Source organism: Eumetopias jubatus, unplaced genomic scaffold (assembly GCF_037043125.1).
Source record: "Eumetopias jubatus isolate StellerSeaLion01/CBP00866 unplaced genomic scaffold, mEumJub1_p1.0 scaffold_10, whole genome shotgun sequence".
In the NCBI taxonomy this organism is placed as follows: domain Eukaryota; kingdom Metazoa; phylum Chordata; class Mammalia; order Carnivora; family Otariidae; genus Eumetopias; species Eumetopias jubatus.
In genome coordinates, this window is record NW_028274816.1 from 59,913,609 (window position 1) to 59,974,815 (window position 61,207).

The window sequence follows — 61,207 nt, forward strand, 5'->3', positions numbered from 1 at the left end:
AAATGATAATCCTAGTAAGTTTTTCCAATTAGCTAGAAATTTTAATAATGCAATTCTTAATAAGGATATTAGGGATTTTTCAAATCTCATATTCACACCTAAACAACAGAAGGTAAAAGAAAAAGGTGTTAGAGAAAACATTTTGCAGACCAAATTAAAAATACCCCTTATTAATATTAAATGACAAGGTAGTCAAGGGTAACTGGGAAGAGACAGATTTTATCAGCGGACTTTGTTCTTTATCCTGAAAGTATGTTCCATGCAACCCATGACTTGATAGGTGTTGCAAATGAGATTCAAAAATTACTAGTTCAGCGTTTTCTAACTTAAAGATTTATTTCCTTTGAAATTTATTATAAGTTAATTTATCTGAACCTAAAACTAAAATAATTTGCCAAGTTTCAATAAAGATATTCTGATTCTAGTATCTTGGTAGAGAAATGAAAGGACTGATTTTGAGATTCCATTCATTCCATTCTACCTTAAAGTGAGAGATCTACAAGAGGCTTGTAGATGGGACATATTCTATCACTTCCACATGTATTTTAATATTAGACTATAACTTAACAGAATATAATTGTGACATCATAAGTGGAAAATACCTTAGGTAATTTATCTAAACAGTATTTCACCATTTTCATCAATCATATTGTGCTGCGGGGTCTGTACGTGCACCAGGAAAATGAAGGTAGTGTGTTAGCATGAGGAAGATTGTGGCAAGCTAATAAAGCCCGAGAGCCCCTTCCCTTGGCATTAGTTGAAAGTTCACACCATAAGTGAGTGCCATCAACCCAGCCCCACATAGTATCCATCATAACAAGCCAGTCATCATTCCCTGTGTTCTCTAGCCATTTTTAGAACAACCTGAGGAGGTCTATCCTGCTCTCTCCAGAAAGCATCATTATGTAATAAACGTCCTCATAACACTTTATTGTATGAAGTCCTCATTCATGACATCCAAACATCCTCTTCCAGTGGAGTAAGCACAAGTGCAAACCAGCAAAAAATGTTTTAGAGGGTAAATATATGAGACTGCTAGTTATCAAAAGAATCCCATTGTGTCAATCTTCGTTCTTGAGAGTAAACTTGACGAACACTGATCTTTTCAACTTATTTCCCTCAGCACTCCAGCACAAAAGAGATTATCTTTATTTCTGAAATCTTCTTTTATTTCCTAATACTTTTCACATGCTTACTATTTTTCTATTTTCATTTCATGTAAAGGTGCAACCCATGGGTCTCATTTCAGCACAAAAGAAAGGCATGTAGAAATGTAATTGTACAGTGTGTGTTCATGAACAGGGAGGCAGGTTTTTAGAGGGTGAGAGTTTGAAATTGTGTAGCTTTCAAATTGAAATTATGAATATGTATTTCCAAGACTGTAAGTTGTGTGAATCTAACATGGAAAAAAGTTGTTAGGGATGACATTCAACTTAGGGAGCCCAAGGATGTATTATTAGTGTTCATTATAAAATGCCCCGATGAGGTGTGGGATGCACTTGGGCTAATAAAAGGCACGTGGTTCATTCAGTGTTACAAAAAAGGGTTTCTATTTTACTTATTTAGATATGAGAATTTATAATATCCTAAATAAAATGGTATCAAAATGCAATTTCAGTGGCCAAATTTGAATCCTTCACAAGCATACTACTCTGGTTCTTTTGATTAAAATGTCCTCTAAAACTTTCTCTTCAGTTTCCAAAATTAAGACTAATTTCTACTAATCCATGATACACAACTATTACCTTTCAAAAGAGAGATCATCATTCCCCCTCCATTTTTTCTACCACATATGCCAACCCCAGTCACCTGTCCTACTCACATGACAATCTCATTCTCAGGGTCCTGGCCTACGCTGTTTCATCATCTTCCTTCCCTGTAATCATCAACGAAGGCCCTCAGTCATACCACCAAATCCAGAGAAGAGGCTGTGATCACAGAAAACATGGCAACTTAGGTAACAGTTTTACACTATTCCCTGCCACTCCCTATGCTCTCAAACTTACACCATACCGTATCTTAAAATCAGGGTCCTAGGTTTTCCTGGTTACATAGGTATGAATAAGCCCCAGCTAATGAACTAGGTCCTTTCACCTTACCGATCCCTTCTGAGACCATCACGGTGACACATGAAATGTGTGTGATTAAAGTATAACATCAGTGGGTTCCAAACTTCAGGTTGTAAGTCATCAATAATAATGCAGCCTCAGGAAACCTCAAGTAATTGAGTAAAAAAAAAAAATATAGTGGCTTCTGGCTGGCTCAGCCAGAAGAGCAAGTGGCATCTCTTGATTTTGGGGTTGTGAGTTTGAATTCCACATGGGGTGTTGATATTACTTAAACTATTTTAAAAAATCATAAGCTGAAGATAATTACGTCTTTCCACAGATACCCTTGTTCTGTTGATACACATCATCTCATTAGTTTTAAGTAATTTAAATTTACTGTGGAATTTAACATCTAAGATTGGTTAATCCTCAAAATAGACCTACTTCCCCTAGTATGAATTTTCTTATTGTAGTCCATTGAGAGAATTGGCTAAATAAATTATCACCTTCATTATATTTGTAATGTTTCTGTCCAGTATGAATTCTTTGGTGTTTCCTGAGGTAAGGACCTTGACACATTTATATGGTTTCCATCTCATATGAATTTTCATGACCACAAAATTGTAGTTTTTTTTTCTTTAATCACTGGAAATTTGTACCTCTTAGTCACACTCCCCTATTTCTCCCCCCCAAGCTGTACATTTTTTTATAAAGCTGATCACACTCACTACATTTGTAAGGTTTCTATCTAGTAAGAACTGTTATGTTCCACAAGGTATAAACTTTGGATAAGCCTTGACATACATTACATTTCTGTGCTTTCTTTTAGAGATTTATATTGTTATCAAGTGAGGTGTAAACCCCTGGTTACAGGCTTTGCCACATACATTAGTTTCATATGGTTCCTCTCCATGATGGAATACTGATGTTGAATAAGGCTTGAACACTTGCTTAATCATTTTATTTGTAAGGTTTCTTTCTACTGTGATTTCTTTGATGATCCCCAAAGCTTGAGCTTTGAATAAAACCACTGCCACACATACTAGATTTATAATGTTTCTTTTCACCATGTATTTTCTGATGCCTAGTAAGTTTTGCAAACTGGGTGAAAGCTTTGCCACACTCATTACATGTATAAGGTTTCTCTCCAGTGTGGATTTTCTTATGCTGAGTAAGATGTGAACGCTCCGTAAAGGCTTTGCCACACTCATTACATTTATAAGGTTTCTCTCCAGTATGAGTTCTCTCATGACCCCAAAGGTGAGAACGTTTAATAAAAGCCTTATCACATTTATTACATTTATAAGGTTTTTCTCCTGTGTGAATTCTTTGATGTTCCATAAGGCTTGAACTTTGGATAAAAGCCTTGTCACACACATCACATTTGTGTGGTTTCTCTCCAGTGTGTATTTTCTGATGCCTAGTAAGGTTTGCAAATTGGGTAAAAGCTTTGCCACACTCATTACATTTGTAAGGTTTCTCTCCAGTATGGATTTTTCTATGTTGAGTAAGATTTGAACGCTCAGCAAAGGCTTTGCCACACTCAATACATTTGTAAGGTTTCTCTCCAGTATGAGTTCTCTCATGACCCCACAGGTGTGACCGTCTGATAAAAGCCTTATCACATTTATTACATTTATAAGGTTTTTCTCCTGTATGAATTCTCTGATGTTCTATAAGGCTAGAACTTTGGATGAAAGCTTTGCCACATACAGTACATTTGTGTGGCTTCTCTCCAGGATGTGTATTCTGATGTCTAATGAGGTGTGAGCACTGCTTAAAAGCTTTGCCACACTCATTACATTTGTAAGGTTTCTCTCCGGTATGGATTTTCTTATGTTGAGTAAGGCTTGAACGTTCAGCAAAGGCTTTGTTACATTCATTACATTTGTAAGGTTTCTCTCCAGTATGAATTCTCTCATGACTCCAAAGGTGTGAACGCTGGATAAAGGCCTTACCACATTCATTACATTTGTAAGGTTTCTCTCCAGTATGCATTCTCTGATGATTTGCAAGGTTTGAATTTTGACTACAGACCTTGCCACATATGTTACATTTATAGGGTTTCTCTCCTGTATGGACTCTCTGATGTCTAGTGAGGTTCGAACACTGGTTAAAGGCTTTGCCACACTCATTACATTTGTAAGGTTTCTCTCCAGTATGGATTTTCTTATGTTGAGTAAGATGTGAACGCTCCGTAAAGGCTTTGCCACACTCATTACATTTGTAAGGTCTCTGTCCTGAATGAATTCTCTCATGACTCATGAGGTTTGAGCTTTTGCTAAAAGCCTTCCCACAGTCATTACAGTTGTAAGATTTTCCTCTAGTGTATGCTCTTCTGTATTGTGCAGGTAACAAAGGATATTTTAAAATCTTCCTATATTTATTCCAAATGTTTTTGATATTAGATGGAATTCTCTGAAGTGGTGAAACAGAGGAATCGTTCAAAGATTTCTCAACCTGATTACATTCATACATTTTTTCCTCAGTATGAAATCTCTGCAGTTCAGCCAGGTGTGCCTGCAAACTTAATCCAATTCTATTTCCCAAACAGTTTATGTACCAATTTCCAGCATCACTTATGTTATTTTCCAGTTTTAACAAATGCCTTACAGATGGCTCATCAGGCATGAAATATTGGTATGTATTATTTTTTACAGAAATACTCTGCTTTTGAGGAAAAGTAATTGAGGATTTATTAAGCTGTTGATCTTTTCTATGAGTGAGATTTTTGTTATGTGTCAAAGGCACTTCTTTGTAATTTCTTGCATCATATCTCCAGTGACTCTCAAACTCATGCATATTTTCCCAGTCTTTCTTGAGATCAAAATCCTTGATGCTATGGCTTTCATTTCTCTCCAGTATCACTAAGTGGTATAATTCTCCTTCATTAATGTCCTCTATTGGTGGTAATTCCTTGATTTCAAATCCAGCAGAAAGGCATCCTATCAAATAGAAGGTAAATATTTTATACTGAATTACATACTCATACAAAAAACATGCTTATAGTGAACATAAGAAATTTCTCAAGCACAGTCTTCAAACACTATTATAATATACAAACACTACTGTAATATATACTGTTTTTAAGTTTTCTTTTTATAAATTTTTCCATATTCTCTGATCTTAAGATAAGTTTTCTAAACATACATTATAAACTATACATATTTTTTGGCCAGATACCTGGATAATTGATACTTCGTGATTAGGGAGCTGATCTATATACTGGCTGTTATATAACTGTACATGAGATCATAATTGAGGTTTCTGTCTTCCCTAATTCTTAATCTTTATAAAAATGTGTTTACCTGAACCTGTTATTTCATAATTCAGTGATTCTCAACATGTCTTTCATTTCTCCTACTGTGTGTTCCTTATGGAATGTAAATTCTTTTAGTTCTCAGGGAAGAATTCTTTAGAATTCCAGAGACTATTATTTTGTGTAACTGGTTACTTAACCTGCTAGATTTATCAACTGTTTAATTTTAACACACAGCTTTCTTAAAATACCTTTTTTCTTTCATGATACCCCATACATTATTATTAAACACCAGATCACACTGCTGTACTGAGCAAGGTGTACTGCGTATGAATAGGGGTCTTTCCTTGTATGGGTGATGCGGTGTGGGGAGGGGCAAGTCCTGTGGAAACAGGTGCTTTGGTGCTCAAAATTAATATACCAGGAGATACCAGTAGTTTGTTTAGATCAATGAAAAATCTGAGCAAAGGCCAGGATTTGGGTTCAGAAAAGCAAGAGTGAAGCACAAGGAGTAACAGGAAAAGTGGGAGCAGTGCTTGTGCTTGCACATCTATGGTGATATGATTGTGTTTTAACAGTTAAAAGCCTGACCTTGAAAAAAGAGAGGAGCCGATTTGGCAACAGGAAGAATGCTGACTCATTCTGTAAGAACTTACACTATGGGTATGAGGTGAAAGTGGAAGACATTCAACAGGGAGACAGTATGGTCTTATAGGAAGATTGTAGGCTTGCATTTATTTCAGTATTGGCTCCAAAAACTATCAAACTGTGGAGCACCTGAGTGGCTCAGTCAGTTAAGCATCTGACCCTTGATTTCGGCTCAGGTCATGATCTCAGGGTCATGGGACTGAGCCCCATGTTGGGCTCCACACTCAGCATGGAGTCCGCCTGGGATTCTCTCCCTCTGCCCCTCCCCCTATCTCTCCACCCCAGCTCACACCTCTCTAAAAAAATCAAACTGAATATCCCACAAATTCCATTTCTAGGTATATAGTCAAGAGAGTTATACATAATATATATATATATACACACACATATATATGTATACACACACACTATATGAGATATATATAGATATATTCCAGACACATTTAAGAATGTTCTTAACAGGACGCCCAAAAAGCAAAAACCTGGATATGGCTATCAAGAGGAGAATGGATAAACTCACTGTATAAACACATGCAGATACAATAAAATACTCTCAAAGGTACAGCAATGGAAGATGATCATGGGTACTGGATGACTGACAATCTTCTGGCTAGGGGCACGAAGGTTATATGGTGGAAAATAAGTTAGCAGGAAGCTTTTGCCAAGGTTTAAATTCTTTGGGGATGTCATTATATTTGGTAAAAAAGTGACATTAACTAAATTATATACTTTTAAAAAGAGAAACATCAATTTATATAAGATTTTTAATCCAAATGTCCTTGCTTGTTACAGAAAAATAACAATGTCTTTTTCTGGAATTTGTAAATTATCTGAAATCATAATCTTCTTTTAACATTACAATCCCAGACATACAAGAGACATCAGGTGAGAAGTGCTTTTAACTAGATGTGTGTGTTGTGTGTGTACATAGTTACATAATCTGACTTCAAAAACATCATCAGAAATTAGTGCCCCTAAGGAGCATTACTAAATGATCTAGAACACAGAATGTTTATATGGAAGGACAATGTTAATAGCAGTATTTAAACATAGAAACAATTTTTGGCTGTGTCACCGTGGTCCATGGCAGAGGTCTATGTGCATAGATGTGGTTAGCAACATAAGCAGCCAATCACAGAAAATCAGGACAGCAATGGGATGTGTGTCAACAAGGACCAGGTGACTTTTTTTATGGAGTTCAGTTGAAAATGAGGACAGGAACAAAGCAGGCTTCATGGGTTTACTGAGATATGTAATTTCAAGAGCTTAAGAAATTTTCTGGGAAACCCAAGTATTAGGAGCAGTAGTAATAAGGAAACCATGGAGTATAAAAAAACTTCCTTTGTTTCCTTCAATAAAATGAGATATCTAAATATTAGATTAGTATACCAAGATGTACATGATGAATCTAAACAAGAATATTAGAATAAATTATTTGTAACAAGAAAAAGTAAAATGAAAATTAAATTCAAAAGTTATTTTCAGAAAACTACATATAAAGGGAAAAAATAATGTATCTTATACAGAAAGCTAAGGCAAGTCAATTGAATGGTATTTCTGTGACTAAGGCAGTAACTTAAAAAGTATGTGCTCAAGATACCACGGTTTATCAGCTTAAAGAATGTCATATATTTAACTGAGGAAAATGTGTGTTAAACAATGAGATACCACTACACATTTATGAATAGCCAAAATCCAGAACACTGAAATACCAAATACTACTGAGGATGTGGAATAATAACTCTCATTCATTGCTGGTGGGAATGCAAAATGGTATACCACTTTCTTATAGAATTAAATATACTCTTAAATATGATCTAGCAATCAAACTCTTTCGTATTTATACAAATAAGTTGAAAATTTATGTCCATGTAAAAACCTGGGCACAAAATAGAGAAATCCTACAATCTGTATGGAACCACAAAGGACCGTGAATGGCCAAAGCATCTTGAGAAAGAAGAACGAAGTTAGAGGCATCACGTTCCCTGATTTCAAACTCCTTCATTACAAAGCTGTGGTAATTAAAACAATATGGTATTAGCATAAAAACAGACACAGAGATCAACAGAAGAGAACCCAGAAAGAAACCCACACACACAGTCAATTAATTTATGACAAAGGAGACATGAATATACAATGGGGAAAGGACAGTCTCTTCATGGTATTGGGAAAACTGGACAGCCACATGCAAAAGAATGGAACTGGACCACTATCTGATACCATACACAAAAATTAACCCAAAATAGATTAAAGACATGAACTTAACACCTGAAACCATAAAACTCCTAGAAGAAAAGATAGGGGGTAATAAGCAACTTGACACAAGTCTGGGCAATGATTTTTTCTCACTCTTGACACCAAAAGTAAAATCAACAAAAGCAAAAATAAGTGGGACTTACATCAAACTAAAAAAATTCTGCACAGCAAAGGAAACCATCAACAAAATGAAAAGGCAACCTACTGAATGGGAGAAAATATTAGCAAATCATGTATCTGATTAGGGGCTAATAATCCAAAATAACAGCTAAAAGCCCCCAAATAATCCAATTTAAAATAGGAGCAAAAGATCTGAATAGACATTTTCCAACAAAGACATACAGAACCATGAAAAGAAGCTCAACATCACTCATCATCAGGGAAATGCAAATCAAAACCACAATGAGATACCACTTCACACCCGTCAGAATGGCAGTTTATCAAAAAGACAAGAAATAAAAGTGTTGGTGAGGGGATAGAGAATTTGTGCACTCTTGGTAGGAGTCTAAATTGGTGTAGCCAGTATGGAAAACGGTATGGTCATTCCTAAAAAAATAAAAAATAGAACTACTGTATGATCCACCAATTCTTCTGAGTATTTATCTGAAGAAAACAAAAACACTAACTCAAAAAGATAAACTGTTCACTGCAGCACTATTTATAAGAGCCATGATATGGAAACAGTCTAAGTGTCCACTGATGGGTAAAGATGTGTATATACAATACAATATTATCCAGCCTAAAAAAAAGAATAGAATCTTGCCATTTGTGACAACATGGATGGTCCTTGAAGACACTATGCTAAGTGGAATAAGTCAGCCAAAAAGCCCAATACAGTATGATCTCTCTTATATGTGGACACTATCATCTTCTCAGAGGGTTACTGGAAGGTGGCTTCCTTGGTAAGATGAAGTGACTCTGTGTCCTCTGGACCCAACATTGTCAGTAGTGAAACATTTCTGTCTTGGTCAAAACAGGTAATATGATCTTATATATTGAAATTTACTTTTGTAAACAGGAAGAGAAATACTGAAATAGGAAGAACATGGCCAGTAAAGCACAGTGGGGGGGGGGCGGTGTCCAAGGGGAGCATCGTGGGTGTTGTGACCCACATGACTAGGCTGCAGGTGGAACTGATCTGAGTCGAAACAAAAGTGCTCCCAAATGTGCCTAAGTGCCTTTCATCCTGGAAAGTTAAGATTGAGAAATTTTTAGCATTTAACCTCAAATCCTCCCAGTCATGAAAATCCATTTTCGGATTGTTATTGTAGACCCTACAGGAACCTAGTTTACAAACAAAATCTCAATAAAAATTATCTCCTGCAGCCTTTAAACTCAGCCTTCAAGAAAGTCAAAAGAGAACCCCCAGAATGGAAGAAAATATTTGCTAATCATGTATCTGATAAGAGACTTGCATCTAGAATATATAAAGAACTCTTTAAAACTCAACAACAAAAAGACAATCCAATTTTAAAATGGACAAAGAATCTGAAAAATATAGAAAAATGGCCAGTAAGCACACAAAAAGATGACTATCATTAGTCATTAGGGAAGTACAAATCAAAACCAGAATGGCTATAATCAAGGATGGCTATAATCAAGGAAACAGATTACAAGTGTTGGTAAGGATATGGAGAAACTGGAATGCTCATACATCCCTGGTGGGAATGTAAGATGGTGCCGTTGCTTTGGAAAATAGTCTGGCGGTTCCTCAAAAGATTAAAGAGAATTACCGTATGAACCAGCAGTTCCACTCCCAGCTATATGCTAAAGAGAAATGAAAAGTGTATGTCCCCACAAAAACTTGTACAAAAATGTTTATAGCAGCATTATTCATAATAGCAATAAGGCAGAAACAACCCAAATGTCCACCGATGCATGAATGGATAAAGTGTGGTATTCATACATGGAATATTATGTGGCAATAAAAAGGAATGAAATACTACAAAAACCAAATAGTGCACGCGCGCACACATACACACACACACACACCTGCATATGAATGTTTATAGCAGCTCTACCTGTAATTGCCAAAACTTGAAAGCCAGCAAGGTGTCTTTCAGTAGATGAATGGAGAAATAAACTGTGGTTCATTCAGACAATGGAAATATTATTCATTCAGCACTAAAAAAGAAATGAGCTGTCAAGCCAGGAAAAGACGTGGAGGAAACTCAAATGCATGACAAACTGAAAAGGCTACATATCCAGTTTGATTCCAACTTTATGACATTCTGGGAAATGCAAACCTATGGAGACAGTAGAGATCCATGTTTGCAGAGGCTAGGAGGGAGGGCGAGATGACTATTTTATTGCTGGCTCAAAGGAGATGATCATATTATGTCTGATCAACACTGTCACTGCCTTAGGGCAGCACTGTTAAACTGCACAGAAACTAGGACAACTCGAGGCATGTTATCACTCCGATCTGACACCTTCTATCTCAGTACCCTGGGACATGCGGACCACTCCATCTGGTGGCTTCAAGGAGCACTTCTTTATGCAGCAGCATGATATTGTAACACACTAATCAATGTTCTTCTTCAAGAATTTTGTTACCCAGTAAACCTCCTCCATGGGAGAGTCCACTGTGAAGCTGTGTGTCCCCTAAAGGTGGATTCTCACAGCAGGAAGAGAGGATGAAACTTTAGACCCTTGGAACTGGATTTCATAAAAGCAAGTTTCAGAGGCAAAATCTTAGAGGAGAATAAGAAACCAGGAAGACCAGGGTCTTCTATGTTCCAGGACTAAGTAGGGAGCAGAAGAGGGAGAAAAATACAAGATACAGGAGTAAATAAGAGGGTCAAATTTTGTGGGGTTCTTGAAAGGGGCTGTGTGCTCTACCCAGACGGCAGGGTGAATGCCTGAATGACTGGGCTATACCCCCATATGGCAGTGGGGATCAGAGAGCATCTGTCTCTAGTCTTTAGATTACTGCTGGGCCACAATCTCAGAAAGACCCACCCCATTTCTTTTTAGACACGAATGGCAAAATGAGAACTGGAGAAATGGCTGAGGGGCCTGAACAGGCAGAGAGGGCTTGACACAGCTCCATGAAGTGTCATGGAGCCCCAGGGCAGCCATTTTGTTTGTCTCCTGATAAGTTCTCCCGAGGATGTAAAATGGAAATGGAATAGGTCCTGGGGTCAGCACTACAGAGGCCTCAGCTCTGATCTGTATGGAATGAGAACCAAGAGAAATCAAGGGGAAAGACTCCTTAGAGGCAGCCATCTCAGTCCCTCTCAAACCATGGCACCAATATGGTCAGAAGGGCCAGGTAAGAATGCTGCAGGTCATGACAATGGGAGTCTAAACTTTTACATATTTGATTTACACATTTGAATAACAGACTGAGAAGTGTGTATGGGGTGGGGGGGGGTTTCTTTGAGAGCTCATAAGAAACTTCTTTATTTTCCCATAGATCTTTCCCAAACAATATTTAATGGAGAAGCTTACTCTGCCCATCTGACCTCTTACTTGTGTTCACATCCCAATGCATTCCCACCTGTCTGCATTTCCCCCTATATTCACTTCACTTTCCACAGTCCAGGGCTCTTCCCCTTGTTCCAAAATGGAGATAACATTCAGCTCAAGAGACTTCAAATTATAAAGAAAAAAGAACATGATATGCTTTGCTCTTCCAGAACATATTCCCGGCTCTTTGTTCAGTGAAGAAGAGAGGACATTCATTATATGTGGGCGTAGAAAAGTAGTTCAAAAATTAGTCAGCTGCCTCCTTCTGAATGCTTGGGGTTATTTTATGTATGCAGATATTTAGTTCTCTTCCAAGAACTACTGAATCAAAAGCACAAGGATAAGACCACAGAATCAGGTATTTTTTAAAAATTCACTGTAGGGTTTTCTGACTATTAATGTTCTGCAATCACCTAATGAAGCAGGAAAACGCAAAACTTCTGAAGAAAAGGAAAGTTAGAGTCCACTTGACATTTTGAAGCCTTTCCATTCTCAATCAAAACAGCTTCAATCACTCCCTTAAGAACAGGGATTTGAAACTCATACAATCAAGTCAGGGGCTCTAAAGAGAAAATGCAAAAATATACAAAAGTAATTACCGACTTCTGGAGGGAAACTATCCTCACCCAGGGAGACCAGGTTCCTGTAGTTCTCCACCATCACGTCCCTGTACAAGGCCCTCTGAGCAGGGTCCAGGCACTCCCACTCCTCCTGAGAGAATTCTATGGCCACATCCCTGAAGGTTACCCGTCCCTGAAATGAAAACACATTGCACCAAGCGGAGAGACAGAGTGTTCTGATTTTGACACAAAATAAAAGAAGCAGAGATGTGTAAAGTCTGACTTGACTGGAGTGAGTGTTCCAACTGATCTGTGTAAGATAATTCTGAGCAAGTTATAGTTCTCTAATTTTCTTACGTGAAACTCAACATAACAAAATTAGCCATTTTTAGATACCATTCGGTGGCATTTAATACATTCACAGTGTTGAACAAACATCACCTCAGTCTAGATCAAAAACATTTTTATCATTCCCAATGGAAATCCTTTACCCATTAAGCAAGTGCTTCCTATTCCCCCTTTCTTCCCCAGTCCCTGGCAACCACTAATGCTTTGTCTCTATGGATTTACCTATTTTGGATTTTTCATGTAAATGGAATGGTATAAAATGTTACTTTTTTGCATCTGGCTTCTTTGACTTGGAATAATGTTTGGGGTTCATCCATGAGGTAGTATGTATCAGTACATTGCTTTTTTATATGGCGGAATAGTATTCCATCATAGGACCAGACTGTATTCACTATCTACTGATGGGCATTTGGTTATCACCTTTGGCTAATGTTAATAATGTTGCTATGAATTTTCAAGTACAAGTAGGTGTTTGGATACCTGTTTTCAATTCTTTTGGTTATATACTTAGGAGTGGAATTACTGGGTCACATGGTTTAATTTTTCAGGAATCTGCCACTGGTTTCCACAGCAGCTACAACATTTTAACAGAATGTGTCATGATTCTAATTTCTCCACATCTTTACCAACACTTTTTGTTTTACTATTCTCATCCTAGTGGGTGTGAAATGGTATCTCATTGTGGTTTTGACTTTGCATTTCACTAAGGACTAATTTCATTGAAACTCTCTTCAGTGGCCTGTTTCAGTTGTTTATTTTCTATGGAGAAATGTCTATTAAAATCCTTTAAACATTTTTAAAAATTGGGTTCTTTTTATTTTGGTTGTTGAACTGTAGAAGTTCTTCATATATTCTAGGTTCTAGACCCTTACTAGATACGTGATTTGCAAACTATTTCCTCCCATTTGGTAGATTATGTTTCACTTATGTGATAATGTCCTTCAGTGCACAAACATTATTAATTTCGATGATGACCACTTTATCTATTTTCTTTCTCTTTTGCTTTTGGTGTCATATATTAAACCCACTGCCAACTCCAAGGTCATGAAGATTTACCTCTATGTTTTCATCCAAGAGTTTTAGTTTTAGCTTTTACATTTGGTCTTTGATTAATTCTGAATTATTTATATGGTACAAGGTAGTTTCAATTTTATTCTCTTTCACATGGATATCCAGTGTGCCAACACCATTTAAGAGTGTTCTTTTTCCACTGTTTTTGGCACCCTTATAAAAAAGGAATTGGCTATAGATGTATGGGTTTATTTATGGATGCTCAGGTCTATCGCTTTGATCTATACTTCTAGCCTCTGCTGGAGTTACAGTTTTGATTACTCAAGATTTGTAGTAAGGTTTGATGTTGGGGGGCACCTGGGTGGCTCAGTTGGTTAAGCGTCTGCCTTCGGCTCAGGTCATAATCCCAGAGTCCTGGGATCGAGTTCCACGTTGGGATCCCTGCTCAGCAGGAAGCCTGCTTCTCCCTCTCCCACTCCCTCTGCTTGTGTTCCCTCTCTTGCTATGTCTCTGTCAAAAAAATAAAATCTTAAAAAAAAAAAAAAAAGTTTGGTGTTGGGAATTCTAGGTCCTCCAACCTTGTTCTTTCTCATGTTAATTTTGGTTATTTTTGGTCCTTACCAAATCAATGAGTTTTAGAATTTGTGCAAAAAAGGCTGTTGAGATTTTGCTGGGGATTGCATTACTCTTTATCTCACTTTGGGGAGTACTACCATCTTAATGTCTTCCAATCCACAAACACAGGCTATCTTGACATTTATTTAGGTTTTAATCTTTCTCTGCAACTTTGTAGTTTTCAGTGTGTACAAATCTTCCATTTCCTTGGTTAAACTTATTCCCATCCATTTTGATGCTCTTGTAAATGGAATTGTTTCCTTACTTCCAATTTGTTGATTGCTAGTGTACAAAAATACAACTGAATTTTGAGTGTTGATATTGTATTAATTCAATGAATTTATTATCTCTAATAGTTCTTTTGAGGATTATTTCTAAATATAAGATCATGTATTCTGTGAATAGAAATAGTTTGATTTCTTTTCCAATTTTGACACATTTTATTTATTTTTCCTCTATTTTCTCTGGTTAGAACTTCAGTACAGTGTTAAAGTGTGGTGACAAAATGGGGCACTCTTATTTTGTTCTTGGTATTAGGGTATAAGTTTTCAGTCTTTTACCACCGAGTATAATGTTAGCTGTGGAATTTTAGTAATACCTTTTTTTTTTTTTTGAGACTGAGGAAGTTCTCTTCTATTCCTAATTCTTTAGTGCATTGTTTTTGTTGGGAGTGTTCTGTACATGTCTGCTAAGTCTAGTTGATTTAGTGTTGCTCAGTCCATTATTTCCTTACTGATATTATGTCCGGTTGTTCTTTCCATTATTAAAAGGGGAGTATTGAGGTCTCCAACTATTACAGTAGAGCTCCTCAATTTTTGCTTCAAAAAACTGGGGGCTCTGTTGTTATGTACATATTGTTCATAGTTGTTTTATCTTCCTGATGGATTGACCCTTTTTTCAAAATGTAATGTCCTTCAACATCTCTGGTAACAATTTAATAACTTAGTCTATTTGGTCTATCATTTGTATAGCTACCCACCTAGGTTTCATTACTATTTGCATGGAGTATCTTTTTCCATCCTTTCACTTTTTTTAAAAAGATTTTATTTACTGGGCGCCTGGGTGGCTCAGTTGGTTAAGCGACTGCCTTCGGCTCAGGTCATGATCCTGGAGTCCCAGGATCGAGTCCTGCATCGGGCCCCCTGCTCAGCAGGGAGTCTGCTTCTCCCTCTGACCTTCCCCCCTCTCATGTGCGCTCTCTCTCTCTCTCAAATAAATAAAATCTTAAAAAAAAAAGATTTTATTTACTTATTTGACAGAGAGACACAGCAAGAGAGAGAACACAAAGAGGGGGAGTAGGAGAGGGAGAAGCAGGCTTCCCACTGAGCACGAAGCCTGATGTGGGGCTTGATCTCAGGAACCTGGGATCATGACCTGAGCCAAAGGCAGACGCTTAATGACTGAGCCACCCAGGCGCCCCCAACCTTTCACTTTCAACCTATTTATGTATCTAAAGTGAGGCTTTTGTAGCTATAGAGTGAAATAATTTTTAAAAATTAACTCCTTTGTCTTTTATTGAAGTTTAATCAATTTACACTTCAAATTACTACTAAGTATGACTTCTGCCTATTTAGCTATTTGCTTTCTGTATGTCTAATATTTTGTTTCATAATTCCTTCCTACTTTGTGTGTCTTTGTGTGCATACCATTTTGATTGCCTTTGTCATTTTTCTGTATATTTTTGTTATTTTTTTGAGTGGGTACCGTGGGGATTACAGTTTACATATTGAACTAGTAGTATTTGAATTTCAGTTGATATTAACTTAGCTTTAATAGCATATAACAACTGCTCCTATACAGTCGCCCCTTATGTTCTTATTGTAAAAAACTACTTCTTTATAAACACAGATGAACAGATGTTTAAACACTCAAAAGCAGATTTTTATTATTGTTTTCTACATTTGTCTTTTAGGTCACACAGAAAAAAATGAGTGAGAAAACAAAACTATAATAATACTGGCTTTTATATTTACCTATATAGTTACCTTTACTAGTGTTCTTCATTTGTTCCTATGGCTTAGAGGTACTGCTCGTTTCCATTCATTTCAGTCTGAAGAACTCCATCTGGTATTTCATGTAGGCTAAGGATATTAGTGTGAACTTCCTCAGCTTTTGTTTATCTAGGAGTCTCTTAATTTCACTATCAATTTTGAAGCACAGTTTGCCTGATAATGAATTCCTGGTAGATTTTATTTTTAATCTTTCAAACTTTAAATATCTCATGAGATTGCTTCCTGGCCTCCAGTTTCTGATGAGAAATAAGCTGTTAAACTTCTTGAGAATCCATGAGAAGTTGTTTCTGTCTTGCTACTTTCCACATTCTTTTTGTCTTACAGAAGTTGATTATATGCTTGCCAGGGATCTCCATGCATTTCTCATAGTTGAAGTTCATTGAGTTTCTTGGATGTGTAGGTTAATGTTTTTGATAAATTTGGGTGGTTTGCAGATCTTATTTCTTCAAATATTCTTTCTGCTCTTTCTTCCTTGTCCCTTCCTTCTAGGACTCCTATTATATCAGTATTCTTTTTTTTTTTTTTAAGATTTTATTTATTCATTCAAGACACAGAGATACAGAGAGAGAGCATGAGCAGGGGGAGAGGCAGAGGGAGAGGGAGAAGCAGGCTCCCGGCTGAGCCAGGAGCCAGACATGGGGCTTGATCCCAGGACCCTGGGATCGTGACCTGAGCCGAAGGCAGATGCTTAACCATCTGAGTCACCCAGGTGCCCCGTTTTTTAAGTTTTATTTATTTATTTTAGAGAGAGGGTATGTGTGCAGGGAGGAGGTGGGAGGGAGGGGGAGAGAGAGAATTGTCAAGTAGACTCCCCATTGAGTGTGGAGCCCGATGCAGGACTCGATCCCAGGACCCCAAGATCGTGACCTGAGCCGTAATCAAGAGTCAGCTGCTCAACTGACTGAGCCACCCAGGTACCGCCCCTATATCAGTATTCTTGATAGTGTCTATGGTGTCCCAAAGGTTTCTTGGTCTCTGTTCATTTTTATTTTTTCCCCTTTCTTCTTCTTTTTCCCTTTTCTTCTGCTCACACTGGATAATTTCAATTAACCTATGTTTAAGTTCACTGATTCTTTATTCTTCTTGTCAATCTGCTATTGAACCCTCTAGTGAATTTTCAATTTTGGTTATTTTACTTTTTAGCTCCAGAATTTCTATTCTATCCCTTTACCATAATTTCTATCTCTTTATTAGTATTTTCTAATTGTTGAAACATTATTCTCCTACTTCTTAGTTCTCTTCCATGGCTTCCTTTAGCCAAATATGTTTAAGACAGTTGATTTAAAATCTTTACTTAGTAAGTGGAATGTCTGGCCACCTCAGGAACACCATCACTATCAGGTTAACCTGGTAATCATGCTTAAGATATACAATCTGGAGATATCCTTAGATATCTGTAGCGAAGTCAGCCTGCTCAGAAGCAGGCATTCTTTGTAACAATAAGAAATTGTAGAGGACCCATGTATCTTCATTTAGAGACTGGTCCAATGAGGATCTAAAAAAGCAGTTATCTCTATGTTTACTAACATGAAAACAACTCCAAGACACATGGTATGTAAATATTTAAATTTACAAAATATAATTAAACATTTACTGAAGAATATTTTCTCAAATATAAATGCATTTTTATAAGATTTTTATAATAGTTACTAAACAGAATATTGGTTCCTGGTGAAGACAATCAGTGATGGTGGAAGATAAGATGGGAAGGGGATATTTTACTTCTTAGTTTCTAAACTCCATCACTGTGTGGAACTGAACCACAGAAATATATACCAGAGAGGTTTAATACAAAAAAACAAAAAACAAACAAAAAAACAACATTTAACAATAATTAGTAAAATCAAAATTTAGCCCCAGCCTCTCTAATGACAGAAGGTTCTGCTCTTATGTGTTGGCTAAATTATAAACATTTTTATCTAAAAGATCTGCTGTGTAAGAGTTCCTAAGACCTCAAGAGTTCCATAAAGACCTCATGGTCTTTAAGAGATGGGTGTGCAATGAATAATTTAAAGAACACTTACTGTTAGACAAGTTGGTTGATTCTACATTTTAAAACTAATTATGTTAATAAAACAAAACACCCTCTCTATTCCTTATTCCTACTTTGAATTTCCCATTCTCTTCCAAAGTATTAATATTTTGAAGTCAGAAATATACTAGTTTCCAGTTTAATGTCAGAAGACATTTATAAAATTAGAAAAAGCAAATATCCCCCATCAGTCTTCTTTTCCAGAGTTTCTCAAGTATTTGTGCACATTAATACATCACTTACATATGTAATCTTTTTAATCTTGATTTATATGAGCTGAAAGGGCATCCATAAGGGGTCTCTGAAGAATCCTTAATGTCCAACCTCACTGACACCACAGAGTCTACTCCCTATCTCCAGTCAATGCCTGCACAGAAAATTCTTCACAGGATGACCACCTAAAAGCCTCTTCCCAAGTTCCATGTCACTGGGTCACAGTGAGATGGAATCTGCATGGAGATGAGAGGAGACTGGGAGAAAGTGTGAGTAAACATTTTAGGCAAGAGAACAATCAACTAAAAATATGACTTTTACCTGGGGAAGAGCCATTCCTCCTTTTTCCCCTCTTCTTCTGGGCTTCTTTCTCAGATAAAGGTTATTCTGTGTGACAAAAAGAATGTTTAATGCTCAGAATCAACATAACCCCTTCCTCTGCCACAATATACATACTGGGAGAACCTTAATATGGGGGAAAGACAGCCCTTTGCTGCGAACTGCAACAGGAGGGAGACAGGGACAATAACTCCTATATGGAGGGCAACAAGTGCATTTTTCACCCATTTCTTCAGAAAGCCCTCCCCTCCTGCTGAAACCCACACATTCTACTGAAACTGCATTGTCTTTTGTCCCCTTGGCACTTGGCCAAAGGAACTGCCGCATTCAAGTTCTTGGCTCCTCCCTAGGCAGTCAGCATCCAATAAATGGTTGATGGAGGATACAGAAGCCTGTCCATTCCATCAATTTGGACCAACTCTTAAATCTTAAGGGCCACCCCAGCTCCAGAGCTCCTCCCAAAATCATTTCAGAGATCTTATTAGCTCAGATTCAGAATTCCTGGTCTATCATCTCCATTTCACAGGCGGGTGCACTGAGTCTCAGAGGTGGACTATTTTTACCAAGTTACCCTTAAGAGGTCTGAATTGAATGAGCAGACCTGGGTATTAGTAAATTCTGAAATGGTAGCCCAGACAGGTTTAAGTAGAAAGGGCTTGTCCTAGTTCCAGATTACCTTTCATGTTCCTGAACAAGAGAAGATTCTCTTTAATGGGTTTAATCAAACCCAAGTTAATTTAATTCCTCTTTTCCAGAAAAAAAAATAATAAAAAATATATGAAATTGAAAATAGTTCCTAGTCCTGAAAAACATGAAGAAGGGTCACCTGTGGAGATGAGATCTGAGCAATCTCTGCATCATAAACAGATGGGCTCTGTTGGAATAAAGTTCCACATCAATCCAGCCCATCCTCCCAACATCTGCACAGAAAAGACAAAGGGGACTTGAGGGGAACATTTACTTAGTTGGAAGCTTCTGCTCAGAGCCCAGTAATTTCATCAGATCACTTAAAGGAAGGGAACTGCTGAATATGAAACTAACTGGCTAAACTAGATTTTGAGTGTTAAAAAAAAAAATCATCAACATCCTTAATGGATGCATAATGAAATACTATAAAATTATTTACCAGACATCAATCAATAATTCCACTACCCGGTAAAGTAGAAAGCACATAAAACTCATAATCTGAACAAAAAATTAAGGCAAATCATTTCGAAATTAAAAGATATCCAGTGGATTCTGAGATTAAGGTTAACACAAGGGTGAAGCTACATCAGATTTAGAAAAGAACGACATGAGCCACAGAAAAAAGGGGGAAAGAGAAATGGTACTGTTAATAATGGCCATTTTGGAAAGCACCGTGCGGTGACACAAAGTCTTCCCCCATTTCTTGGAAAGGAAGAGGCTGACCCGGAACTGACTAAGCCAGGCCTCTGCCCTCTAAATGAATTGGGGTTGCAAATGGAATCATCTTCTGATGCAATACTTAGAAAGTGCAGATGCCTCAAACACCTGGTTTCACAACTCTCACTCTCTTCTGCATAACTGAAACAACTCAACAAAAAATTTTTTTAAAGATTTTATGTATTTATTCATGAGAGACACACGGGGGCGGGGGGTGGGGGGCGGGCAGAGGGAGAAGCAGGCTTCCCGCGGAGCAGGGAGCCCGATGCGGGGCCCGATCCCAGGACCCGGGGACCGTGACCCGAGCCGAAGGCAGACGCTTACCCATCTGAGCCGCCCGGGCGCCCAACTCAACCCATTTTAATTACAGAGCCACAAATCAGTACTTCCCAACTCAATATTCCACATCCAGTCAATTCAGTACTCACCTGGGTTTGGGTCCTGCGCCTTCTCCGAGACCACTATGTGTTTTGTTCTCTGTATATGTCTCTTTGTCCTTGCTTCTCTTCTCTCCTTTTGTCCATCTGGGTTTCCCTGTTTGCGCATCCTTCTGTCTCCCTCCCTCGCTATTCCTCCTCCAACACTTCGACCCCACTCTGCGGCAGCCTGTTTCAATCCCTGCCGTTCTTTCTCCCCAAACTTCCTGACGGCCCCTAACTCCGCAGACTCCGGCCTCCTGCCCGCCATCTCTGTTGCCCCCCTGCCCTCCCTGGAGCGGAGCGAAGGGCCTGCATCCACCGTACGGAGGAAGCCCTGTGCCGACGCGGGTGGCGGCGGGGGCGGGGTCGGGAGTCCGAGAAAGGTTCTGAGCAGGAAAGCGACCGGCAGCGCGATCGGAGTCTACAAGGGCCGAAGGCAGCAATGCTGGCGCCCGCACCCGCCTCAGAGCGATTTTAACCGGAATCGCAGACTCCCGGGTCCCGCACCGAGCGACAGGACTCGGAACGTCACACGGCGACGCCGCGAGAGGCGACAGGAACGACCTCCCGGCTAGAGGGACGAGGGGGTTCAAGGGTTTTACCTTACCAGGCGACCCCCGGAACTGGGTGTGGAGGAGGGGCCTGAAGAGCGCGCCGGCGGCATGAACCAGAAAAATGGAGACTCGCTCACCGGAGCGCTCCCGTTGCTCCGCGCGATCCGCTTCCGGGTCTGCAGGCAAGCGCGCGTGCGCCGCGCGGCGGGGCGGGGCTGGGGGCGGGGCTGGGGGCCGGGCCCTGGAGTGGGCGGGGTCCCGCAGTTTTCGCGTGTGTTTGTCTCTTCGCCCGGCGGTTTCAGTTTCTGCTTTTGGATTCCTTCGAATTCCGCTGGTGTCTTTTGGAGCGAGGCTGGGTCCGACATTAGGGAAGTGTGGGCCGCTTTTATTGGAAGCGGCGGTATTTGACAAGCGGAGCCCGGTGCCCGTCCAAACTTTGGCGAGTGGTGGAGACGCGCCTCCTGCGAGGGAGGCGGAGCAGCGCGGGGACCGGGGGCGGGACGGGGGGTCCTTGTGGAGCGACCGAGCTGACAATGGCAGCTCCTAATTTAATTGAGCAAAAGCCGGAGCGGTGAGTGTGGGTGAGGGAAGCCAGAATGAGAAATGCAGAACGGCTCTGTGGGGAACGTGCAGTTTTGTACTGACGTCCACCACAGCTCTTCTTTTTCACGGAATGGTCACTTCTGCTCCCCCATTCGCTGGGCTGCGCTCCTGGGACTTCGGCCAGACCCTGGGCTGCGGAGACGGAGGACTGGCACGTTCCTCTAAAAGAACCAAAATTTCTGCCTGTATGGATGTAAATTAATTTCTCTCTTTAAACTTGATACCGGAATCCGCACCTCTCCAGGTGAATTATAAATCCAAACGCCTTTGAAACCTACCGGATGGCATCCTGTGTTTTGCTTACGGAAACTAAATATCGTTGCAATTTCAGTTTTCTAAAATCTTTATTCTCAGTTATTTGGAAGAGCATTTTTAACTTGAAGATTAGGTATTTTAACCGACTTTTTCTTCAGTTTCTAAATGCTTTTTTAAAAAAAATATTTATTTATTTGACAGAGCGCAAGAGAAGGGACATAAGCAGGGGGAGTGGCAGAGGGAGAAGCAGGCTTCCCGCTGAGCAGGGAGCCCGATGTGGGGCGCGATCCCAGGACCCTGGGATCATGACCTGAGCCGAAGGCAGATGCTTAAGACTGAGCCACCCAGGCGCCCCTCTAAATGCTTTCTATCAAATGCAGATAAGGAGCCTTGTAAAAGGTGTACTCCTTCAGAGATGTTTAACTTTTCCTAGTACTGACGAAATATTAGTTTGGAAATATTTCCAGAGACATGTGCTAAGGATGTCTGTTCTTTATGTGAACAGTACAAGCAAATAAAACTTTTTTTTCACATTTTCAGTACCATCATATACACTTAATAATTGCATATGAAATATGAAAGTTACTAGCTCCTCTTCTGTTTCCTGTGAAATTCTGAGGGTGGTGTGGCTGGACCTGCTTTTCACACCCTCTCTGTTAGGTGACTGCTCACTCACTGCTTAAATCTCTGCAAGGAGTGGATGAACAAATGACTACACATCGTTTAAACAATTTATAATAGTTTTTGGCTATTGTATCATTTTAGGGAGTTGTGTATTCCTTTTGCAGCATGCAGAGAAGACCCTAGACCTGGCTCCAGAGAACAAAAGGGCTGATTGTTGGGAAACATGGAGTGATCAGGGCAGAGGGGTTCAGCAGCCACCAACTGGGATTTTCAGAAAGAGCCGAATAAAATGAAAAGGTGGAAGAGAGCATAAAAAGATACAAAGGCGCTTACCAAGACAAGGATGCTTTGGGTAGCCCTCATGTCGGGAAATTCCGGAGGAGATGTTGTTCCTATGAATGTGCTGAACCCCCTGCTTCTATCTTAAGAGGTTGAAAACTCTGGAGATGCTGGCCCAGATCACGAATCCCAACCGAAGACATGAGGGAAGATTAAAAGTACAGCAAGTGGTGATTGTGTGATCTTATTCAGAATCCCTGGTCATATTTCTTTGTGACATTTTTGCTGTTCATTTGTCAGTCCTGGGAGGAGGGAAAGTGGCATTTACCAGCATGTCCAGGATCAAGCAGCTGTTTGTTAGAGAGGTACCGGGGAGCTTTTATTTTAAGCTCTATTATCTTGGAGTTTCTGGGGCCAATTATCATGCTCTGGAAGACATTCAAGAAGCAGTGGTGCCAATGGATACACCACTGGCCATTCTGAACATACAAAAAAAAACTTGTATCAAAACTCAACAAGGACATTTTTCAACCCCAGAGCTGTCAGCGAGTGATTCCTTTTAAGGACAATGAGCCAGACATTGGCTACAGTGAGGTGGTCGAGAAGGAGGTCATAGGAAAGAATTCAACCATGTTTTACTTATTTTTTACCATATTCTCTTTTGTTTGACCTTTACCTTGCTATAGGATGTGAAGAATAAGACCATTTGTTGTCATTTTTAAAAAGGATTTTATTTTTTTAAGTGATCTCTACACCCAGTGTGGGTCTCAAACTAATGACCCAGAGATCAAGAGTTGCGTGCTCTTCTGACTGAGCCAGCCAGGCACCCCTCTTTTATTGTCATTTTGATAGGAATTCCCATTTCCCAAATGCCAAGCATTAATGATGTTATCCCCACTGTAGTTTTTGCTGATTATTAACTTTTCTTATGCACTTTGGCATACTTCTGAATTTTTAACTTCACTAATCTAATAGTCTGTTCATAAATAAACATCTCATAAGGATAGCTATACTCGTTTTGTTTCTTTCCTACAGTTTTTGTCGCTATTATTTGTTATTCTATAAGGTTTTTGTAGTAACATCGCTAGTTTGAAAAACTGATGGTATCTATATCAGGATCAAACTAAATTTATAAACTAGCTTAAGGAAAATTGACCTTTTTACAATATTGAGTTTTTCTACCCCAGAACATGTTGTAAATTTACATTCATTTATTTTTACTTTCATATATTTCAGGAATGTTTTATAGTTTTCCTCATATAGGCTTTACACATTTTTGTTATATTTATTCCTGGTTAGTATATTTCATTTTATGTTACTATGTTTTGTAATTGCAGGCTCTCCCATTGTAACTTGTAAATGATTGTTGAAGCCTATGTACAGGGGTGCCTGGGTGGCTCAGTCAGTAGATGGTGTGACTCTTGATCTTGGGGTCGTGAGCTCAAGCCCCATGTTGGGTATAGAGGTTACTTAAAAATAAAATAGCAATAACAATATATATACAAAAATAAAATAACAATATATCCTATTAGCTTACTGAATTATTTTTCTTAATAGATTTTCTATCAGTTCTTTGTGTTTCCAGATATATACTTGTATTGTCTGCAAACATAGTTTTACGTCTTTGTTTCTAATTCCTATGCCATTTTAAATTGCCCTGGCTAAACCTCCAACTCAATGATAAATGAATGGAACAATGATAAGTAAATAGAACACACTAGCTTTTTTAGTGTGGTTTCTGGCCTTAGTGGAATATCTCTAGTGTGTTTCCCTGAGAGCAAGATGAACACTTTCTTTTATCAAGTTGGGAAAGATCCATCAATTCCCAATTTTGAGTGTTTTAATTTAATATCCGTACATGTTGAATTCTCCCAAATAATGTTTTTGTAACTACAAGTAAGATTTCTTGATTTCTCTTAATAAATATGATGAACAATATTAATGAATTTTCTAATAGTGAATCATTCTTGAATTCCAGATATAAATTCTACTTGGTCATCATATGTTATTTGTGTATTATTTTTCAGGGGTTTTGGCAATATTTATTTTAGATGGTACCATCTGTAGGCTGATGTGAGATCTTTCTGTGGTATTCTTTCTGGTACAAACTTTAGGATGTTTTAGTATCAGAATTTTATTTGACATGTAGAGATAATTTGGACATTTTACTTCTTCTGTAATGTTCTTGAAATGAGTAAGTAGCATTGGCTTATCTGCTACTTAAAAGAATGGAAGAATCTGGGGACACCTGGGTGCCTCAGTCAGTTAAGCATTTGACTCTTGATCTCAGCTCAGGTCTTGATCTTAGGGTTGTGAGTTCAAGCCCTACGTTTGGCTCCATACTGGGCATGGAGCCTACTTAAAAAAAAGGGGGGGGGGAGAATCTGCTTGCTAATCTGATTCTGGTGCTTTTATTTGTGAGGGACTCCTTATAAATGTCTTCCTTCTCTATGGGTATTGGTCTGTTTAGACTCCCTATGTTACTGAAGGCAATTTTGGTAAGAGATATTTTCCTAGAAAGTGTCCATTTTATTTAGGCTTTCTGGTTAATTGTTTTAAGTTGGGGAAACATGGCAAATATTTTTAAATCTCACTTATTGACATCATGTTCTTTCTTTTGCATTGATTGAAAATTTTAAAAATTTATTGTACTTATTAAAAATCTTAAAAATAGAAAATCCTTCTTGGGTCATTTGTAAGATTCTTTCTCTCTGCCCATAAGTTAAATGATGGTGGTACTCAGAGGTCTGAGGATTAACAAAGAATTAGACTGGGGTAAAAGAAGTTCTCAGGGAAGCACAGAATCCCATGAGGCACCTGTGCTTCTCTGGTGGGCTTTCATGGCTCAGACCTCAGCATTTCCTCCTTCCATGTGAGACCCTGTCTGCTTCCAGGAATAATGGAAAAGGAAGAGTCTCTCTCAAACACTTCAGTGGACCTTTGGATATGCTCATTAGAAACTTCTAATAGATCCTGGTAATTGAAAAGTTTTTCAGAACTGTTCCCCAAGTGTGAACTGTCACTGTCACTACAGGTGACATGATGATTACATTTCTTTGGGGAGGTGAGGTCACAGAATCCCTAACCCATATCTCAGGGTCTGGCTTCCTCCCGTCCACACATGCTTTGGCTGCTACTTTACACCCGGCTCACAGTCCTGGCAGCAGGAAGGAGTCTGTGAGTATCTCCTAGTTTAGTCCGAGACTAGAGTCTCGAAGGTTAGGAGATGCAGCTGGAATCTGGGTAAGAGCAGGTCTGGGAAAGCAGTCCTGAGGCACAGGCTGGGCTTGTGGAGAGAGACCACTAAGTCAATGCATGACTGCTGCTAATGTAATTTAACAATATCCTCCTTTAAAGGGGTTCTTGGTGTTTGATCCAAGTGCTTTTGGAGTCTGAATTTTAAGATCCTTCAAGATTGTAACTTCAGAATTAGTCTGCTATTCAGTACAGTGTGCGAGAGTCACAGGGACATTTTCAGGAGCAATACTGTGATTTCTGTAAAGGCATGTACATATGATAACAAATATGATGGAACGAATTAAATTACCTGATTCACAGCAGAAGAAGTGTGACTGGGAATTGCTGAAATTTATTCTTCTGTAACTTGAGTGTGACGAGCTTAGTGGAGACAGTAAATGTGTCTCTACGGAAAATATCTGTGGCCTATTGTTCTGTGAGACAGTTTTCTTCCCTGAAATTAAGAAAGGTCCCTTAAGAAAAGTTAATTAACATCATAATAGAGGGTTGCAAAGAGCAAAAACTTAAGGACTTTATATTTTAATTTAATTTTAAAATAAGGAATTAATTTAAAAATATCTCATCAGAAAAAAAAATTTTAAGGTTCAAATGTTTCTTGCTGTATTTTCTCTGGTTTAAAATCATTTCAGGGGCACCTGGGTGGCTCATTTGGTTGAGCGTCCGACTCCTGACGTTGGCTCAGGTTGTGGTCTCAGGGTCCTGGGATCCAGCCCCGCGACAGGCTCCCTCCTCAGAGGGGAGTCTGCTTGTCTCCCTGTCTCTCTGCTCCTCCCCTGCTCACACTCTCTCCCTCTCTCTGAAATAAGTAAATAAATCTTTTAAAAAGCCATTTCAATATTATTACCAGCTCACTATTCACCTCTCTTGCTTTTCAGTTATTAAATGCTCAAGGTTCCAAGTCTTCAAATTCCATTTTGCATGTTTGTATTGTATTTTAATGGCTTTTCCGAATCAAATATCAGTTTGAGTTTCAGTGTGTTTATTCTAAAATAATAAACATACAGTGATGTGATCTTTATGGGATTAATTTATTTCCTGCCCTGATATGCTTTATCACTATTTATGTTTCATGTCCCATATTTTAGCAGTAGTTTTGTGCAATAATTTCTCTTATGGGTGCCATTGTATTTTTGGTTCAGGCAAAAAATGAAATGAGTTTTTCTGCTGCCATCTTAACATTTGTCTACATTAAAATAAATCAAATTGGCTCATATAAAATTACTCAGTGCATCTATAATTTATTAGGGCCTCTGAATCCTCACTCCTTAGTTATATTGGTTATAAAAGAAATACTTAGACAAAAATGGGAAACTATCAAACCAAGTTTATATAGTAAAATAAATTTAAAATATGAGGTGTGTGTGTGCACGCGCACCCATAGCTAGGTACTTAGCATAGTATAGTATAGTAGTAAAACACTAATGTCGTTGCACCTAGGCTACCCAGGTTCAAATCCTGATTCTACTGCTATCTAGATGAGTCACTTTACTGCCCATGGTTAAATTCTCCTCGCCTATAAAATGAGAGTTATATTAGTTCCTTACTCATAGGGTTGTGAATTTTAAATAAGTTAGAATAGGTAGAGCATTAATAACAGACATTTTAAGTGCTATAAAAAGAAACACACAAAATGGGAAATCTCTTAATAAAAGAATATATTTTAGATATTAATTTTCAGGGGGAAGGAAAGGTAAGTGGAGATTTTATTTCCTGTGAAAATGCAGCCCAAAACTCATGTTTTCATGCAGAACCCTCTGCCTGCGAATTTGAATATTGAGTTCTGGAGAATGACAGAATGGCCTCGGTGGATTCGAATATAGGAATGATCTTGCTATTCCAGATAGTCGTTGGAATCCTGGGGAATTTCTCACTCTTACATCATTACACAGCCCTTCACTTCAGGGGATGCAAGCCAAGATCCACAAATTTGATTCTCAGGCACCTGACCGTAGCTAACTCCTTGGTCATTCTCTCTAGAGGAGTCCCAGAGACCATGGCAGCTTTAGGGTTGAAACGTTTCACCAATTATTATGAATGCTACATTCTTTTATATGTTCACAGAGTAGCCAGAGGTGTGTCCATTTGTTCCACCTGCCTCTTGAGTGTCTTCCAGGCTATCGTGATCCGCCCTGGGAACTCCAGGTGGGTAGAGCTTAAAGTGAAAGCTCCAAAGTACATTGGCTCCTCCAGTACCCTGTGCTGGGTGCTCCACATGGGGGTAAATATGTTTTTTCCTATTTATATGACCGGTAAATGGAACAACAAAAATATTACAAAGAAAAGAGGTTTGGGATATTGTTCTTCACAGCATCGTGCCAAGATCGCAGACTCAGTGTATGCAGCAGTGACATCTTTCCATGACAGTTTGGGTTTGGGACTCATGACCTTGGCCAGCAGCTCCATGGTTTTCCTCCTTTACAGGCACAAGCGGAGGGTCCAACACATCCGTAGGAACAGTCTCTCCCCCAGACCCTCCCCTGAGTCCAGAGCCACTCAAAACATCCTTGTTTTGGTGGCTACTTTTGTATCATTTTTTGCCCTCTCCTCCATCATTTATGTTTACCTGGCTCTCTTTGATGATTCCAGTTGGTGGCTGATGAACGCCGCTGTACTAATCACTGCATGTTTTCCAACCATTAGTCCCTTTGTTCTCATGAGCCATGACCCCAGTATATCCAGGCTCTACTGTGTCTACTGTGGAAGAAATACATAATTCCCTCATCTCATCGAAGAAATATGAATTGCCCTCCTTTTCAGTCGTGGATGCACTCAGACCTCAAAGCATGTTAAGAACAATTATGAACCAGTTTCATTGCAGAGAGAGGGGTGAGCAAGACAGACTGACAATGGCCTAATATGAAATAGTAAATAACAACAGCAGGGTACATGAACTCTTCTGTAATTAACATGTGTGTACTTAGATAGTTGTATTTTTATTAACAGTTACAGTGTAGAAGTTAAGATTCCACAGAACAGTCCTGAAGTAATGTGAAGATACTGGAAATATCTTTGAATGTGTAACTTTCAAATTGAGATATATTAAAATTTCCCAAGATGTACCTGAGCTTGGAACTGTAAAGACAGTCAAATAAGAGGGAATAGCATGTGGGTAGTCTTTCCAGAAACTAGGGATGGGAGCGGTGGTCCTGATTTGTGATGCAAATGGCCTGGGATGAAGCTGGAGGGAAAAATCAGGTTTTACTTATTGCTGGCTCTGGAGGCTGTGTTGCAAATATTGTGCTTTATATCCTAAGAGAAACTGGGGACATTTGAAATATGATAACGCTAATGGAGAAAGATGAGCATATTAAAATATTTTCAGGTCAACATTTGAAGAATAAACCGCAGGGGACAAAGAGGAACATAGGAAGATGTGTCAGTTGAATTTTACAAAGGGTGCAGGTGGGAGGCAGCCAGTAAACAGATTGGGTGTGTAGGAAACGATTGAATGGACTTTGGGGATGTTTAGAAGGTAGATTGTTCTGTGTTAAATCTTGGTGGCAGTTGGCTATGTTGGCGAAAAAGACATTTCAAGATAGACTTCTGCTTTTCCAACTTGAGGATACAAGAGGTTACAAAGGAGCATTTCACCAAGCTTGGGGCAGTAGATAAGTAGCAATCTGAAGCTGGAAGATGTGAATATATTTTGTTTAACGAGGAGTATTATCCCTTTTGAAATCCCCACCGGAGCAAAACGGACACCTTTGAAAGGAAAAATAAAAGGGTATTAACTCAAACATAGAAATACTTTAGGGCGGGGAGCCTGGGTAGCTCAGTCGTTAAGCCTCTGCCTTTGGCTTGGGTCATGATCCCAGGGTTCTGGGATCAAGCCCCCGAGTCGGGCTCCCTGCTCAGCGGGAAGCCTGCTTCTTCCTCTCCCACTCCCCCTGCTTGTGTTCCCTCTCTCACTGTCTCTCTCTCTCTCTGTCAAATAAATAAAAATTTTTTTTAATTTTTTATTGTTATGTTAATCACCATACATTACATCATTAGTTTTTGATATACTGTTCCATGATTCATTGCTTGTGCATAACACCCAGTGCTCCACGCAGAACGTGCCCTCTTTAATACCCATCACCAGGCTGGGGCGCCTGGGTGGCTCAGTTGGTTAGGCGACTGCCTTCGGCTCAGGTCATGATCCTGGAGTCCCGGGATCGAGTCCCACATCGGGCTCCCTGCTCAGCAGGGAGTCTGCTTCTCCCTCTGACCCTCCCTCCTCTCATGCTATCTCTCATTCTCTCTCTCTTGAATAAATAAATAAAATCTTTTAAAAAAACAAAAAAAACAAAATACCCATCACCAGGCTAACCCATCCACCCACCCCCTCCCCTCTAGAACCCTCAGTTTGTTTTTAAGAGTCCATCATCTCTTATGATTCGTCTCCCCCTCTGACTTACTCCCCTTCATTCTTCCCCTCCTGCTATCTGCTTCTTTTTTTTCCTTAACATGTATTGCATTATTTGTTTCAGAGGTACAGATCTGTGACTCAACAGTCTTGCACAATTCACAGTGCTCGCCATAGCACATACCCTCCCCAATGTCTATCACCCAGCCACCCCATCCCTCCCACCCCACCCCTACTCCAGCAACCCTCAGTTTGTTTCCTGAGATTAAGAATTCCTCCTATCAGTGAGGTCATATGATACATGTCTTTCTCTGATTGACTTATTTCACTCAGCATAACACCCTCCAGTTCCATCCACGTCGTTGCAAATGGCAAGAGCTCATTCCTTTTGACGGCTGCATAATATTCCATTGTGTATATACACCACATCTTCTTTATCCATTCATCTGTCAATGGACATCTCGGCTCTTTCCACAGTTTGGCTATTGTGGGCATTGCTGCTATAAACATTGGGGTGCACATACCCCTTCCGGTCCCTACATTTGTATCTTTGGGGTAAATACCCAGTAGCGCAATTGCTGGATTGTATGGTAGCTCTATTTTCAACTGTTTGAGGAACCTCCAACTGTTTTCCAGAGCGGCTGCACCAGCTGGCACTCCCAACCAACAGGGTAGGAGGGTTCCCCTTTCTCCACATCCCCACCAACATCTGTCATTTCCTGACTTGTTAATTTTAGCCAATCTGATTGGTGTGAGGTGGTATCTCATTAAGGTTTTGATTTGGATTTCCCTGATGCCAAGCGATGTTGAGCACTTTTTCATGTGTCTGTTGGCCTTTTGGATGTCTTCTTTGGAAAAATGTCCGTTCATGTCTTCTGCCCATTTCTTGATTGGATTATTTGTTCTTTGGGTGTTGAGTTTGATAAGTTCTTTATAGATTTTGGATACTAGCCCTTTATCTGATATGTCATTTGCAAATATTTTCTCCCATTCTGTCGGTTGTCTTTTGGTTTTGTGGACTGTTTCTTTTGCTGTGCAAAAGCTTTTTATCTTGATGAAGTCCCAATAGTTCATTTTTGCCCTTGCTTCCCTTGCCTTTGGCGATGTTTCTAGGAAGAAGTTGCTGCGGCTGAGGTCGAAGAGGTTGTTGCCTGTGCTCTCCTTTAGGATTTTGATGGACTCCTGTCTCACGTTTAGGTCTTTCAACCATTTGGAGTCTATTTTTATGTGTGGTGTAAGGAAATGGTCCACTTTCATTCTTCTGCCTGGGGCTGTCCAATTAACCCAACACTGTTTGTTGAAGAGACTGTCTTTTTTCCATTGGACATTCTTTCCTGCTTTGTCAAAGATAAGTTGACCATAGAGTTGAGGGTCCATTTGTGGGCTCTCTATTCTATTCCATTGATCTATGTGTCTGTTTTTGTGCCAGTACCATACTGTCTTGATGATGACAGCTTTGTAATACAGCTGGAAGTCCGGAATTGTGATGTCACCAGCTTTGCTTTTCTTTTTCAACATTCCTCTGGCTATTCGGGGTCTCTTCTGGTTCCATACAAATTTTAGGATTATTTGTTCCATTTCTTTGAAAAAAGTGGATGGTATTTTGATGGGGATTGCACTGAATGTGTAGATCGCTCTAGGTAGCATTGACATCTTCACAATGTTTGTTCTTCCAATCCATGAGCATGGAACATTTTTCCATTTCTTTGTGTCTTCCTCAATTTCTTTCGTGAGTATTTTATAGTTTTCTGAGTACAGATCCTTGGTCTCTTTGGTTAAATTTATTCCTAGGTATCTTATGGTTTTGGATGCAATTGTAAATGGGATCGACTCCTTAATATCTCTCTCTTCTGTCTTCTTGTTGGTGTATAGGAATGCCACTGATATCTGTGCATTGATTTTATATCCTGCCACTTTACTGAATTCCTATATGAGTTCTAGCAGTTTTGGGCTGGGCTCTTTTCGGTTTTCCACATACAGTATCATATCATCTGCAAAGAGTGAGAGTTTGACTTCCTCTTTGCCGATTTGGATGCCTTTGATTTCTTTTTGTTGTCTGATTGCTGTGGCTAGGACTTCTAATGCTATGTTGAATAGCAGTGGTGAGAGTGGACATCCCTGCCGCGTTCCTGACCTTAGGGGGAAAGCTCTCAGCTTTTCCCCATTGAGAATGATATTCTCTGTAGGTTTTTCATAGATGGCTTTTATGATCTTGAGGTATGTACCCTCTATCCCTATACTCTGAAGAGTTTTGATCAAGAAACAATGCTGTACTTTGTCAAATGCTTTTTCTGCATCTATTGAGAGGATCATATGATTCTTGTTCTTTCTTTTGTTAATGTATTGTATCACGTTGATTTATTTGCGGATGTTGACCCAGCCTTGCAGCCCAGGGATAAATCCCACTTGGTTATGGTGAATAATCGTTTGAATGTACTGTTGGATCCTATTGGCTAGTATTTTGGTGAGAATTTTTGCATGTATGTTCATCAGGGATATTGGTCTGTAATTCTCCTTTTTGATGGGGTCTTTGTCTGGCTTTGGGATCAAGGTAATGCTGGCCTCATAAAATGAGTTTGGAAGTTTTCCTTCCATTTCTATTTTTTGGAACAGTTTCAGGAGAATAGGTATTAATTCTTCTTTAAATGTTTGGTAGAATTCCCCTGGGAAGCCATCTGGCCCTAGGCTTTTGTTTGTTGGGAGACTTGTGATGACCGCTTCAATTTCCTTAGTGGTTATAGGTCTGTTCAGGTTTTCTATTTCTTCCTGGTTCAGTTTTGCTAGTTTATACATCTCTAGGAATGCATCCATTTCTTCCAGGTTATCTAATTTGCTGGCATAGAGTTGCTCATAATATGTTCTTATAATTGTTTGTATTTCTTTGGTGTTGGTTGTGATCTTTCCTCTTTCATTCATGATTTTGTTGATTTGGGTCATTTCTCTTTTCTTTTGGATAAGTCTGGCCAGGGGTTTATCTATCTTGTTGATTCTTTCAAAGAACCAGCTCCTAGTTTCGCTGATCTGTTCTACTGTTCTTTTGGTTTCTAGTTCATGGATTTCTGCTCTGATCTTTATTATTTCTCTTCTCCTGCTGGGTTTAGGCTTTATTTGCCGTTTTTTCTCTAGCTCCTTTAGGTGTAGGGTTAGGTTGTGTATTTGAGACCTTTCTTGTTTCTTGAGAAAGGCTTGTATTGCTATATACTTTCCTCTCAGGACTGCCTTTGCTGTATCCCAAAGCTTTTGAACAGTTGTGTTTTCATTTTCATTGGTTTCCATGAATTTTTTAAATTCTTCTTTAATTTCCTGGTTGACCCATTCATTCTTTAGTAGGATGCTCTTTAGCCTCCATGTATTTGAGTTGTTTCTGACTTTCCTCTTGTGATTGAGTTCTAGTTTCAAAGCATTGTGGTCTGAAAATATGCAGGGAATAATCCCAATCTTTTGGTACCGGTTGAGACCTGATTTGTGACCTGGGATGTGATCTATTCTGGGGAATGTTCCATGGGCACTAGAGAAGAATGTGTATTCCGTTGCTTTGGGATGGAATGTTCTGAATATGTCTGTGAAGTCCATTTTGTCCAATGTGTCATTTAAAGTCTTTATTTCCTTGTTGATCTTTTGCTTAGATGATCTGTCCATTTCAGTGAGGGGGGTGTTAAAGTCCCCCAGTATTGTATTTTTGTCAATGTATTTCTTTGCTTTTGTTATTAATTGCCTTATATAATTGGCTGCTCCCATGTTAGGGGCATAGATATTTACAATTGTTAGATCTTATTCTTGGATAGACCCTTTAAGTAGGATATAGTGTCCTTCCTCATCTCTTATTACAGTCTTTGTTTTAAAATCTGATTTGTCTGATATAAGGATGGCCACCCCAGCTTTCTTTTGGTATCCATTAGTATGGTAAATGGTTTTCCACCCCTTCACTTTCAATGGGGGGGGTGTCTTTGGGTCTAAAATGAGTCTCTTGAAGACAGCATATCGATGGGTCTTGTTTTTTAATCCAATCTGATAGCCTGTGTCTTTTGATTGGGGCATTTAGCCCATTTACATTCAGGGTAATTATTGAAAGATATGAATTTAGTGCCATTGTATTGCCTGTAAGGTGACTGTTACTGTAGATTGTCTGTGTTCCTTTCTGATCTATGCTGCTTTTAGGCTCTCTCTTTGCTTAGAGGACCCCTTTCAATATTTCTCAGAGGGCTGGTTTCGTGTTTGCGAATTCCTTTAGTTTTTGTTTGTCCTGGAAGATTTTTATCTCTCCTTCTATTTTCAATGACAGCCTAGCTGGATATAGTATTCTTGGCTGCATATTTTTCTCGTTTAGTGCTCTGAAGATATCATGCCTGTACTTTCTGGCCTGCCAGGTCTCTGTGGATGGGTCTGTTGCCAATCTAATGTTTCTACCATTATAGGTTACATATCTCTTCTCCCAAGCTGCTTTCAGGATTTTCTCTTTGTCTCTGAGAATTGTAAGTTTTACTATTAGATATCGGGGTGTTTACCTATTTTTATTGATTTTGAGAGGGGTTCTCTGTGCCTCCTGGATTTTGATGCCTGTTTCCTTCCCCACATTAGGGAAGTTCTCTGCTATAATTTGCTCCAATATACCTTCTGCCCCCCTCTCTCTTTCTTCTTCTTCTGGGATCCCAATTATTCTAATGTTGTTTCATCTTATCGTATCACTTATCTCTCGATTTCTGCCCTCATGATCCAATAGTTGTTTATCTCTCTTTTCTCAGCTTCTTTATTTTCCATCATTTGGTCTTCTATGTCACTGATTCTCTCTTCTGCGTCATTTATCCTAGCAGTTAGTGCCCCCATTTTTTATTGCACCTCATTAATAGCCTTTTTGATTTCGACTTGGTTAGATTTTAGTTCTTTTATTTCTCCAGAAAGGGTTTCTCTAATAACTTCCATGCTTTTTTCAAGCCCAGCTAATATCTTTAAAATCATGATTCTGAACTCTAGGTCCAAAGTTGCACTAATGTCCGTCTTGAGTAGGTCCCTGGCAGACGGTACTACCTCTTGTTCTTTTTGTTAAGGTGATTTTTTTCGTCTTGTCATTTTGTCCAGAGGAGAATAGATGAATGAGAGAACAAAATGCTAACAGGTTAACAACGTCCCCAGAAAATATACTCTAAACAAATCAGAAAAGACCTGAAACCAGGGGAAAAGAAAGGGAAAGAAAGAAAACAGAGAGGAAAAAAAGAAAAAGATAAAAACAAACAAAGACAGAAGAAAACAAAAAAAAAAAACAGAATATGATCAAATATGATCAGGCTGGTACATAGATCAGTGCCACACACTAGATTTTGGGCGTATTTTGGTCTGTTAGAAGAAAGTGCCTCCTAAAATTTTAAAGAAAGAAAGACATATATGTACAAAATAAGGGTTGATACGATGAAGGGATGGAATATGACTGTAAAAATGAAAATTATAAAAAATTTTTAAAAAGGAATTGATCAGAAGGTGTTTGAAAAAATAAAGAAGAGGATTTAAAAAAAAAAGGAAAGAAAGGAAAAAAAGGGGAGAGAATGTGATCAGGCAGGAGACTGGAAAAAAGCCATACACTAGAGATTTAGGGTATATTTTGATATGTTAGAAGAAACTGTATCTCAAAATTTTTTAAAGAGAGAACAACTTATATATATATATATATGCCAAAAATAAAGGTAACTACTATGAAGGGATAGAATATGACTCTAAAAATGAAAAAAAATGTTTTTTTAAAAAAAGGGATTGATAAGATGTTGGTTGGGAAAGGGAAAAAGAAAAATTCAAAGAAAAAAACAGTTAAAAGAATTAACTTTGAAAGACTAATGAATCATGGTAAAAAAGCCATGAATTCTATGTGCAGTATTCCCCTAGCGCTGGAGTTCTCCCGTTCTCCTTGATCGGTAAACTTGGTCTTGGCTTGCTGGCTGTTCGTGCTGATCTTCTGGGGGAGGGGCCTGTTGCCGTGGTTCCCAAATGTCTTTCCCGGAGGCGGAATTGCCCCGCCCTTGTCGGTCCGGGCTAAGCAAGCTGCTCGGGTTTGCTCTCGGGAGCTTTTGTTCCCTGCAAGCTCTCGGTACAGCTTTGGAGGACCAGGGTGTAAATGGTGGCCTCCCAATCTCCGCCCGGAGGAGCCGAGAACTCGGGGTCCCGCTCCTCAGTGCGCCCCCAGAGAAAAGCAGTCACTCCCGTGTCCCCGGTCTCCAGCCGCACTCCGTGCTCACCCGGCCTGTGACCGAGCGTTTCTATCTCCGGCACCCGACCCCATGTGGAGTCTCCAAACCCAGCAGATCCCTGCGGTGTGCTCCCGCGCCGCTCCTCCCGGGGGAGGAAGGGGAGTCTCCCCGGTTCTGCTGCTTGTTGGGTCCCTGCTGGAGGAGCAGTGGCCCGACTGGGCCGCGGATCACAGTTTATGGCAACCCTGAGCTGAGAGCCCGTGTCTCGGCTCCGTCTCTGCAGCCGGCTTCCCCGCTCCGATCCCTGGGAGCTCTGCCGCACTCAGGCACCCCCGGTCTTTCTGTGACCCCGAGGGTCCTGAGACCACACTGTCCCGGGAGGATTCCACCCCCCGCTTAGCCACTGCAGCGACGTCCCTCAGCGGAGCCGGCTTCTAAAAGGTCCGATTTTGTGCTCCGCGGCTCTAGCACTTGCCAGAAGCGGCCACGGAGGCCCCCTCCCCCGCCGTCTATCCTCCCGAATATCACCTCGGATTCACGTCTCCGCACGTCCTACCTTCCAGAAAGTGGTCGCTTCTCTGTTCAGAGAGTTGTCGCTACTCTCCTCTTCGATCTCCTGTTGCGTTCGTAGGTGTTCAGAATGGTTTGATCCCTATCCAGCTGAATTCCTAGGACCAGACGAAATCCAGGTCTCCTACTCCTCCGCCATCTTGCTCTGCCCATCCCAAAAATCTTTTTTTAAAAAAAGGAAAGAAATACTTTAGGGGCACCTGGCTGGCTCAGGGGGTAGAGCGTGTGACTCTTAATCTCGGGATCGTGAGTTCAAGCCCCACATTGGGTGTAGAGATTACTTAAAAATAAAATCTTTTGGGGCTCCTGGGTGGCTCAGATGGTTAAGGGTCTGCCTTCAGCTCAGGTCATGATCCCAGGGTCCTGGGATCGAGTCCCGCATCGGGCTCCCTGCTCAGTGCAGAGCCTGCTTCTCCCTCTCCCTCTGCCATTTCCTCTGCTTGTGCTCTCTGGCTCTATCTCTCTGTCAAATAAATAAATAAAATCTTAAAAAAAAATAAAATCTTTTAAAAAAGAAATACTTTAATATAATTCTGTTATTAAATCATAAACATTTGCAATTTTTTAAAGTAAACATTTTATTTTGGAATAACTTTAGATTTGCCGGAAGTTTGTAAAGATAACACTGAGTTCCAAAATATCTCTCACCCAGTACGCCAAATGTTACCATCTTAACTTTACCATGGTTCATTTGTCAAAACTAAGGAACCAACATTGGTATGTTACTATTGCCTAAACTCCAGACTTTAGTTACATTTCAGTTGTTTTAACACTGTCATTTTTCTCTATCAGGATCCAATCCAGGACGTCACATTATATGTAGTCATCTGTCTTCCCCAGTCTCTTCTGCTCTGTGACATTTTCTCAGACTTTCCTTGTTTATCATGACAGATTTGAGGAGTACTGGTCCCATACCTTTTAGAATGCCTCTAAAGTTGAATTTGTCTGAAGTGTTTCTCATGGATAGACTGGGTTTATGGGTTTTTGAGAAGAATATCACATCTCATCACAGCATCTGGCCTGAGAGGTTCATGCAGTTAACAGAAGTTATCTTGAATGATGTTAATCTTGATCAGTTAGTAAAGGTAGTATTTACCAGGCTTCTCTACTGTAAAATTACTCTGCATGCCTTTCCATACTCTATTCTTTGGGAGACTCTAAGCACAGCCCACAGTCAAGTGTGGAGTGGGGGGAGGGAGGGAGGGTGCTTGAGGGTGGGGGTGGGGTGTTGAGTTAAGCACCACCTCCTGGAGGGCAAAGTAGCCCCATGTATTATTTGCCATTCTTCTGTGTGGAAGCTGTGTCACTTCTCCCTTGTTTATTTGTTTCTTCAACTCATTTATACGTATTTTATACTTTGTGCTATAATTCAATGCTATGTAATTTATTTTGTTGCCTAAATTGCTCCAGCTTTGGTCATTGGGAGCCATGGTATAATAAAATATATATATGTATACACATGTACATCTGGTCTTTGTCTCAGGTTCCTGGCTCAGAGCTCCAAAAAGCTTTGAGATTTTCTGAGTGGTAGGAGTGTCTGTATTATATTAAGGAGGCAACTGTGGGCAGGGGTTCCCCACATAGCTTCAGAACAGGGGACTGAAGACCTCTGAAAGACCAACTACATGATTGGATTGGAACACTCAGCTGCCCAACCTCTGGGGAGGGGAAGGAGGCTGACTGGAGATTGAGTTCAGTCATACAGTCAGTGATTTAACCAACCATGCTTAGGTAATGAGACCTTAATTTAAAAATCTGGAGAAGCTCCAGGGAGCTTCTTGGTGGGGAACAGAAGCTACTATGTGGGCAACCCTCCCAGATCTTGCTCTACGGATGCCTTCATTTGGCTCTTTATTGCTGTCCTTTATAATAAAATGATGTCAAATGACAAAACTAAAACCATTTAGTAACGAGTTTGCTGTCTTTTATTCAAGGGAAGACAACCCTTGATCTGGGAGAGGACAGAGCCTCACAAGGGTGGAGCGCTCTTCCTGAGGGATTTGGGGTGAGAGTGAGTTTTAGAAGAGGCAGTGCAGAAACGGGCATGACTGACCAGAAAGTCAGGGATTTCCTTATAGAGCCAGCAGGCACTGTTTTCCATGGTAAGGTCAGCTAGCTGAAGGTGAGTTGGAGGATTGTCATTGGTGTATGTTAGGTTTCCTTGCAGCATGTTTGACGTAAGTAAGAGCAGTCTGACTTAGGTTTAGATTTGTGATGCGGGTCGGGCTACTGGGGTGGCCTCTGTTTTAGGGGTCCCGATATACAAAATAACTTTATCGAGGATCATCATATGTACAGTACTTGCCCGAGTTCTGTGAGTCTTCCCAGCAAATATCCAGCCAGAGGGGATTGTGAGAAGCCTTAAATTTGTAGCTGGCTGGCAGATGCCCGGTTTAGGAATGCCTGCCTTATAGGTGGTGACTTGTGACTGGGAGCAGTCTCGGGAAGGACCTTGCCCTTAACTTGTGTGGTCTGTACTAAGCAAAGAATGTCAGATTATGTGGAATTGCAGGACACCCACTTGGTATCAGAGAATTGTTGACAGGGTGCAGTGTGGGAGTCCTTTCAGGTTTCGCTACTGTGTCCCTTTGCTATGTCCCCAGTTTTTTTTCTTTTCCCCCAATATTTTATTTATTTGAGAGAGAGTAAGAGTGTGCGCATGAGCGCATGAGCAGGGGAGGGGCAGAGAGAGAAGCAGGCTCCCCGCTGAGCGGGGAGCCCAGTGCGGGGCTCATCCCAGGACCCTGAGATCATGACCTGAGCAGAAGGCAGAGGCTTAATCACTTAACCAACTGACCACCCAGGCGGTCCCCAGTTCTTTGTTTTTTGAGCACTTCTTTACTCTTACATTTTGTCACTGCAAGATGCTCCAGGCTCATCTTGTATTTTCCCTGCTCCTGCCATAGAGTCAGCTGTATCTCCAAGGAGCCTTTGATTAGAGAACAGTGTTAGATACAAGATGTGGGTGCTGGGTGTTCTCCTTTCTCCTGGCATTTCATTGCTTTTAGGCCCTCTGAGTAGACCGACCTATGAAATCTCTTTACATCTATAGTTCTCTTTATCTACCCATCTACTTGTGTCCCTACCGCTAAATGTGTGTTCATATGTCCCTGACTCTGATCCAGGACTTCAGGGTTCACTTTAGCCTTCCCCCCTTGCTTTTCTGTACCTATCTGCATCCATCCAGTATTATGGCACGACATGCCTTTGAAGAGTTTTGCATCCTCCACACTCCCATGCTCTCTGCACACCACCTCTGTCCGCCTCCCTGCTCTGTCAACACACCTGCAACTTGCCAACTCTGCCCCAGCAATGCTCACGGCACTTTAAAATATTGCACGTGGTGTCATCTTTGTGGGTTGTGGCAGGGATGGAAGGAGTGAAAAAGGTGGAAAGTGCTCCTCTCCCCCCATCTTCAGGCATCCAAGGTCAGGAGAGTCCTGTATTCTCCCACATATGAGCACGTTATTGAGATACACATGTGCACGCTGACGACGAATGTGATCACATACCTGGGACTGGGAACGTGGATGTAGGGGCAAGGGTGTGTAAATGTGAGTGTATGCTTGTCTTTGATGAATGTGTGCGTGAGTGTGAGTTTGCTGTGGAGTGTTTGTGAGTGTGTATACCTGTGTGCGGGTATATGGCTGTGCATTTGAGTGTATGTTGTACGTATGCATGGGTGTTTGCATCTATGTGTAATGTTTGTGTATTTGTGTGTCTGGGAACTAAGGGTTGTCCACCACTATGGCTGTAATCTCTGACTTGGGTATCGGAGTATTTGATAGTGGGCATGGACCAAATTGTGTGTTTGTGTGTAGGGAAAACAAATGATTGCTTTGAACTCGGGTTTCTTAATTAATTATAAAAGGAATCAGAGCCGATTACTGAAAACTCAGCAAAAATATAGCTGTGGAAGGATGTGGTAACCACCCAATGCTATTTAAATGAGTATTGGCTCATATGAGAGTTAAAGGAATGATAGAATCTGCCCATTTTTAACCATCTGATCCTGGGGCGCCTGAGTGGCTTAGTCAGTTAAGAGTCTGCCTTCGGCTCAGGTCATGATCCCAGGGTCCTGGGATCTAGTCATGTGTCAGGCTCCCTGCTCTGTGGGGAGCCTGCTTCTCCCTCTGCCTCTCTCTCTCATAAATAAACACATAAAATCTTAAAAAAAATAACCATCTGATCCTGGTGCTTTCATTTCTGAGGGTCTCATAAACTTCTCCCTTTTGGTAGGTATTACTCTGTTTAGACTTTCTGTTACCACTAGGAAGATCAATATTGGCAAAGCATATTTTCCTAACAAATTTCCATATCATCTACACTTTCAAATATATCGGCAGATAAGTCCAGTGATTCCTAATGTAAATTATCATCTGCATATTCTTTTTTTAAGATTTTATTCATTTATTTATTTGAGAGAGAGAGAGAAAGAGAGCACATGAGAGGGGGGACGGTCAGAGGGAGAAGCGGACTCCCCGCTGAGCCGGGAGCCCGATGCAGCACTCAATCCCGGGACTCCGGGATCATGACCTGAGCCGAAGGCAGCCGCTTAACCAACTGAGTCGCCCAGGCGCCCCTCATCTGCATATTCTTCTCTTTGTGATTATAACTGCAAATCCTTTTGGGGCACTTTATCTGATTTCATTTCTATGCTTATAACTTAAATGATATGGCATCTCAATGGTCTGAATATTAGAACTCTATTTGGGGTAGAATTTCTCAGCAGAGCAGAGAATCCAGGAAAAGTCAGGTGTTTCACTAACAGTCCCTCAACTATCAGACCTCAGCATTTCCTACCGTCCCCCTGAACACTTGTCTACCTCCGGGGCTTGTGGAAAAGAGAAAGCCTCTCCCAAACATTTGAGAGATGCTAACTGGGAATTTGTAATTCTTTTTTGGCAAGTAGCAATTGGGGGGAAATAAAAGTTTTCCAATGGTATTCTCAGTTCCCCAAGCCTGACCTCTCACTGCAGTTCTGAGGGGAGGGGAGGTCACAGAACCACACGCCCATATCTTAGGACCTGGCTGCCTCTCTCCCGCGTGTCCTGGCTGCCATGACCTTCACGGATCTCACTGTCCTGGCAGCAGGAGGGAGTCAGTGTGTATTTTCTATTTCAATTTAATAGGCAGAGTCTGTATTGAAAAGAGGTTTTTTTGTTTTTTGTTTTTGTTTTGTTTTTTTTTGGCCATGTGGTTATATTTTTCGTTGTTATAGGATGCGAAGAGTAAATCAATTTCTTACCTTTGTGATGGTAATATCAAGTTCCCAAACCCCAAGCAGGAATGATGCCATCCCCAATATTTTCTTGCTTATTAATTTTCTCAAATACTTTGGTCTATTTTTGAATTTTTATCTCTACTGACCTGTCTTATTCAAGAAACAACATGTTTCAGAGAGTTAGCTAGCCTTTTTTCCCCTTTTTTCTTTATTCTTCAGAACACTTAACATGAGATCTGCCCTCTTAATGGATTTTTAAGTGTACAATACATTGATAACTATATGTGTAATATTATACAGATCTCTGGAGCTTATTCATCTTGCTTAACTAAAACTTTATCCTGATTTTTTTTCTTTTTCAGTTTTCTTGCCTATCCTTATTTGTATTTTCATCTGTAGGATTTTTTTTTTGCAATAACCTGCCTAGCTCCAATGAGTAACTGATGGACCAAATTAAATTTGTGTAATTAGTTTAGGGATTGATGTTTGATAATATGGAATTTTCACTGGTGTGATTTTATATTTGTTGATGTCTACTTTCGTGTATTTCAGAAATTTTAGTCAGTTTCTCATATACATTTGATACATTTTTATTGATTTCTGATATTTTGTTGTATTACTATTTTAAAATTTTATTTTTTGATCCTTTTGTAATTGCATCCTCAATCCCCAAATATAATTTGCAAATTGTCATTTTTGTACGTATGCAGTCATTTGTTTTATATAATTTGAAGCCATGTCATGGGTTCAAATTGATTTGTAATATATTATCATTGAATTGCCCCATTCATTAGGATGATTAACTACTATCCCCTGCCTACAATAAGAGCTTCTAGGTGGAGGAAAGTCAAGGTGGAAATGTAGTAGAGATGAAAAGAAAACAGCCTCCTAACCCACACCTGCCATAAAACAAACTCCATCCGGATAAGTAGAATACATGAGAAGTATTAATTTTTATTTCATCACATGTAATATGGAAATTATGAGCCAAATATAAGACAATACCCAAAAATGTTTATTTGCCTTACAGAAAATTATATACATTTATATGATGAAAGACTCTGTGATCCCAGTATAAAATACAAATAGGAAACTATATAAAATAAAATATATAAAATATGACTATCTACATTAGTTTTAATATCCTCTCATAAATAGGATAACTTGAAATCTATAAAATAGAAGAAAATTTAAAATTAGGCATATAATATGAGACAGCTGTAAGAATAAATACATATGGTCAATAACATTAATACATCTTGGCTCAGGTTTTATGATTTCGTCAAACTGAACAATGCAGCCATCTCTCCCCACCCAATGCTACCCCAGGCCTGTGGCCGCAGTCCTGCAGGTGGGAGGCCGAAGACTTACAGCCTTTTCAGGGTCAAAGGGGAGCATATAAGTATGCTTACTTCGCTACATGTTCTCATTATAAAATAACGCTGGGCTGTCCCAAGATACTCAAAATACACGAAAATGTCTAACATGAAATGTAAACCTCCTTATCTCCCCCATTCTGAGTCCATGTTGGGAGTACCTCTCCTCGGACCACCCCAGGTTCCTCTATCACTTATTGACACAGTGTGTCTAAAACAAGCCCTGCTGGTTTTGGGGGAAGACTGAGCCGTAGCAGGGTTTTGTTCTCACCCCCGGAGCTGCGCGCGGGGTGAGACGGGCCTAAGCCAGCTCGGGCAGCCCAGCTCGGCCCCGGGGAGGGGCGGGCCCGTATCCCTCCCCCGGGGAGCCCCGGGCTTCTCCACCCCCAGCGGGAGCCCCGGGGCCCGGCAGCGGGCCTGGGACGAGCCAGCTCTCGGCCGGGAAGACGTAGGCCGCCTGGTTGGCCATGGCGTAGACGGTCTGCAAGGCCGCGTACAGAGGTCCCCAGAGCTCCCCGAGCCCCGAGCGCTGCTCCCAGGTCAGCGGGGAGTGCTCCTGCTGCTCGCACGCCTGAGCGACGTCCTGATAGATGGCCTCAGACAGGGAGCGCAGGGTGGTCACCAGCCTCTTCCGAAGAGGCGGCGGCGGGTGTCCGGGGGACCTGTACCTGCTCCGCCGGCTGCGCCCGCCGCGCTGCGCCCACCGTCTCCTGGGGCGGGCATCCGCGGTCTCCTCGCTCTCGCTGCCGTGGTCCTCGTCCGGCGCCCTCCGTTTCTTCTTCCCCGGAGTCACACTGCGCTCATCTGCTAGACAGGCCCCTGCCGAGGAAGCACGTGGGTGAACCACCTGCCAGATGGATTCCCAGGGACCCCCCCCCCCCACTCCCTCGGGCGAACTCCACCTGTCTCCTACTCCGCCCCGGCCCGTCCTTTGATGGGATGAGGCGCCGCCAGGCCCATCCAAGGTCCCCAAATGCTCCCTGGATTCCAGAGTCTCCTAACTCGCTTCAGCAACTCAACAGCCCCATCCGTGCCCACGCCCTGCATGTTTCACCTGCTTTTCTGTCGCACACCTCCGGGCCCAGGGCAAGAGCCTACCTGCTCCATCACAGGTGCTGTCGCTGGAACTGATTTTCCTCTTCCTGGAGCCCTCCGAACTGGAGCAGCCTTCCGATTCTGTGGATAAAGAGAGTCTTGTGACTGCCTCCAACAGGACACCCTCAACACCCCAGTCCATCCTGGACACACAAGGACACACAAGGACCAAAGCTGGCTACCAAAACTAGGTTCCCAACTGTTCCTAGATTCCAGGATCTGCAAGGGGGCCACAGAGCTCCCAGTTCCCTGACCGGGGAGACATAGTTACCCTATGTCCCGTCCCTCTTCCCCAGGAATATAAACTCTTACCTGATCCAGAGATGCCGCTGTCTCTTTTGAGCTCAGTTTCCTTGGAATTCTCATTGGTCTTGGGCTCTGACCCTGGAGGAAAAGGGAGTTTAGGTGCCTGGCCTCCCTCGAAGCCCACAGAACTCCCTAGTCCATCCCTGATCTGACTTTGTGGACAGTTCTATCAACTGAGGTTGTTCGGCCAGTGTCAAAGGTAGACCAGAGCAATCTGGTTCCAGGGGATCGTTGCCGTATTTCTCAAAGACCCCTTGAGGCCTGGATGACATTTCCTATCACCTGTCTCAAAAAAAACCCTGACCCCTACCCCCCCCCCACCTCCAGCCTCCATACACAAACTGCCCAGATCCCTACCTTGCCTCTGGGTGCAGCTCTCTCTTAACGGGGAAGAGAATGTCTCCTCTTTTCCTTCGAGTGGTTTCTCTGCCACATCTGAGCCCCTTTCTTTAAAGGAATTCTGTTGGCAGGGCGGCTGGTCAGTGGGGTGTCGCACGGAGGGGCTGCGCGAGTCTGAGCCTTCAGTTCCCGAGTCCATCTTGAAGCCCACAGCGACGATCCACTCTCTGCAACGCTCAGACTTCTAAGTGTGGGCTGGATTCTAGGACCCGCCTTTTATGGGCCCCTCGCAGGGCGTGGTTCACTCCTATTGGCTGGAAAAATTCCATCTTCCTCCACTCATCAGAACCTGGGCTGGTGTGAGGGAAGGGATGTTGGTGGCTGTGTTTCCAGGGCGGAGCCCCACACAGCTAAGGGGAGACTTTTGCAGGGTCCTGTCATGGTGTCAAAAAGCGGGACAGCAAAGGCAGGGGGCAGAGGGGCCAGAAAGCAGGGGACTCCTCCCTATCTTACTTCTGGCCCAACTCCCACCCACAACTGTTTATGACCCTGCGAGATTTCTGTTGCTTCTTCCACCGTGAAATGAGAAGTGAGTGCTGCCCAAGGAAGGGTACAAGGATTACGTAGGCTCATCAGAAGGGTTTCTTTCGTATCAACGAAAACATGTTTTCAGTATTTTTCTCACTGATAATTTCATTATGAGTCACAGGAAAATCAGACCTTAAAAAAAAATGTCTACCAGACCCATTACTCAAGTGGAGTATTTCTCTCCCGGGTTCCCATTCTTGGCAAAAGAGAGCAGGAACTCGGCCCTGGATCTTTAAGGACTGGATGTCTCTGTAGGTAAATTTACAAGTCAATCTTACCCATGAGTACATCTGACATAATCTTTATATAAAAATGAAGCCAGCATGAACTAAAAATAATTAATGGTGAAGATAGTTTCCCAATATTGATTTATTTTCTTTAAAGCTTTTAATATGAAAATTTCAAGCATTCACACAATTAAAGAAAATAAAGTCAATCTCTATTTACCCTTAAGATCACTTCAAGATATGTCAGCGTTTTGCCAGTCTTGTATCATCCACTCTAAACTCTTCCTTTGGGATGGGGGTTGGGTGGGAAATGGAGCTGGAATACTTTGATGGAATCCTAGAATTCTGTATTTCTCTAATAAACAAGTTATGAGCCATAAGATTCATCTCTAATAAATAATTATTCAAGTATATAAAAGACAATAAAAAGGGCACCCGGGTCTCTCAGTTGGTTAAGCATCTGCCTTCGGCTCCGGTCATGATCCCAGAGTCCTGGGACCGAGTCCTGCATCTGGCTCCCTGCTCAGCGGGGATTCTGATTCTCCCTCTGCCCCTCCCCCTGCTCGTGCTCTCTCTCCTTCTTTCTCAAGTAAATAAATAAAATCTTTTTTAAAAAGATAATAAAAAAGACTCCCAGGCTATCACAACACAAAATTATTTTTTTAATTTATTTTTTATTTTAAAGATTTTATTTCTTTTTTTTTTAAGATTTTTATTTACTTATTAATGAGACATGGGGAGAGAGAGAGAGAGAGGCAGAGGGAGAAGCAGGCTCCCAAGGAGCAGGGAGCCCAATGCGGGGCTCGATCCCAGGACTCCAGGATCATGACCTGAGCCGAAGGCAGACGCTTAACCATCTGAGCCACCCAGGTGCAATAAAGATTTTATTTCTAAGTTATCTCTGCCCCCAATGTGGGGCTCGAACTTACAACCCTGAGATCAAGAGTCACATGCTCTACTGACTGAGCCAGCCAGGTGCTCCTATTTTTAAATTGCTTAATATCATCTAATACCCGGTTCATAATCCATTCTCCCAAATTACTCCAACACACTTTAAAAAAAAATTTTTTTTTGAAGATTTTATTTATCTACTTGACACAGAGAGAGAGAGACAGCAAGAGCAAGAACACAAGCAGGGGGACTGGGAGAGGGAGAAGCAGGCTTCCCGCTGAGCAGGGAGCCTGATGCGGGGCTCGATCCCAGGACCCCGGGATCATGACCTTGAACCGAAGGCAGACGCTTAACGACTGAGCCACCCAGGCGCCCCAACACACTTTTTTTTCAAACACATTCTTTAAATTATTTTTTTGAACCAGGATCTAAACAAAGTTCCTATATTACTGTTACTTATTATATCACTAAAACTGGTACCTTCTGTCTGAAAATATAATTTAAGACCAGTTACAAAATGGAAGGACATACTTGCAATTCCCATCACCCAGAAATATATCCAGAATATATAAAAACTAATATCTACCCATTAAAACTAAAGGGAAAAAATCCACAATAAATTGGAAAAGAAATTCAAAAAGACAATTCCTCAGTTAGTAAACCTGTAATGGATATGATATTATGTTACATACAGCATTGCTGATAATAAAACAAATGGAAATAAAACCACCACTATTTCACATACATACAAGCAGTGAAAATTCAGATATTACTGGGTGTAGCAATGATGTGGGAACTTGAAGACTCTCCTCCAGGGTTAGTGTGGGTGGGATTGGCTTAACCACCCCAGGGGACAATATGGTCGCTAAACATGAAGATGCATGGGGGCACCTGGGTGGCTCAGTCGGTTAAGTCTGCCTTCAGCTCAGGTCATGATCCCGGGGTCCTGGGATCAAGCCCTGCATTGGGCTTCTTGCTCAGCAGGGAGTCTGCTTCTCCCGCTGCCCCTCACCCTGCTCTCATGCTCTCTCTCATTCTCTCAAAATAAATACAATCTTAAAATTTTTTTTAAAAAATCTGTTTAAAACATGAAGATTCATGAGCACGATGATGCAGAAATTTAGTTCCTTTCTTTCTGTTCCTAGCAACAGGGAAGATCATAGCAAACAAGAACATAGCCCAAGTATGTTCATGGTAGCATTGCCAGTGGAAGGAGAATATTAGAAACAACAAATGCCCTGCCCAATGACTAGGATCAGAGATTAAAACCAGTAAGTCCAGTTCGTCGACACAAGTAAATGACCAACAGTGGTGAATGGAATGAACTAGAGGTGTATGTGTAAAAAGGGGATTTTTCCAGAAACAATTGAGAGAAAAGTCACGATACAGAATTAAACAGTCTATTGACATGTGTACCTATCTTGCACTTGCAGGAAGTAATATATAGCTTTAAAAGTATATGCATATATGTTAAAATTTCTTAAATGCTTGGAAATTAGACTTATCAAATTATGGTTGATGATATCAGATACATACAGGCGTGGTAAAATAAAAATGCGGAGGAAAAGTAAACAGGAAATAAATAATCCCTTTATATCTTGGGGGATGATTAGATCAAAGTTGATTGTGTCGAGCTGATTAGGTTAGCGCCAGTGCTTGAGAGGGGCCTCCTTCGGCAACATAAAGCCCAACTGAAGCTCCCCTTCATCCTCATCTCTCCTCAGTGTCCTGGAAGCTACATTGTGCCCCGTGGAATTTGCTCAGCATCCATGATCTAAGCTGATAAGGACAACTGAATCATTATCATCATCTTGAGACCTTGTGATCTTTTCTCCGTGTGTCCTTATTTGAGAGGGAGCACAAGCAGGGCGGAGGCAGGCAGAGGGAGAGAAAGAAGCAGGCTCCCAAGGAGCCGGATGTGGGACTCGATCCCAGGACCCTGGGATCATGGCCTGAACCGAAGGCAGACGCTTAACTGCCTGAGTCACCCAGGCGCCTCCCTTGTGTCCCTATATAAAATGGGTTGTGGATGACTGTTGATTGCATCATGAATTTCACAAGCCACGCATCTGTGTCCCCTCCAGAAAAACCAATTCCCAAATCAAAAAATATGTCTTGATGATAACCTTTGAAAGCTCCCCATGATTGATGCTGACTCACTGACCACCCTTCTCTTCGACCCACAGATAATGTGCAAGAACTGTTGTCAGGCCTTTGAACACACAGAGAGGACCAGGAGGTGTCCCGTGATGTGGGGGGGGGTGGGGCCTTTGTTTCCCAGCCCTCGGGCTCAAATGAGGAAGAGAATCTGGAACTAAGGAAGCTTCAGCAACTCCAGACCACAGGCCTTTTAGCAAGACTGACAGAAGGATCAGACAAAGGTGAGGAATCTGGGTACTGGAAGCCATCCTCAGAACTGGAATCCAAGGACACTTTTTCTTTATCGTGCATGCACAGCCATCTCCAAGCGCAGACAGAGAAATGCAACAGAAACATACAAAGAGCTCAATATCTTTCAGGGTTCCTCACTCAGGAGCATAAAATGATATATAATAATAGTATATATAATATACAATATAATATATAAAAATTTAGATATTATATATGTAAATATATATTATGTTATATAAATATATAAAATACATAACACTTAAATTTTACAGTATATATTTTGTATGTTATATATACTATATTTAACATGTTTGAAATTTTGTATATTATTGTATATTATATATTTTAAATTTTATATTATATGTAATATATAAAGATATAAAATAAAATTATAAAATGTATACATATATATATATTAAAATTTCTTAAATGCTTGGGAGAGACAAACATTCATTCATTGTAGTCCTGGAGGGTCATCTCGGAGGAGATGTATAGGGAAATCTTGACACTGCATACATTGGGCAGAATAGCAAAAGAGTCGAAATGGAAGTACATCATCTCTTCATTGTACCTCAAGAAACCATGGGGAGCTGCCTGGAGTTGGGGGCTGGATCTGACATGAGGGAAGAAGAATCCTTGACAAAGTTCACAGAACCTTCAATGCCTCTCTCACCCCATAAAATGAGTAAGGACTGTGCCCTTGCTTCCCAGTGCCCAGATAGGGACAGGAAGCTGGGGCAGGTCCAGACACTTAACATGGTTTCTTCTGTAAGCAAGAAGGGGTGAAGAGGATGATTTGACTCCAGAAGATTCCCAGGAGACTTCCAGAGAAGCAACAAGGAAGGAAGTGACAGAACCTTGTGACTCTGAGGGCGTTTCCCCTTCTTTTGCCCTGTTCTGTTGCCCTTCACAGGCCTCGTGATTTGCTTTACTTCTGTGTCCCTCATGTGAGGGGATTATCTTTCTTTTTTAAGATTTTATTTATTTATTTGAGAGAGCACAAGCAGGGCAAAGGGCAGAGGGAGAAGCAGGCTCTCCGCTGAGCAGGGAGCCCACTGCGGGACTCGATCCCAGGACTCCATGATCATGACCTGAGCCTGGGCCGAGGGCAGACACTTAACAGACTGAGCCACCCAGGCCCCCCGTGTAAGGGGATTATCTTCAAAGTCCAGGATAATCAAAGGGATCCCTGATTTATATGTATTTTTCTTTGTTTTTGTGCTATTATTTGCATGTCCACCAGTAACAGCTGTGGGGGCATTTCTGAGTACATGTTCAAGTGTCTTCCAGCAGGTAGAATCGTATGCAAGAATATGCATCTTTCAACTCTTGGTAAAGAATCCCTAATTGTCTCTCAAAGTCACTGATCATTGATATTCCCTACATGCATATATGAAGTAGTGTTTCTACTAATCTCAGAAAGACCATATCAGCAAACTTTTAGCTGTCTGTCTGTCTATCTATCTATCCTATTTATAAGTAGGCTCCATACCCAGCATGGAGCCCAATATGGGGCTAGAACTCATGACCCTGAGATCAAGACCTCAGCCAAAATCAAGAGTCAGACACTTAACCAACAGAGCCCCCCAGGGGCCCCAGCAACCTTTTAACTTAACAAGCTGGTGGTCACACAACAAACATGATATTTTTTAATTTACTTTTCTCTGACCTCCACTGAAAATGGATACCTCTTTATCTGTGAAATGACCATTTGCATTTCTTTTACTGTGAAATGTTTCCATAGGTCCTATGTCTTTTTTTCTTCTTTTTGAGTTGTCTTTTTACTCTTCATTGAGAGTAAAACATATTTTATTTGAATGGTGTCTTTTCTACAACATCCTACAAGGCTGATGTCCATTCACCTATCCAAGAATAGATCTCTACTGGATCTGTTCTCACAAGTCACCCACCTGTCAAGAAATCTGAGATGAGATCCATCCATGTGGATCCATCTTATACTTACTATACTTTTTATAAATTAGAACCCAAGAATTTGTTCATCTTATAACTGAAAGCTTGTATCCTTTGACAAACATCTCCCCATTTCACCTGCCACCCATCCCTGACAATGACCATTCCACTCTCCGGGAGTTTGGTTTTATTTAGATTCCACATATAAGCAATATCACACATATATATATATATCATGTATTTATTTGTCTTTCTCTCTCTGACTTGTCTCACTTTGTAGAATGCCCTCAAGATTCATCCATGTTGTTGCAAATGGCAGGATTTCCTTATTTTGTATGGCTGGATAATATTCCATTGTGTATATATACCACATTTTCTTTATCCACTGGAGTGAATTTCAATAAAGTAGAAGGCTCCATTTACTTCCTCACTTTAGAGATTTGAGAGTGCTCCCCCCAAATCTCCTTCATTCCAACATGGCCAACTGGTACCTTCACACTTGAAAGAAAAAGCTACCTTCCAAAAATTCATGCAATTTTATCCCAGATGGCATGTGTTCTTAAAATTTCTAAAAATTTTTTAATTGAAGTAGAGTTGACACATAATATTATATTAGTTTCAGGTGTAAAACATGGTGATTTGACAACTATGTACATTAGGATATGCTCACCATGATAGGTATAGTTACCAGCTGTCACCACACGAAGTTATTAGCAATGTTATTGACTATATTCCCTATGCCATACTTTTCCTCCTTGTGCCTTATTTTATAACTTGAAGTGTGTACCTCTTAGTCTCCTTCGTCTGTTTCACGTGTCCCTCTACCCTCACACCCACTGGCAACCACTAGTTCATTCTCTATATTTGTGAGTCTGTTTCTTTTTTGTTGTTGTTTGTTCATTGGTTTTGTTTTTAAGATTCTGCAAATAAGTGAAATCATATAGTATTTGTCTTTCTCTCTCTGACTTATTTCACATAGCATAATGCCCGCTAGGTCTGCTCGTGTTGTCACAAATGACATGATTTCATTCTTTGTTATGGTTGAGTAATATTCCATCATGTATGTATATCACATCTTTTTTTTTAAGATTTTATTTATTTGAGAGAGAAGGAGAGACAGTGAGAGAGTGCTAGCAGGGAGGAGAGGGAGAAGCGGGCTTCCTGCAGAGCAAGGAGCCCAATGCAGGGCTCGATCCCAGGACGCTGGGATCATGACCTGAGCTGAAGACAGACGCTTAACCAACTGAGCCACCCAGGCGCCCCTGTATTATCACATCTTTATCTATTTGCCTATCAGTGGACATAGGCATGGGTGTATCTTTTTAAATTAGTGTCTTCATTTTCCTTGGGTAAATACTCAAAAGTAGAATTGCTGAGTTGTATCATATTTCTATTTTTAATATTTTGAGGAATCTCCATACTGTTTTCCAGAGTGGCTGCACCAATTGACGTTTCCACCAATGGTGCACAAGGGTTCCCTTTTCCCTACCTCCTTGCCAACACTTGTTCTTTCTTGTATTTTTGATACTAGCCATTCTGAATAGTGTGAGGCGATATCTCATTGTGGTTTTGATTTGCATTTCCCTGACGGTAAGTGATGATGAACATCTTTTCATGTGTCTGTTGGCCATCTCTATGTCATGTTTTTTGAAAAATGTCTATTCAGGTCCTCTGTGCATTTTTATTTTTATTTATTTATTTTTAAAGATTTTATTTATTTATTTGACAGAGAGAGAGACAGCGAGAGAGGGAACACAAGCAGGGGGAGTGGGAGAGGGAGAAGCAGGCTTCCCGCGGAGCAGGGAGCCCGATGCGGGGCTCGATCCCAGGACCCTGGGATCATGACCTGAGCCGAAGGCAGACGCTTAATGACTGAGCCACCCAGGCACCCCCCTCTGTGCATTTTTAAATCAGATCTTTTTTTTTTTTGGTTGAGTTGTGTGAGTTCTTATATATTTTGGGTATTAACCCCTTATTAGATATATCATTTGCAAATATCTTCTCCCATTCAGTTGGTTGTCTGATGCGTTTTTTTTTTAATTGTCACCACTCATCTCATTTTTTTTTAATCAGTGAAAATAAGTTTTTGTGCTCTCCTTTGTCCTAACCCAGGTCCTTTGTCTATTTCTACATTAACATGTTTTAAATATGCTAATATCCCTCCGTGTAATCATATTTTTAAAACTACTATCTCTCTAAGGATGTGACCTACAAAATGTTCCTAACTGAACCTGAATTTGCACTCCACCTTCACCCCATGCTACTTGAGAACATGTTCTTTTCTTTTTTTAAAAATTTTATTTATTTTTATTTTTATTTTTTTCTTATTCTTAACTGATTTAATAGATAACTGTTCAAACTCAGTATAGCAACAACATACTGGGTGGATTACAGCTTATGGATAAGTGAAATAAATGACAGCAATATTGTAAGGAGTGGGAGGGAGGAATTGTAAATATTCTGTCCTGAGGCACCTTCACTATCTGTAAAGTGGTACAGTGTGCAGAGGGAGAGGGGAAAGCAGGCTGCCCGCTGAGCAGGGAGCCCAATGTGGGGCTCGATCCCAGGACCCCGGGATCATGACCTGAGCTGAAGGCAGATGCTTAACCAACTGAGCCACCCAGGCACCCCGAGAACATTTTCTTCTTCACTTTCTTGAATGGCCATCTCACATGTTAACTTCTCTTGAATCTTTTCCAAAAATTCGAAGCTTAGTCAATTTCTGGATATATTTAATTTGTCAAATTAAAAGGTACACACTCAAAGACCTCCTCACAATCTCTGGATTGTTTCAGGAACAATTTCTTAATTGCACAGATTCCAAATTACTTCACTAGAAGTGTGAATAAAATTTCAATTATATAAGTATTTTCATAACAATTCCATAATGTTTCATTTACATTTACTGTGACCGTTTATTATTTCTTATGAGTAAGAAGTTCATTCTGGCTTGCTGACCTCTCTCTTGTGGTGTGATTGTTACATAATTATGCTTCCAGTTTGGGGGCTGAATGAATAAATAACTGTACGCTGTGCAAAAACATACAATTTACATATTTGTCATGCGTTTAGTGGGTGATGTGTTCCTCATCCAGGCTAGGTAGAACCTGGATGCTCTGGAGTCACAGTTCATGAGAACAAAGGAACAGGCAGTTGGGAACCATCCACTGATCAAGGCAGAGATGCTCACCAGCCACCAACTGGGATCATCAACTAGAGCTCACAGTACATGGTCACAGGAGCTAGTGCCTGTGGGGGGGGAGGCAGCCACAGGACCCTGTGATATGGAGCAGTGATTGTGACCTCACCGTCCCTCAGAAGAACAATTATCATTTCACCTTTCCAGGCAGTGACAGTGCTGGCTGGGGACCCGAGAACATTTGTGAAGAACTTTTTTTTTGAAGCTGGTAATTACCAAAACCAATTATAAGTCTCTAGTTAATCTCTACAAAGGGACGGTGGAAATGACTGGTAGAGGCTGTTTTCTATTTCTGAAGGCAGACCGCTCCCACGTGGAGGCGAGCGGAAAATTTCAGAGGCCTGACGGGAGAGACTGGCAGTGAGTAGGTGTGTCTCCCTGGATCTGCTTTGCTAACAAGTTCTTCCACCCAAAAGAGATTTCTTCCTAAATCGTCAGACCGATGTAGTGAACTGTCATTACATTATAAGCGAAAAGTTGGTCCCTGAGCATTTTCAAAGTGAAAGGTGGAACCCAAAGACAAGCACTCAACGCCAATTAATGTGGAAGTCTAGATGAAGCACCAGATGGTTCCTTTCCTATGAAATAAGCAAATGCTAAGTACACAGTTCAAGTGCACTGGATGGTCACCACGGTCTTCCACACTTACTTTTTGATGAATTTTAAGGAATGAGCACTGGTTGCTTTTGTAATACATGAAGAAATATAAAATAGGAGTTCCTTTGGTTTTTCCTACCAACAAATCTACATTTTATCCAGGTCCACTATCCAACGCCTCTCAATTTCCCAGCCTGGGATGAAAGCCATAACGGTGGGCAACCTCTACCACACATGCCTGTGAGCACACACACACAAACACATGCACACAACGCCATATAAATCCAATGTACAGTCACATATACTCACATACTCATATACATACATATTCTATCACAAACTCACACCCAGCCCCATGTACAAACTCTCTGCTAGAATCATACACACTTACTCTGACACACACGCACACGGACTCACACAGTCCCATCAACACTCAAAAATTACATTCACACATCCTGTGTGTGTATCTAGCCATCATATTCATATATGGAAGAATGGTAGTAATTCATGCCCCTTTATGAATCCACCTTTTATACTTCCCACTTTGCAACCACTCACAAGGATATCATGATGTGCAATGAATAAAAAGTGATGTGAGTATTGCTACTCTAGGTTAAGGCACAAAGTGGAAAAGTTGGAGTGTTGGCGGTCTGATATTGCACGTGTCCTGGATGCCCTCCTTTCTGGCATAGGCAGAGTCAATGCAATCACTAATATATCATGCCGTATGTGGATTTAATTTTAAATGTCAAGATGTAAAATTCAGGATAGTTATCTGGCCTTCAAAGTTAAACCCTGATTTTTTTTTACAGAATTTGTAAGGCTGAAGGTGTCCAGAATCCTGAGGGACATCAGTGGACGGATCATGCTTTAAAGACAGCATGAGAAACATGGAATGGATTTAATCTCATCTCCTGTCAGTGAGATTAGTCAAAGTGACCAATGGGATGGTGTACTCATGGGAAAGTTAACCAAAAGCCAAGAGAGTGTGGAAATGAGGAGTGGGCATTGTTGAAAAGCTCTCCGGGTTTCTCATACTTATGATATCTTCTTGGAGGAGGCAATGACAGCTTTCATTCTAGACCACATAGCAAATAAACTTGGAAAATATAGTATCTCTTTTGGGGGCAAGGAGCAGATTTATTTGCTGTGCAGGAAAATATATATAAAGCCTCCCTCAAAAGTTAAGTATATGGGGCTCCTGGGTGGCTCAGTCAGTTAAGCATCCAACTCGGGATTTCCACTCAGGCTGTGATCTCAGCGTTGTGAGATCGAGCCCTGCACTGGGCTCCGCTCTAGGCATGGAGCCTGCTTAAGATTCTCTCTCTTACTCGCCCTCTGCCCCTCCCCTGCCTCTCTCTCCTGCTCTTAAAAAAAAAAAAAAAGTTAAGAGTATGCAGGTGCCTTAGGTGCTCCCTTTCAAATATTGACGTTTCCTCAGATGTGACTTAAACACAATGCTTGTGCAGGATATGCCTGAGCCTTTCTGCACGGCCCATGGGCCTTGAGGTACAGAGGAACTCCTGGGAAAATGACGTTCATGTTTCCTGCTGTGCTGTGAGTAATAAAGTCCTTGTTTCTCACCCAGGAGAGTCAGAGTCTTCCTGGTAACACCATGACCCAGTGGGATCTTAAGCTGTTAGTTTGCATGCAGGGTAAAATCAAAGACCCTTCACATTCTTGCTAGTTACCAGAGGTTGTAAAAAGTTATACATATGAGCAAAAAAAATATATATGTAGATGTATATATTGAAATATATAGATGTGTATATATATATGTGTGTATGTATATATATAGTAACTTATAAAAATTGCTGTCTTAAGTGTTTGAATAATGCAAAAAACACACTCATTCCTTAAGTCAGGAAGAATTTAGTGAGCAGTTTGCAGAAAAACCTTGGGAGAATATTGTTCTCTAAAAATGGAAGACCAGGGACGCCTGGGTGGCTCAGTCAGTTAAGCGTCTGTCTTTGGCTCAGGTCATGATCCCAGGATCCTGGGATCGAGCCCCACATTGGGCTCCTTGCTCAGTGGGGAGCCTGCTTCTCCCTCTGCCTGCCTCTCCCCCTGCTTGTTCTCTCTCTGACAAATAAATAAAATCTTTAAAAAAAATAAGTAAGTAAGTAAATAAATAAATAAAAATGGAAGACCAGTGCAAAATGTCGGGGCAAGCGAGTGCCCGTTACAGAGGAGAGGGGGCCGTGAGGGAGGGCACTGAATAGTTGGGGGAGAAGAACGAAGGACTCTCATGGCAGAGCAGTGAGGAGGCCCTTGGGAATGAAACAACTCCTATGAGACCTCATGACACAACTTGCTGCTGGGAGTGCCGGTACTCCTCGCCCACCATCACACTTCCAGAGTCTTTAATAAAGGCCCCGTGGCTAACTAACTCATTTTGTCTTCACATGGATTGTTTCGGGTTGTTGACAATGCTGGGGGCTGAGGGCTATGTCTGCGTAGATATAAGGCAAAGATGGGTTTTCTGGGGAACTCTAAGGTGGGAACAGAGAAAATCATGAGAGTATTGATCCCTGAGAATTGTCAAAAAACTCTCGGCGAATCTTCTGAATTTTAAGGTTGTGGAAAGGGTGAGATCATAAAGCAAGATTTCCATGGAGTGAGGGTAGACCCCTGTGATATATGGGTTGCATGTGGAATAAATAGAGCCAATATAAAATATTATGCACGACATGACAAGACGGGAGGTGGAAAGTCTTCCAGACTGGAGAAGAAAGAGGAGTCGAGTGGGTCCAGGATGGGTGAGGGGAGGTCCACTTCTTTTTTGCTCCAGCCTCCATACTTGAGACTCTTCCATGATGGTTCCATCCCTCTGTGATGCAAGCCTGAGACTTTAGTTTCCAGTCTGCACTGTTAGTGCATCTCTACCCAAAGGTAGGTGCTTCTCACAACAGAAAACTGCTATGTTTTTTTTCTGAGGAGACTAGTGCCCCTGGCTGAGTTGAAGCCGGACTCTGTGCCTGATGGATCCTGTGTGGGGTGGAGCACCTCCTTCTGTTTCCCAACTGCCTGTAGAGGAATGGCTTCTTGAAAAAAACCAGAATTTGGGTAAAATGGAGAATAATCAAGTAAGGCAACTCTCCTCTCAGCTGCCAGAATTTTCCTTTTCCCACTTTACAATCAATTATACTGCAGTGAGGAGACAAGCAAGGTGGGGAATCTCAGGACAGATTACAAAGTCGTCCTTCTAAGAAGCAGTGTGAGCAGGGTGAAGTTTCGATGAGAACAGAAATAAGGCTTCCATCCCAAACTCCAGATCTATCTATGCATAGCAGAGCGCTCAAGGATGAAATCCAGACACAGTGTTTCCACCTCAGCTTAAGGTTAAACAGAGTCCAGGCATTTCCACTTTCAATTTCATATATACATAAAAATCTGAAGGGCAACATTTCCTGAAATGAAAAACTTTCGGCAATGACTCAAAAGAAGACTACTTAATGTGTCCCAAGACAAAAGGAGAGCGTTGTACGAACCGTCGCAGTGGACACAAGCGATCTGATTAATTAAAAAAATAACTTTTAGGGGGGGGAATAACATTCTTTAATTCAGTCTTAGCTACTGTTGGAAAGAAGGTAACATGAGATTCGTTAAACTGTCAGTACGATACTTTTGGAGATCAAAAAAACATACAGGCATGGAAACAACACAGATTATCTACCTACTTATTGCCCACCTACATGTGTATCTAAGAGCTATTCTTTTTAATCTTACAAAGTAATTGTTGTCTATTTCTCAGGAGAGAGCAGGGTGATTTAGAAATGTACTTTTTAAATTTTCGTGTACAAAATAATTACCTGGAGATTTTGTTAAATGGCAGACATGTATGTAGAAGACGCTGGGTGGGACCCAAGATTCTCCATTTTCAGAAGATTTCTGATTATTCCAATATTGCCAATCTATGGTTCACACCCTGAGTGACAGGAAATTAAGAGACTGAGGAAGGACTTAACGAATGACTTTGTAACCAAGAAATTTCAGAGAAACAATAGGGTTTAAAGTGGTTTTGAGAAGAGCAAAAACAAAGAATTTTACCATTTACCATTTACTGGAGACCATTCTAAATGTTTTTCACATTAGAATGCATAAAACCATAAAAATCATCTGTTTTTATTTTTTGAGTGAATTGACCTTCACTTGAATGAAAATCAGAGGAACAAAGTGGTTTTAAAAACTCATTAGGCAGGAACATCGGAGGTAGAGAAGTAAAGGTTTTCAAGGCCTAAAAACACAGTGTTTGTAGAGGAAGAGCGAACACAGTATTCTATCCAGGATGGGACATTTACCCAAAAGCCAGTCATTCCCTCCTCCGACCCCTTCTCTTTCTCCTCCTAATTCTCTGAGCTTTGTCTTCAGGTGAGATTATCTTAGAAATCACACCTGAGTTTTGAGAAATGCAGTCATCAATATACCCTTTCCCCGTGCCACGCCCACCCCCGACCCCACCGGCAGAAGGACTCCCAAGGGCAAAACAGCATTCCCTCTCCCCAGTCCTAGGAGAGGGTCAGGAAGCGTGTGGGTGGAGAAACCCACCTGAATGCAGACCCCACCCAGGGAACACCCTCCCTGAGAACTCTCCTGAGCGCCACCTGTCTCCTTCTTCGTCCACTCCATCCTCGTACCCAAATCCTCCTGGGATCCTTCTCCATGGCAGAGCGTCTCCCTCCCTGCCCATGCCTGGGATGCCTCCTGGCTTCCAGGTCTCCTGGGGGTTGAAGAGCAGCATCCTGCCTACGCTACGACGGAATCTGGCCCTGACCCTGGCCCCGCTGGCATTCTCAGCATCTGAAGCGGGCTCTAATTCTGTGGATAAACAGAACCATTCTTCACCTCAGTTTTCGAAGCCCTGGTTGCCAATGAGCTCCTTGCCTTGGGGAGACTAAGCTACCCCGTCCATAGCAAGATGTAGAATGAATCAGCCAGTATGTTGGCATACTCGTAAATATTTTTTAAAAATAGATTTTAGGGGCACCTGGGTGGCTCAGTCATTAAGCCTCTGCCTTCAGCTCAGGTCATGATCCCGGCGTCCTGGGATCGAGCCCCACATTAGGCTCCCTGCTCAGTGGGGAGTCTGCTTCTCCCTCTCCCACTCCCCCTGCTTGGGTTCCCTCTCTAGCTGTCTCTCTCTCTCTCTGGCAAATAAATAAACAAAATCTTGAAAATAAATAAAAATAGATTTTATTCTCTGGGGCAGTTTTTGGCTCACAACAATATTGAGCAGAGGTTCAGAGATTTGCCACACAGCCCGTGCCCCGACACACGCACAACCTCTCCCACTGGCAACATATGCATAAACATTTTTAGCATTGTGTATAGTGTTAAAAAATATATAGTTATATGTGTTTCTTTTAAAAATCCCTGGGAATGGCAAAAACCAAATTATAGTGTATTGTTTCAGATACATACACATGAGATACAATGAAAGTGCTGAGGAAGTAAACAATAAAACATTTCTTCCGATAAAGCAAATATCCTTTCCAATCCTGGGCAAGCAGGCAAAGATTAGCTCACACACAAAAGATGAGCTCACACAAGATTAGATTAGGCTGATTGCGTTAGTGGGAAGGGATTTCCTGGGGATTCCAAGCTGTATAAAAGCCCAGAAGAAGACCTGGCCTTCTCAGTCATCCCAGAAAATCCTCTGTCTCCAGTGGAGTTGGCCCAGGATCCACATATCTGAGTGGCCACCGACAGACACAAAACCACAGGTTAGTTTCCATGACCATTTGGGGCCTCTGTGTACCCCTCACAG

At 41.0% G+C, this 61,207-nt stretch overlaps 3 protein-coding genes across 3 annotated transcripts; 1 reads left to right on the top strand and 2 right to left on the bottom strand.

Moving 5' to 3' along the window:
* Nucleotides 1-2,669: 2,669 nt before the first annotated feature.
* On the bottom strand, nucleotides 2,670-21,350 carry LOC114202400 (uncharacterized). The gene is made up of 4 exons (XM_028095580.2): nucleotides 21,243-21,350; nucleotides 18,795-18,860; nucleotides 12,282-12,435; nucleotides 2,670-4,993 (listed from the first exon to the last, which is right to left on the bottom strand). The coding sequence occupies exons 1-4, from the start codon at nucleotides 21,297-21,299 to the stop codon at nucleotides 3,009-3,011; spliced, it is 2,262 nt and encodes a 753-aa protein (XP_027951381.1). The 5' UTR covers nucleotides 21,300-21,350; the 3' UTR covers nucleotides 2,670-3,008.
* Nucleotides 21,351-28,003: 6,653 nt separating this feature from the next.
* On the top strand, nucleotides 28,004-28,948 carry VN1R2 (vomeronasal 1 receptor 2). The gene is given in 1 exon segment (XM_028095584.2): nucleotides 28,004-28,948. A coding segment is annotated over 1 exon segment (945 nt).
* A 15,249-nt stretch (nucleotides 28,949-44,197) lies between these two features.
* Nucleotides 44,198-45,835, bottom strand: LOC148163269 (protein FRG2-like-1). The gene is made up of 4 exons (XM_088027016.1): nucleotides 45,655-45,835; nucleotides 45,304-45,375; nucleotides 44,995-45,072; nucleotides 44,198-44,715 (listed from the first exon to the last, which is right to left on the bottom strand). Exons 1-4 carry the CDS (start codon nucleotides 45,833-45,835, stop codon nucleotides 44,198-44,200), a joined length of 849 nt encoding a protein of 282 aa, XP_087883142.1.
* Nucleotides 45,836-61,207: the final 15,372 nt, after the last annotated feature.

Coding starts and splice junctions, on each gene's coding strand:
- LOC148163269 (XM_088027016.1), bottom strand. CDS start 45,835: ATGGACTCGGGAACTGAAGGCTCAGACTCGCGCAGCCCCTCCGTGCGA. Junction 45,376..45,654: donor GAGCTGCACCCAGAGGCAAG/GTAGGGATCTGG, acceptor CTTTTCCTCCAG/GGTCAGAGCCCAAGACCAAT. Junction 45,073..45,303: donor CAGCGGCATCTCTGGATCAG/GTAAGAGTTTAT, acceptor CTTTATCCACAG/AATCGGAAGGCTGCTCCAGT.
- LOC114202400 (XM_028095580.2), bottom strand. CDS start 21,299: ATGCCGCCGGCGCGCTCTTCAGGCCCCTCCTCCACACCCAGTTCCGGG. Junction 18,861..21,242: donor CCAGTTCCGGGGGTCGCCTG/GTAAGGTAAAAC, acceptor TTTGTCACACAG/AATAACCTTTATCTGAGAAA. Junction 4,994..12,281: donor TAGTTTCCCTCCAGAAGTCG/GTAATTACTTTT, acceptor TCTATTTGATAG/GATGCCTTTCTGCTGGATTT.